The sequence below is a fragment of the Lytechinus variegatus genome, chromosome 4, assembly GCF_018143015.1.
Source record: "Lytechinus variegatus isolate NC3 chromosome 4, Lvar_3.0, whole genome shotgun sequence".
Classification (NCBI taxonomy): domain Eukaryota; kingdom Metazoa; phylum Echinodermata; class Echinoidea; order Temnopleuroida; family Toxopneustidae; genus Lytechinus; species Lytechinus variegatus.
Window position 1 is genome coordinate 12,987,961 of NC_054743.1, and position 66,637 is coordinate 13,054,597.

General features: G+C 36.2%; 2 protein-coding genes and 1 long non-coding RNA gene across 4 annotated transcripts; 1 reads left to right on the forward strand and 2 right to left on the reverse strand.

The window, feature by feature from the left end:
* The first annotated feature begins 7,676 nt into the window (after positions 1-7,676).
* On the forward strand, positions 7,677-15,833 carry LOC121413424 (baculoviral IAP repeat-containing protein 7-like). Its single transcript, XM_041606238.1, has 5 exons — positions 7,677-8,300; positions 9,482-9,633; positions 11,202-11,316; positions 11,620-11,849; positions 12,602-15,833. Exons 1-5 carry the CDS (start codon positions 7,754-7,756, stop codon positions 12,722-12,724), a joined length of 1,167 nt encoding a protein of 388 aa, XP_041462172.1. The 5' UTR covers positions 7,677-7,753; the 3' UTR covers positions 12,725-15,833.
* Positions 15,064-46,524, reverse strand: LOC121413423 (transient receptor potential cation channel subfamily A member 1 homolog). Of its 2 annotated transcripts, XM_041606236.1 has the most exons (16): positions 46,361-46,524; positions 42,062-42,218; positions 39,789-39,865; positions 38,550-38,695; positions 36,114-36,262; positions 34,663-34,779; positions 33,287-33,361; positions 31,836-31,933; positions 30,555-30,878; positions 23,252-23,386; positions 21,928-22,036; positions 19,125-19,216; positions 18,418-18,639; positions 17,874-17,942; positions 17,299-17,529; positions 15,064-16,620 (listed from the first exon to the last, which is right to left on the reverse strand). In XM_041606236.1, exons 1-16 carry the CDS (start codon positions 46,430-46,432, stop codon positions 16,495-16,497), a joined length of 2,199 nt encoding a protein of 732 aa, XP_041462170.1. In that variant the 5' UTR covers positions 46,433-46,524; the 3' UTR covers positions 15,064-16,494. The 2 variants fall into 2 exon arrangements, with proteins under 2 accessions (XP_041462170.1, XP_041462171.1); XM_041606237.1 differs by lacking the exon at positions 33,287-33,361 and having other exon boundaries at positions 46,361-46,521.
* Positions 46,525-49,827: 3,303 nt separating this feature from the next.
* Positions 49,828-57,269, reverse strand: LOC121413426. Its single transcript, XR_005969741.1, has 2 exons — positions 57,214-57,269; positions 49,828-49,937 (listed from the first exon to the last, which is right to left on the reverse strand). It is a non-coding gene; the product is annotated as an uncharacterized LOC121413426 (long non-coding RNA).
* Positions 57,270-66,637: the final 9,368 nt, after the last annotated feature.

Here is a 66,637-nt window from a genome sequence, read left to right on the forward strand (position 1 = left end):
CTATCTGCCATTTGGAAATATTGGTGATGCCGAAAAATGTCTCTGCGGGGAATCGAACCCGGGCCTCCAGCTTTGAACGCCGGTGCTTTAACCACTAGACAACAGAGACGGGTTAGGGGCAAGGGCGACCCCGATCCGATTGACCGTCAGATAAACAGATTTTCAAAACATATCTAAATACAAAGAGTTGCCAAAGCTGTTGTACATGTTGTTATATATAAGAAGAATTGTAAAAGCAATTACATTCATCTATTAGTTATTTCCCCTTTAAGGATAGCTTAGAATGATCAAGAACATTCCACAACAAATTTTTAAAAGCTTTTGTTGAGCAGGCCTCTGCCTATTTAAAGGCCAAGGATTATTGTTATTTGTGAATAGAGACTGCCAAACAATAGATTGCTACACAATAGGATTAGCTATGATTTCACTAAGGTCATTCAAGAGAATGATTGCTCCTGAAAGAAGTAGAATGTTCTTTTAAAAGACAATACCAGAAGCTTCCATAATAGTGAATACTAGAAGGATCTAGAATAGTTGTAGTTAGTATAAAGCTGGCAGATTCTTCAAGGACATCATCACATCATACCAGATCACTTCATCAGATCAGATCAGATCATATCATATCAGATCAGAGCTAATAGTTTCACGCCATACTTTATGTCAGAGCAGAGTTTATTTCCACCTGGAATATTTATCTTCTGTGGAATTATTTGCCCGCCATCAATGAACTGTTTGCAGTTATTTTGAGAGAGGAATTCTCAGTTCTCATCGAGATCATCAACCTCATCAACCCATGGATTGCTGAAATTGACTATTAATCATCATCAACATCGTCTTCACGGATATTTCAACTCGATACAGTGACTCGTTATTCATCGTGCTTCAACATCGGTTTCATCATCGCCATCATTTTGAACGTTTAATTTTGCCAGCCAAATTGGAATTTTACTTTGGATTATTAATCGGATATATTGCACATCTGTCACCTCAAGAGACGTAAGATAAATATTTATTTGTTTTATTTATGATTGTTAATGCATAATCAATTTCCTGTAATAAAAGAAAAGGAAATTCAATTTCAACACTCAAATTAGACTTGTTATTTGTGGCATTATCGTAACAATGTATAATGTCACCATACTGCTAAAAAATCTGAACACATAATTATTATGGCCTGAAAGAGTATATTGTACTTGAAAACTGGATACCATATTGATGTAGAATGTCTCCACGCATGGATAATCAAATTTTTGAACTTTTTGCCAAAGTAAGGCATGACTGCAATGAATTATGAATCATAATCCTACCTGAATTAGTTAATATATTTGCATATCCCTTTTATGCAATAAAATTTGCTTTGGAATTGATACTAAAAAGTGTTCATTTAACAAATTTCAATGTTGATTATTAAAAAGGTGGAAAAGGTCTGGATTCATTAATTGAAGGCCTATTAATTATTCAATCGTGAAGATATACCATATATGTATGGTATATAATAATTTTGGAAGAGATTAGTGAGGTGTCTTTTTTTTTCTTTTCTCACACGGTATATAGCAATAATGCACGATAATCCACGGGATAAGTTGTTGTGGCACGGTGGATAATCCGCTGGACTTTGAACCACAAGGTCCGGAGTTCAAATCCCGACCATGGCACTAGGGGCCTTTGGCAAAGCGTTTATCTACATTTACCAATCTCCACCCAGGTTTTGTAAATAAGTACCCGTTTAGTGTAGTCATGCTAAAGTCTAGGTAATAGTATGCAGCGCTTAGAAACATTAATCGCTATATAAAAGTGGCATATTATAATTTGGGAAAAAGATGGAGAGATAGGAAGAGAAAGAAAGAGAGAGAGATGAATAGAACTAAACAGAGGTGGAGAGAGAAGAGGTGTCACAGAAAAAAGAGGGATCATGTTATAGTCAGGGAGGACCCCCCCCCCCCATGTGATGCGATTTTTATGACATGATAGGGATGGGAAGTCATCTTCATTTCACGAATGCTGTATGCAAAATGGATTTAGAAAATTATGGATCATAGATTATAGATTATGAAGAAATATTTTACATTTATGTTATTCACCCGAAACAGCAGGTCAACAATTGAAATCGTGCGATATCTCTCTGTGTCATGGCAATAATCCAAAACAAACATAATACTAAGTGGAGCAAGGTTCATGTTAAAAAGGTATTCAGCATTGCGCAATTTCAGAATGAAAATTCCCTTGAAATATTGATGAAACAAAAGTAATTTTCATAGGCGTGATGGACAAAAATGTAATAGTTCTACTACACTTCGAATATACATGGGCGCGGAAATCTCTCCTTGAAGGTAGGGGGACACACACACACACACTTGCGCGCACACACACACATACATGTGATTTTCCAACCTAAAAACTAGACATTCGTGACACTTTTTCAAATCATGAACAGGATAGGAATTACCTAAAGACTGGGACATTCGTAATACTTTTTCGAGTCAGGAACAGAATAGGGATTCAACTAAATAATAGCTGACAGCTCTAGGTAAAATATGGCCAGTCTTAAACCCCCATGCAATGTTCATAGATTAAATTAGAAGTGCGTGTCGCGGTTAGACATTACCTCATACCATTATGTCTTCATCGGCCTAACAATGCTATTTACGAATTCGTCGGAGGTGTACCGTGAACGCTTTTTAAAAAGAAATCATACGACAGATATTTTTTCATTCAATTTATCAAGGGCAAAATGAAACTGCACTATTCTTATTCATCCTTTTATAACATTTCTTTTTGTCTGGCTGTTTTTTTTTTATTTCTAAAGTTTTGCCAGGTTTACCGATGCAAAAAGGAGGAAGTGTAGACGTAAGAAAGGTGGAGAGACTGAGAGGGTTAGGGGACGGGCAAAAACATAGAGAACATAGCGGGGAAAGCTTTGACGTTGAAATTGTCACGAAAGATTGTGGTTAAATATTATGTCCTTATTGGTAATGTCGTCTGTGCTATTCTTTTTGAATATTTGAATGGCAATATTAAGCACGCGTTCCCAGGCTTGGAACTGAATATGTAACTGATTATCGAAATCAATAATAATCTTGTTTTGACTGGTAAACCAATTTGGGGTCGATCGAGGGGGACTGTATATACCTGCATATTAATATGTTATTATATCCTTTTCTATCTTTTTTGTTATTCATGTGTTCAACGGTATTATCTTTTGCATTCAAGGCTTTCATCACCTTTTTGCCATCTTGTTACAGCTTTGTACATTTATTCATGTTTTGTTATGTATGTATTAATGTACGTACGCATACTGTGTATGAATGTATCTATAACTATGTATATTCTCATACTCCGAAAGGAGTCGACAGAATAAAGTTTCAGTTCAGTTCAGTTCTGGTTCAGATACTTTGCATAAAAGAAAACCCTGAACCTTTACCACTGCATCCAATATGATATAAACGGCTTGATGGTCATAACCCTTGGAGGCGGAAGTGTTGTTGGATATTTTGTACACCATAAGCAGCACCCTCTTGGTAATTAGCTTGGTATGCTAAAATGCAGAGATTTGATATAAATCTCTGTTATTTTTCAAACAGAAGAAAAAAAAATATTATCTAATTGTTATTATTGTTGTTGTAATTCTTTTTCGGACCTAAAAGAATTTCATTTAGTTGAAATAATTTTTGTGTCATTTTCTTCCTTAACCAAATCCCCTTTCATTTTGGAGTGAAAACTTTTTTTTCTCGGGTTTTAAAACAAACCAGCACCCCATATCTTTTTCATTTTTGCCTCTGCCATCTTTACCTTTACCATTTTCAACTCCGCCATTTTTTACACTGTTAGAAATTTTATACTTAAAAATAAAAAAAATCCTGCAACAGAGTCTGGAGAACACCTGCAATCTTCCTGCACTGTGTAATCTTACAAGCATTTGTGTAAAATTACAGAAAATTGGTATTTTGTGCGCGTACCTATACAAATTTATTGTAATAAAACTGTTTTCCCCATTTAAAACATCTGTTCTGTAAAATTTTAGAAAAATTGTGGAATTTTTTTCTGTAAAACCTGTTTTTTAATTTTTCTGTAGAATCTACTGTTTTTTTTTCTAATAGTGTACCTCGACCACTTTTACCCCTGCCATTATCACATCTTCTATTTTTTACTTCTTGTCATTTATGCCTCTGTTCTTTTTACCTCTGCCGTTTTTACCTCTGCCAGTTTTACCTCTGCCATTATTACCTGGCACCTAAAAAACGAACAGGATAGGAATCTAAACAATTAACATCCTAAACATTTTTTTAGATAATGACCTAGATTCGAACCTACCTAAACCATTAATACGAGCGCGAAGCGCGAGCTGAAAGTTCTTGATTTTCTAACCTAAAAACTAGACATTCGTGACACTTTTTCAAATCATGAACAGGATAGGAAGTACCTAAGGACTGGGACATTCGTAATACTTTCTCGAATCATGAACAGAATAGGGATTCAACTAGCTGATAGCTCTAGGTAAAATATGGCCAGTCTTAAACCGTCTTGCAATGAATTGTCAAAAAGCCCCCGCATGTACATAGAATAAATTAGAACTGCATGTCACGGTTAGACATTTCATCATATCATTATGTCTTCATCGGCCGAACAATGCTATTTACGAATTCGTCGGAGGTGTACCGTGAACGCTTTTTAAAAAGAAATCAAACGACAGAAATGTTTTTCATTCAATTTATCAGGGGCAAAATGAAACTGCACTATTCTCATTCATCCTTTCATAACATTTCTTTTTGTCTGGCTGGTTTTTTTTATTTCTAAAGTTTTGCCAGGTTTACCGATGCCAAAAGGAGGAAATGTAGACATAAGAGAGGTGGAGAGACAGAGAGGGTTAGGGGACGGGGAAAAACATAGAGAACATAGCGGGGAAAGCTTAGACAATGAAATTGTCACGAAAAATTGTGGTTAAATATTATGTCCTTATCTGTAATGTCGTATGTACTATTCTTTTTTAATATTTGAATGGCAATATTAAGCACGCGTTCCCAGGCTTGGAACTGAATATGACACTGATTATCAAAATCAATAATAATCTTGTTTTGACTGGTAAACCAATTTGGGGTCGATCGAGGGGGACTGTATATACCTAAATATTAATAAGTTATTATATCCTTTTCTATCTTTTTTGTTATTTATGTGTCCAACGATATTATCTTTTGCATTCAAGGCTTTCATCTCCTTTTCTTGCCATCTTGTTACAGCTTTGTATATTTATTCATGTTTTGTTATGTATGTATTAATGTACGTACGCATACTATGTATGAATGTATGATGTATGTATAACTGTGTATACTCTCATACTCTTAAACGGGTTGGCAGAATAAAGTTTCAGTTCAGTTCAGTTCAGTTCTGGTTCAGATTCTTTGCATAAAAGAAGACCCTGAACCTTTACCACTGCATCCAATATGATATAAACGGCTTGATGGTCATAACCCTTGGAGGCGGAAGTGTTGTTGGATATTTTTTACACCATAAGCAGCACCCTCTTGGTAATTAGCTTGGTATGCTAAAATGCAGAGATTTGATATAAAAAAATCACAAATTAAGGATATTTCATACCCGAGAAAAATTGACAAGCAAAAAATAGGTCTTCTATTTTAAAGGCATTTTTACATTACAAATTTTGCTTCTCAAGGGGGGGGCACGTGCCTCCAGTGCCCCCCCCCCCCCCCTGCATACACGCCTGCCTATGATGACCCATCCCACGGCAGGAATTTCGTGTATAAATGGAATATAAAAGTCTCGTTAATAGACTATCTAAAAACAAATTTGGGGGATCAAATACAGTTCAAACTCATAGCGAAGGATTCACCATAACTCATGAAAACTATTCTTTATACTGAGTACGCGAACAGTGAAAATATTCTTATATTCCAAGTAAATGTGGAATAAAGGGAAAATGAATTGGTTTAACAAAGGTATGTTCTTATGGGCTATGGAACATTCTGGTCTACTATCTATGCACCAAATTTACTTATAAGTATCCAGAGGTGATTTTCTTTTTTCGTCATTTTTATTAGTTATGGAATTGACAATGGCTTTAAAGCAAAACTCCCATCATTTGTTGTTTAAGAGATAATCATACACACAATGAAAAGTGTGTAAAATTGTGCTTTGTAACGTCAGTTACCGTGAAAATGCCCATGTGTATAATTTCGATTTTGAATTGTGTATTTTTTCCATAATAAAAGACCACAAATAGTAGGGGGATATTTGATATTATGTCCCCCTTTCCAAAAAGGTAGGGGGACCTGAGATTTCCGCCCATGCGAATGTATAGAACATGTTACCTTCAAAAAAAGTTTTATGAGTGCCTATTTAAAGTTACATTAAGTTCAGAGTTCATTTCAATTCCATACTTACATTTTTATTTTTTTTTATTATATAAGTATTAGAAAACTGAATAAAATTCGTTAAATCTAATTCTTACTATAATCATGTATTTCAGAAATACTTATATTGTTCGGGGTTTCATGGAACGTGAGATCTTGATTATGATGGTCAAAAAATACAACCAAAAGGATTGTGCGATTTGTGCATCGCGATTTAGTAAATTTTGAAGTTCAGTCATTATCATCTTTTCAGCAAAAGCAAACAGACATCTTACAACATGGACAGTATGGCGTCATGCATTTCTGTCGATCGTTCTTTTTTTTTTGGGGGGGGAGACCGGCACATTTGTTGTTCCCTTTGAGGCATTTTTCCCCTTCAGTTTAAGTGGGGTCAGAAGCTGTACGAATCAAACAGTTTTAGAGGGTTGGACATGGCGCAAAGGGCAAAATTAAACCCCCCAAAGCTGTGAGCGAGCAATGCTTGTCCTTTCTTTCCTTTCTCCTTCTTTCTTTGTGGTAGAGCTTTTTGGAGGTGGTCCATGGCCTCTGAACCCTACGTCTGTAAGCAAGTGGGGATTATAGTCCTCAAGACCAAAGTTTTAAAGCTTTATTGCTACAACAAGACTAGGTACTTTATTAGGACTAAACAAATAATGAGAGCGCGAACAATTGATCCACAATATTTTTTTGGCGACTCTTATAGATTTTCATAATAATTTTCCATTTTATACACTCAATTTTAATTCCCATTTCTTTTGTATTTTCTCCAATTATCTGTTTGTAGCAGTTTCGAAAGAAATATTTTCATGCAATGGCAATGAATATGAGAAAATCATTATCAATGGTCACTTTGCGTAAATACAATATCCATCACTAGCATCATGATGATGATTATTATTATTACTACTTATATTATTTTAATTACAATAATTATCATTGTTATTATTATAATTATCATTACCATCATTTTCATTATTATTACTACTAGTAGTACTACTACTTTTATCATACCTTATGTTTTTGGGGATGATAACATGGGAAATACCCTACCTGAAATATTGAGGGAGGTATTATCCCTCATACACCCCATCCCCCTCCCCCGCCACCCATAGACACCAATGGCGCCTTGCTTTACAGTATGATTTTGGATAAGATGATGAATGCAAACAAAATAATATTTTGTGGAATCTGTGTTCATTTCATTATCATTTTGTCACTGAGACATTCCCCTTTACAATTACAATTTAAATTGTTTCCCCGCAGTGATAATTCAAAAACCTTTTTGTGCTCATGCATTTGCAGGTGCCGAGGTGCTGCCGAATTCACGCTGTTTGGAAGGCCTACATATATATAATAATGGAATTATATTTGATTAGATAAAAGAGAAAATGCCTCTAAACGAGAAGCAAACACGCACTAAGGTGCGTGGCAAATTTCATGTGAGACATCGGCCCGATAAAATGAAATATGAAGCTGAAAGAAGACAGACATTTAAAGCTTGGAGTGAAACATGCCCTGTAAAGCCAAGAGAGCTGGCAAAGGCTGGATTCTTTTACGTGGGAGTACTGGACAGAGTGAAATGCTTTTCATGTGGTGGACAGATTGAGGGCTGGGAAGAGGGCGACACTGCCATGGGTGAACATAAAAACATGTATCCACATTGTGACATGGTAAAGAACCAGGACAAAATAAATGTTCCCATTCCCGTTGGAGAGAAAAGAGGAGGTTCTGAGGAAACTGATGGACACGTCTTCCAGAATACGAATGTTGACCATGTACTTGTCTTTTGTAGACTTTATTCAACTGTCATTAATTGTCCAGATTTTACAAAGGAAGAGACGCGGCTAGAAACTTTCCGAGATAAATGGTCAGATGAATTCAAATTACCTTCTTCCGAGACAAGGTGGCTGGCAAACGCTGGGTTTTTCTATACTGGTAAGAATAACAAACAAACTTAAAGAATAACAAAACGCTTAATTAGTCTAAACGAAAGCTCAATTAAAATTTAAATCTTCAAGTTGTCTTGTTACAAAAGTGCCAAGACCAAGAAAGAAAAGAAAAGGGTGTGATAAAATCTATAAAAAAAAAAACAATTTTCGTTTGAATTTTAAATTATCCTCTTACTGGCTTCGTTCATTCACAACCGTTTAGACATTTACCCTCATACGCCAACTTGTGTACCTCAAAGTGCCGGCCCTAAATACGCTATTACATGGTGTAACCACCAAAATCATTCCTTCAATACGGCAGCCATTTAAAAGGCTTTTTGAATTTTCAAGTGTCCTGTAGATTTTTTTAATCATTATTCTAACCTGTTTCATCAGTTATTTTCACTATCTAAGTCATGTGATACAGGGCCCGCTGAACAGTTTTGAAGGGGGGGGGGGTGACCATGCAAAAACATCACAATCAGGGTCCCGCAACACAAAGTTTAGCGATTAATCATATGCTTGATTGTATTTATATATATGTTAGTCAATAAAGTTATATGGTAGTCAATAAAGTCAATCGTAAAAAAGTACGATGATTTTTTGTTGTTGTTACGGATCCCAGATGGTAATTCTTGAATTGTGTACAAAGTTTTGGAAAGAAGTGTGTGCTAAAGCCCCATCCACGGTTCTGCGCTCCCTTTACCGAAATTGGTCTTGTGGATGAAAAAGGTAGTAGATTATGCCCGTATTGGACCTCATCTTGAAAATAGCCCTTTTCCCTGCTGTACGTTTTCTTATATAGCCTATTCGAGAAGACAAATAGTACCTCCCCCCAAAACACACACAGATGAAACTTTTATCACAATCATTTAGGGGTCAATACATGTATACATCGACCGGAGTGAGAATTAATGGTATACTTTATTTTACATTATTTCACGGAACCTACGAATGTGGCTTTCCTTGATATATTCTATTCATTCTTTATTCGGCTTTACTTTAATTTTTTCATCGAAAATTTGCTCTGACATATTCATCAAACACAAATGGTGACCTCTTGTGCCCCCTTTTGGACAGAAAAAAAATACGTATCATGCTTTCAATTCTGGAGTCATGTATCGTCCCCTCTGGAAAACAGGAAAACACTGTTCATCATCCCGCATCTGCACATTGATTTAACTACAGGTCCCAAAGATGGAGTTAGATGTTTCCATTGCGGAGGTGGTCATATGTGTTGGGAAGAGGATGATGAGCCTTGGAGTGAGCACGCCCAATCCTATCCAACGTGCGAATGGCTTCTTGCAATGAAGGGCAAAATTTTTGTTGACGAAGTACAGGTAAGTGAGACTAAAGTTTACCTATTTCATATAATATAGGTTTGCAGCTATTTCTCTTTTACAATACGAACAATTACATAATAATCGGCGTGGTTTTTGTCTCACCTGCAAAGCAGAGTGAGACTATAGGCGCCGCTTTTCCGACGCGACGGCGACGGCGGCGGCGGCGGCGGCGTCTACATCAAATCTTAACCTGAGGTTAAGTTTTTGAAATGACATCATAACTTGGAAAGTATATGGACCTAGTTCATGAAACTTGGCCATAAGGTTAATCAAGTATTACTGAACATCCTATTAGAGTTTCATGTCACATGATTAAGGTCAAAGGTCATTTAGGGTCAATGAACTTAGACCATGTTGGAGGAATCAACATCGAAATCTTAACCTGAGGTTCAGTTTTTGAAATGTCATCATAACTTAAAAAATATATGGACCTAGTTCATGAAACTTAAGCATAAGGTTAATCAAGTATCACTAAACATCCTGCATGAGTTTCACGTCACATGACCAAGGTCAAAGGTCATTTAGGGTCAATGAACTTTGGCCAAATTGGGGATATCTGTTGAAACTTTGAAAGTTTATGGATCTGATTCATGAAACTTGGACATATTAATAACCAAGCATCACTGAACATTTGTGCAAGTTTCAGCTCTCATGATTAAGGTCAAAGGTCATTTAGGGTCAATGAGCTTTGGCCGAATCGGGGGTATCTGTTGAATTACCATCGTAACTTTGAAAGTTTATTGGTCTAGTTCATTAAACTTGGACATTAGAGTAATCAAGTATCACTGAACATCCTGTGCGCGTTTCAGGTCACATGACCAAGGTCAAAGGTCAATGAACTTTGGCCGAATTGGGGTTATCTGTTGAATTACCATCATAACTTTGAAAGTTTATGGATCTGATTCATGAAACTTGTACATACATGTAAGAGTAATCAAGTATTACTAAACATCCCGCGGCGAGTTTCAGGTCACATGATCAAGGTCAAAGGTCATGTAAGGTCAATGAACTTTGGCCATATTTGGGTTTTTTGTTGAATAACCATCATATCTCTGTAAGTTTATTGGTCTAGTTCATAAAAAGTGGACATAAAAGTAACCATGTATCACTGAACATATTGTGCGATTTAGAGTAGTTTTCAAAGTCAGCACTGTTGCTATATTGAACCGCGTGATGCAGGTGAGACGGCCAGAGGCATTCCACTTGTTTTGTTTATTCGTTCCACCTAGAAATATACATATTTTACAATAATTAGCCACGATCATAATGATAACAGTAACACTCAGCCAACGAAAATCTTGATTCTTACCAAAAATGAAATAAAAGACAATCAAGTTCCAGGATAAGAAATTTATTTTGCATCATCAAAGATCATCATTGCTGCAACTTATTTTATTTCATAGATACAGTTAATGGAAAACAGAATCATCTTGAAATTATCTCATTATTCATGCAAGTTTTTCAAATCTAATTTAAAAATTGTAACCTTGCTGAATTTATTTTGTGAGATAGAAATCAATCGAAATATTTTGTATATGTAAAGATAATCTACACTTTCTTGACAGGAATACTGCAGGAAATCAAAAGTGAATGCGGCAGAACAAGGAACCCCGACTTCAGACACCTCGTCAGCTTCTACACCTGTGCCCAGGGCAGATACGGCTTCGGGTTATGCAGAAGGTATTCCAAAAGTTATTTCATGTCAAATATATATATTACATGCACAAACGTGTCAAAGAAACCTAAAATTGAATTCATATGTAACGAACCAAATGTCGCTTTAGTACATGAATTTCATAATCACAACATACCGGGAAAGAAAATAGAGGTAAGATGCTTTTGCAAAATCTGGAACGCTCTTTTTGTTTAGTCACAATCCTATACACCTCCTGTATACACAAGTTTTGATATTATCTCGTGAGATTGATATCTCACGTGATATTTAACCGATATTGTATATGATTTCCTATGTATTTTCAATAGAAGTACCTACAAATCGGATGGACAAGCTGATGGGTAGCGCAACTGTAGAATTTATTCTAAAGAATGGATTCGCCGAGGCGTCCGTGCGTCAGATTTTGGCCGAACACGCTCTTAAAATGGACTTCTCATCTTCAGACAAATTAATTGAAGCTCTACAGGCGATCGAGAAAGGGAACAACTCAACTGAAGACAAATCAGTGGGATCTTTAGATAGCCGGATTGAGATGCAGGTAAATTGAAAGTCATAATTGTTAAATATATTTGGTTATATAAATTCATTTTATTATCATTACAGCAAGAAGATAACCCTAAAGCTGGGTGGGTCGGCTTATTTCAGCAATGGCTTGGACATAAAGCCCTAAATTTCAGTTTCTTGAAGATCTAAATATCACCAGAAAATGGATATTACGATAACGTAGTCTACTGGCCTTCTTCAAACTTCCTTTTAGAGAATGCTTGATGTTTTATGTCTCCCTGAAATTCATCGCAAAGCAAATGACGAATTGGAATCTCTCGCTCGAGGTCGGTCAAAAATTTGATTTCTTGCCACATGGCCGTCATGTCGGTATGATGTGGCTATTTGGAAGCTGACTGGAATCAGGTTTTTTTATGAAAAATATTGTGGTATTAATACTGTAACACGTGCCGAAGATCGTAAATCTTCAATGTATTTAGCATGATTCATGCGACTACATTTTCGAAATGTATTATTAGAAATCATGAAATTGCAGGAAGGTGGGGACTGAAGTTATCAATAGTTGCCGGTCACTATGAACTTGAATTCATATCTATAACTAATTCCGATTTTTTTTTATTATAACCATTGAAATATGCATTTTCTATTAGACATTATAATCTTGAAACACTGCGTGTCTTTAACCTTTGAAAAAAATGAAAGTTGAACAAGTTTAATCAAATATTGAAATTGATCAATGCTAGATATACGTGTAAAGTAGCATGTATATTATCTATATATTTACAGACAAAAGGACTTGCTAATCTTGAGATAAAAGGAGGTCCGAGACAGGAGGAAGCATCGAATATTCATTCCGATCAGAAGACCTTCGTCACTGCAAAATCTTCAGGACACAATCGTAGGTTATGAGGATGTTAGTGAAAAAATACTATACTTTTAAATGATAGTCTTATCATCAAATTAATCAAATGGAAATAGAGATTATCTGTTCCATTCTGACACAACAAAAGACTGATGGAAATGTGTATTTATTGAACATTCTTTTCCATTGTTAATCTGAATAATTGCCTTGAATCGAATCATTAGAACCATTGCCGACATCCCATCGGAATAGGTATGAACCTAGTAGAGAAAAGGCCTCATGCCACCAGATTTTTTTTTTTGTGAGCATGAAGTGGCCGGTCATTGAACTCATGTTGCTCTCATTCATTTGACTTAAAGTTTAAAATATATTTCATTATAAGCATGATGATGCAATTTGTCAGTCGAACTACAGTCATCTCTTTTTAAAATCCATGTTAAAGAAATTTGTATTGCCTAAAAGATTTAGTAAAATATGAAAATATGAATATGTTTTCACAGTACAATTTGCGTAACTGAAGTTCTGAACCAGTACAGAGCACGATTTATTCACCCTGTTAACATTTTCTTTGTAAAGTCAATTTTTTTTTTTTGATCGAAACTGTTCAACGGTATAAAAAGCCGCACTATGATGATTTCTATTTCGGAAGTGTAATCTAGTATACTGTACTTCGTGTACCAAACTAATCCATATTTTCAGAATTCAAATGCCAAATTTTTTTTGCATCAAAAAAAAATCCACAAGAGCTAACAAAAGGAAATAAAAACAAAGATACGACACCCAATCTTACTAGATGTAAGTTTTAGTATAACGGTTTATTTTTTTTCATGTGGTTTCTCTTCAAGTTAACTATCCTGAATGGTTTATTGCCTATATCATGTCCACTTAAACATGTCAAATACAGCCCATATAATACAACACTTTGGAGTGAATTGTTAAAAGGGAACCGGTTAAAAATAATTACATCTAAATAAATAGAGCAAAATTCACTGAACAAAATGCTAAACATTTTCATCGAAATCGGATAACAAATAACGAAGTTACTGAATCTTACACTTAATAGCAATATTTTTTAAAAAAACAGTTATTATGCACATTGCCATGAATATTCATTGGGTAAATTGATGCCATGTCCCCTCTTTCAAATTCCTTACGGTATTCCCTGAAATCGTAATTGTACCGATATTTTTACACATGTTTGTATGATTGTGGCCCCCTTGTAATACAATAATTTCCAGTAACGAAAATCAAATGCAGTCAGTAAGTTGTTGAATAAAATTTCTATAATTCTTGGAGGACAAAACAATTATAAAAGACAGAGTTGGGGATATGACATCATCAATTTGCTCATTGAATATTAATGCATCCATAGAACCGTTTCACCGAAATAATTCAAATATTTAACATGTCATAACTTTGTTATTCTTGTCCGATTTAGATCAATCTTTCATTATATTGTTTGTCTGATGTCTTACTTTTTTCGAATCATATTATTTTCACCATGGATGACCACTTTAAGCATGTTTGATTTAACAGAAAAATGGCAGATTTATGTATCACTATAATATTCAAACAGTTTGCAAAATACTGGATAAATGTGGTAAAGCAGTAATTTCGTCAGATTTTTTGTTTGCACATGAAGTATCATATTTGATAAGCCATGTATTTGAGTCCAAAGGTTTGCAATACTTATTGAAGAAAGAGACAAGGGTGGATGCTTAGATTATCATGCACCTTTGTATTCAGTGTGTTTGCTTTGAAATTATATTACACCAATTATCAACTGAACGAGCTGCAAATACCATAGACCTCACGTAGGCCTGTGGGAGTATACTCATAATTCCATTTATTCACCAGTTTTTCTGTCGATTTAGCAATCTAACTGGATTAGATTTTATGATGAAAATTGAAAAAATAGTCATTAGAAGAGTGAAGGTCATATTTTAAAGTGTCTGCCAAGTTAATCACGCCTCTTGTATCAAGTGTTACATGCAACGCTTTGACCAATGAGCCGTTTTGACTGTCTTTTGATTAAGTCTTGTATGATTATAATTTTACCTATGTTTAACACGTCATATCCATAACCCTTTGAATGCTTCAGTCCTATTAGAAATGCAAGTAGGCTCTACTGGAAAATTATCTTCTATATTATTTCTTATTTTTAAATGAATTTATTTCATTTATTTTGCCCTCTTTTATAACGATTGACTTTTTTCTGTTTGATATTGAGCGGTTTAATATATTTGTTGTTGTTTCTGTCACGAAAAGAAAATGTAAGAATAAAATGATTAACCAGTTATGTTCTATAAATGATTCAAATGCATTCTGGATTTTGTTATCGTCCTGTTCTTGAAATGAAATGAAATACATACGTACACATGATTGATTTCTGCATTATTTTATTTATTTCAAGTCAATTCAATCATCGGAAAACAATCTGCCAAAAATGACATTTTTTATATAACATCTCATCTAGATATAATATAACTAATCACTTGTGCTTTACGAAAACATTGTCCCGTTTTCATTTCCGTACCAAACCGTGATCGTAAGATCGTAATGATTTGTCAGAAATATTATAGTACGCTTGTAACATCAAAAAAAAATCTCGCTAATGCTACTCCTACGTCGTACGGTGAATAAGTACGGTTGGCAAGCTCAACAAAACAAAGTTCAAGAAAGAGTTTGTGGATAAATGAAAGCATTATGCCCCCCCCCACACACACACACACATGTGCCATCCATCTTCTAAATCTGATTGTTTTTTATGCATAATCGTATAAGGAATTGTTGTGTTGTCATAAAGGAAAGAAAGCGCAACACAATTAAGAAAACAAGCAAATTCAGCCATTTTGATGATCAAATACACAATAGAATTTCCAACAAGGTATTCATATTGTTTTAGTAAGAAATATAACACCTCGAACATATTCTATCCTCTCTCGACGATTGCCTTTATAAGATCTTTGGTGATCGTTATCATTTTTGATAAAAAATAATAAGAATTACAAGGAAAAGAAATTACGGAAATGCAGGCTAATAAAATATTGAATCTAAACATCGTTTCGACTACTTTATAACATGTATAATGCATAATAAGATGGTCGGAGCGATCTTGGTTATGTAAGCGGTCTAATATAGGCCTACATAAAAGATTTTTAAAAAAGTCATTCATATTGTTCATTTCAAGAAATACGATAATTTTCTTGCACTCGCTCCATCTAAATCAAGATAGATTGAATTGTGATTCCAAACTAAAAATTCGGATTAAAGCCTATTCCAATATAAAGAGTTTTACGCAGGAAAAAAGGTGACGAAAACATGATAGAAAAGTAATGAAGCTAAGCTTCGGGACGTTTTGCATTATCGATATTTGCACTGCATGAACTGGTCAGTGACTCATCTACTTTGACCGAATTGTGTTTTCTCTTTTAAAATATGAAACAAAATGGCGCGTCTGAAAACAATTCGTGGGTATTTTTGGAGGGGTGAGAAAGTGAGCATGTAATGGTCCAGTGGTCAGGCCATGTCTTATAGAACAAGGTAGTACTGTAGCTTAGGGCCCAATGAGAGGTAAGTTCGCCATTATACTACGTACCACTGACAGCTTTCCCTGTTATCATGGTAGTTACCAAAAAGTGTCAGATCAGTGCACCATCCTCTTTCATTACTCTGAGTTCTAGACTTGTTTCTCCCACGTAAAATTCGAGATTGAACAATAAAAGGGAGTGAAAACTCGAGAAAGATCTGGAGAATCAATATTTAGCATAGACATACACAATTCCGCTCGCTGTTTCTGTTTACTTTTCCTATACCTTTATACAGTACTATGTTCAATTTGACCTATCATTCCATTGATTTCGTCTCGCATTTGACGTAGCTTTTGAAGTACGGTTTGGTCAGTTCCACCATCGGTCTGGTCATCCTGACTGCTAGGTGAACTCTGCAGTGCAGAACAAAACAAAGAAACAGGAATGATACGATTGCACGCTAATGCAGTGTAAGTGAAAGGAAAATAAAGCCTCATCCGGTTTTGGGGTATATATGTCATCATTATTTTCAGCCTCCATCGCCTTGAAAAATAAAACTGTATTCGTTGATCGCCCGATCAGACTCATACAAAATCAATTCCTACGCTTTTTTCAACCTTTATAACACATCCCATCCCCTGAAAAGCATCGTAACAAGTTATCTCGCTTTTTCATTATGAACATCATACATTATACTCGGGTAAAATTCGCAATCAATTGACCTTCAATACCAGAAGCACTTTGGCAACATTCTTTGTCTTATCCTGCCACGGTAGTCATCTCTTGTCTTCACCATTCCTTTTTTTCAGTTTTGGGAAGGATGAATGTGGGAGTGTGTGTTTGCGCGCGCGTGTGTGTTTGTTCATTACTGGGTTCGTGGGGGTGTGGGTTTGTGTGTCTCCTGGCTGTTTGGAATCGGGATGTGTAAGCATGTGCGTGTGTGTGTGTGTATGTGTGGCGTCAAAGGGGTATCGAAATTGGTACAATGGACTTCGCTTGTGCTTCCAGAAACTCCCAGGGTAGGAGTCTAAACCACCACCCCCACCAAAATCGGCTATTTAAGTAAGAAACATTCTTCCTACATTAATTACCTTTGCGCGAAGTTCTTTTCTCTCCTGGTTCTTCAAACAGACCTCTCGAACGCTTTCTCGAAGCTTTTCAAAATCGAAGACAGAAGTAAACCAAGATCGAAACCTTGCTGCTCTGGATTGACGTGAAAGTTGCATGTTCAAATACTGAACCGTGATAGGAAGCCATCTTATGACGTATTTACGTAGTGGGGTACCAAAAGCCATATTCTCTCCTGATATCACACGATCCACCTGAGCAAAGTTTCAATACCACAAATAACTTTAGTTATTACACAAAACGTTTTAATGTAATTTAGCATAGATGATTTCGAAGCACAAGGAAATGACAAGCGACGTTTAGGCGTATTACAATGCACAAAAGAAACCAAATTGGGCAACAATCAAAACCTCTTTGACTTGACTCTAATGAACAGGGAAATATTTCGTAATCTACATGACTTTTCATAACATTTTCCTTGAGAAACTTTGTAATATCAGGCATAGGTCTGATGGACGATATACAAAATGAAATTGTGTAAGGTAATGAACAGATACAGGATACGTATGACGTCTATAAGACAAAAATGAAAACCCACCTTTAACTTCATGTAATAGAATGTTGCCTTCTGTCTAATGCGATGAATGTCCTCAACGGCCACACCAACCTGTGAAAAACATTGAATACCTTAATTCATCATCACCCAAGAGTAGAGTTAAAACTTTTTATCTTGTTTGTTTTTGGAAAGAAATACAGAATATCATGCTTACATTTTTTTCAAAAAACAAGTTAATTCATGATTTCTACTGGTACTATGCCTTTCGGAAAAAAAATTGTACAAAAAAAGGAAATCTGAAGATCTTGCTACTGCTCCTGCAGCTGCGCCGCGGATTTCCTACCTTTAGTGTAATATTTGCTATTGAGACAAGTTATAGATGTGGTACACGAAATGTGCTGGTAGCACAACTTCGAATATATAATGATAATAATAATAAACACAGCATCTATCTCGTAAACTATTCTGAGGCGCAGAGGAATGGAGGGATTACGGAGGGGAAAAATGAATCACGAATTAAATGACTGAACCACAAACAAATCAATTTAAAGTCTGCTGACACAAAACACAACCGAATTCTTCTTACCAACAAGTTCATGGCAATGATGGGCATCGTGATGACAAAGACAACAAAGGTGATGCTGGTAATGATGTCTGAGAAGACAGCAGTCAGAATGTAGTCTTCCACTGGGCTCTCGTTCTTAGTCCCAAGGTAGTTCTGAGAGTGAAACATCCGACTAAAGTCCAGCTCTCCTGTCGTCATGGCAAACGTTCGAAGAAAGGCATCCCCGAAGGAATGGAAATCAGTCTGGAGATGGGTAAATTTATAATGGAAATAATAGTGTTAATAGGGTATCGAATTCATATGTAGGCCAATGCTGGAATCCAGTAGAGTAGCGAATGAAAGATATCTACTTTGTTCTGATTTAGATCCAAAGATTAACTAAATTGCGTCATTCTTGATTTAATATTACAAAGCGATATAAAGTATAAAATCCCTTCCACTATTTATATACCCTTTTCTATGTTTGTTTAATGTAAGAACTAATATTCATCCCCTATGCCTTCTAACAACTGCCAACATTTTTGTTCATCCGTTTACTCATCCTAACTCTTTTTATTCTGCTCACCCCCACCCCCCCCCCGCTCTCTCTATTTATGAATAATTGTGTTTTTTGGGGGGGGTTTGGTAATCTGGATCGGAAATATCCTTGTTCATTATTATGAAGATGACAACCTTACAATCTAGACATTCTTTGGGTGAAGATTCAAGCTTTAACGACAGTCATTTACCTGATTTAAAAGTAAGGTGTTGAAGGCTAAAGCGAATGCCACAATGAAGAGCAAGATGACGGCAAGAAATTGAACAGTACTGAGAAGGACATCTGAATAGAAATTGGAACCAAAAATATATAGGCATACAGTGCGTTTCAGAAAAAAAAAGTAATCCCAAGTCTAGGGCGCCAATATTCAAAGCCCATTTAATAATGAAAATTCGTTTTGCTTGGATATAAGAGAGGAACTCCTCAGCTTTCCATTAATATCCTATTTGTACCATATTTTGTGTCATGCATGACCGAATAAATTGATGTTGAAAACAACAAAAGCCGATACCGCTTTTTCCAAGTTTTTGAAAAGTTGGTGAGAGGGCAGAGGCTGATGTAAATACTTTCATCTATGCCTGAGCTGGCAACAATCTTTTGGTTTTGAAATGGCTTCTTTGAATGGCTTTTGCTAGCCTCGGAAATAAACGCAACAAAAGAGTTGCCTTCTTCAAACAGGCAAGTAGCTTATGTTTGTTTCTTTCTACCATTGGAAAATGGTTCAATTAACGATTGAAAAACGAATCTTCTTGGTGACCAGTTTTCACCGAACAGGTAGCATGCCCATGACTTGGGAAGTTTCAGAGAACATTTCCCTGAAAGAGATCCTCCACCAAACAAAACAATCCAGGCAAACGTGAAGAAATATCGGGAACATGGCACCAGCCTCAACAGAAACAATGGAAACCCTAGAAGAACCCGCAGAGCACGTTCAGTAGAAAACATTGCGGCTGTACGACAACGTCTAATGGAACAACCAAGGGATACGAGAACAAGACGAAATGGAGTCGGACTGTCTACGGAAACATTTAATAGGATCACGAAAAGGGACCTCCGTATGCATCCATATCGGATGCATGCGCGCCATCAGCTCTTAGGACACTTTCCGAGGAGGCTAGCATTTTCTAGATGGCTCACAGGCCACCATGACATGAGTATGCCTTGGCCCAACATCCGCCAGTGAGCCGACAAAAATAGAGTGTGTGGGTCGGATTGTGCGGAATGGCCAAGTGAGTGCATGGGTCCTTTTTCTTCCAAAGGAGTAAAAAATGGTAAAATGTACCAGCAGACGAATAACGAGGGGATCGTACAACAGTTGGACCAACATTTTGAGAGACAGGGTCGTGTGGTGTACATGCATCTCTGGTGGATTCAGGATGGCACTCCTGCCCATCGTTCTCACGTCGTTTGAGATAGACTCAAGAACTCTTTGGACATAGAGTACATGTAATTGCCCTCACCCATGACGGAGAATGGGCACCAAGATCGCCTGACCTCACGCCCTGTGATTACTTCCCTTTGGGGACACTTAAAAAACAAGATGTTTGATGATTTTCAGGGCCGAACTCGACATGAGGTGGATGCGTAGCGCAATGATTGGGCAATGGTGAGACGAGCTGTCCAAGATATCCTTCCATAGGCAGCGGAAGCGGGGGGGGACGGCCCCCCCCCCTAATTTTTTTTTTTTGCTTGTCAATTTTTTTCCTGCGTCCCCCCTAAATTCACGTGGACCCCCCTCCCCCTGAAACGTGTGTTCCCCCCTAAAATTTAGGTTGATTAACTTTTTTTTGCTTGTCAAAAATGTTTGGTTACCAACTCCTAAAATTTATGTTGATAACCTTTTTGGGGGGCGCTTGCCCATTTTTTTACCTGTGTCCATCCCAAAATTTCAGGTGGACACCCCCTAAATTTTTTGGCTTCCGCCGCCAATGAATCCTTCCACGTTGTCAGCTATGTGTGCAAATGAGAGAAGGACATGTTGAACGTGTGGGTGAATAAGAAGTACAGGTAAGACATTCAACTTTAAATCTTTCAACTTTAAATTCGTAGGAATGACTTGACTCTTCATTCAAAAAATTACCTTGAAAGACATTTTATTTCATCAAGCGCACATTGTACCTGCTTTACCAAGCTTGGAAAATATGGAATCTGCACCTGTTGTCTTAGACATCAATTAATTCGTTCATGCGTGACACAAATGGTACAAGTAGGGTAGCGATGGAAAGCTGACTAGTTTCCTTTTTAAATCCATGAAGAATTATTTCACAAAATAAAACCATGATTCGAATATCAGCCCTCTAGATTTGGACTACCTTTTTTTCTGAAACGCACTGTATATCCGCAAAAACGAAATAAAAACGAATGCCTTGTATTTCATATCTTGTTTTTTAAATGAAAGACTCCTTGTTTCATTAAACATCAGTCACCCTGAAACTCTTTGCTCTAAGACCTACATGCACGAAGCCCTCTAACAAAGATCAACATAGGGACGCACACTTCTGTTTATCTAGATGAGTATCTACAAATGAGATATGTTTTCGATATAATCACAAGAAATGAAATTGCTAATATTTATAATTCAAACCTTTGCCATATGATAGGCCATTCATGAACTTTCATTATTATATTGAAGATATGTTTGTAAGGGATGCAGCCGAGAGTACCCCCAATTTGGCGATAAGGAATCTCAGAGAACTAATGATGTCCCAATTTATCTTCATGAAAAAGAATCAAAATGTTTATATAATTTGCTTTATGTACTGTATATATTGCGGGGTCGCGGGATCCTACGATATTAGTGGAACTGTGGCCAGTGCAGAAGGAGTTGCGATCAATCGCAACTCTAAAAATCACGCGCAACTTGATTTCCGACCAATCAACAGCGCGCATTTGGGACTTGCAATCGATTTTTTGACTTGCTTTTAAACGCAACTCTTTCTGCAATGGACCCCTGGTCAATTAGAGACGTGCAGCCATATTTCAGTGGGCCATACCTTCAAACATGATGACGTAGATACCGAGGCTTGATGTTTGTCGAACGTAGAGGGTGAGGTTGATCCATGCCAGAAAGATAGCCAATGCACCACACTGCCATTGCCATTTCTGTACACGATATACAAAATATTATGAATTTATTATGAACATGAATACAATGAAAGCTATATCAATGCTATAATAGTTTGCCGAACACGTCCTAATGAAAAAAAATATATATACTAAATATAGACACGAGATGAGCGATACATCTCCTTGGATCGGGAAATTCGCAAGACATCAAAAGACTATTTTGTGAAAATGAAAGATTACTTTTTTATGAATGAATGAACGAATCATACAATAAACACACATTCAAAATCAGTCTATCAATTCATGTTTGTTTACTAAAATACTGGTTTAATTATTCCAATGAAGTTATTTTATTAATAAAATTATATCAAAATCTGAATTTAAAAAAGTTTTATACACCCAGACAGAGAAGCCATAAAAGTTATTGGGATTGCTTTATAAGCAGGCCATGGATAATACAATATATCATTACAATCAAAACAGTGATATTTCATTTGAATATGGTAATAATTATCAAACAGCACTCCTCTCCTCATATTAGCTCACAAAAGCATAAACACACGTTTGATGCCGTAAACCTTGTTTCGTCGTTTATAATTCAAGAAAGGCACGTACAAATTTGTGTAAGAAGTAAAAAATCTGCTAGCTCCTAAAGCTAGCTAACCAATTAGAGTAAAATTTACAGAGCAAAATGCTAAAAAATCATTAAAATTGGATAACAAATAACAAAGTTATTGAATTTTGAATAATTGCATTATTCAATTGAAATAGTTTTAGCCATGTTTTCATGAATAGGCTGATGATGTCACATCCCAACTTTCCTTTTTCTTATGTTATTGCATGAAATCATAATTTTGTCATGAATGTGCAGATGATATGTCTCCATTATGATGAAATTGGTTGCAGCAATAAATAACTAATGCACTTAATTAGTTGTCAATCCAAACCAATCGTTTTAGCTCTTGGTAGAATTTTTAAATAAACCTAGTTTGATATAACAAAATACAAAAGAACTGGGGATGTGACATCTGCAAAAACTGTTTCACCGGAATAATGAAAATCTTTGAAATTCAATCATTTCGTTGAAATATCAGATTTTTAATTAAATTTCAGCATTTTGCTCTGTGAATTTTACTCTGTTGATTGAAAAATAAATATATCTAAGCATCTATATTCTTCAATGCATCGCAACTATAAATAAGATAACAAAACATTCTCCAGAAAACTATTATATAGTGCACTGTACTATACCTGTCTTAACACATATTCTTCGTATCGGGCTTCACTGACTGGTATTACGAGACAGAATGTCAACACGTAGATAGACCACTCTAAAAGACTTTGGTAATTAAAGTAACTCTGTCCTTGGCTGTACAACTGAAATATCTACAGAAAAATACACGAAAGATTAACATTAACATCTCTTTGAGCAAAGCGAGGATCTGAATATATTGGCCTACCAAGTTTCACTGCTGAAATGAAAATGCACTTCTTTGCCGATTCAATCTGGACCTTATCTATATAGAACAAATTTCCAATACACATGTTTTGAACAAGATGCAAGGTGTACTGAAATCACCATTAACCTATATAAAACTAGACCATTTTGACAGGTTACATCAAAACATTGTTTGTCACATTTTCGTCACGCATCGATCATGATACCCGGCCATAATAAGGAAATGGTACTGTTTACCAAACTAGACCTTTCCTATCCGGGTTGAAAAGAACGATTATCATTGAAAGAATATGAAATGGGTGACAGAAATCGTATGTGTGGGAGATGTGTGTGTGAGGTTGTGAGTGTGATGGTGTGTATTGAAAGTAAGATAGAAGCAGGCTGAAGAGGGTGTTGAAATTCTTCTATCTTCATGACCTGCATCGATCTTTCAAACGGAAATATAAATGTTACCTTCTTACTCATTAAGGTAGTTTTATATTTGCCTCTCCTTTCCCTTTATTCGTATTTTACTTTCTTTTGCTTTGTCTGGGGTTTTGAGGTTAAGGATCTATTTTTTCTAATGTAATTTATGTATTCCATTTTTTTTTCATTCATTTGGGGATTGACCTTGATAGATCAATATGGCCTTTGTCAATCCCCTCCAAGTTTTGATCTTCTATGTCTTTTTTATGTAATATATTGTAACTATTTATACTTGTTTTGTTATCATCTATGTATGTATTCGATTGCAATGACATTGTATGTTTTATTCAATATGTGGAAAATGAATTTAATTGAATAAAGTCATTATACAGCACGTGTAATTCAGCTGTGAATATTGCCGCAAGCATAATTTTGCGGTAATTTTTATATAGCTTTTATCTATATGTTAATCCAGTTCAATTAACAGAGGGTGTATAGAGCTGCATTATTTTTTGCGCAATTTTGGGAGAATAACATTGAGGTCATACTGAAGGAAAGGAACGTAGAATTATTAAATTATTATTGTACAGCAAGACAAGACCAGGGACATCAAAACGCTGCATTCGGTATCAACAAGAATAGAAAGAAACAAGTTTTGGACAACTGTCGTAGAAGGCTCGACAGAAGTAGACGAGATTGGCAAAACTACAAACTTCAAGAATAGAATACAGCAATGTGAATGTATATGTAGTCATGCACCGTATAAAAGTAACCTACTCTGGAAATCTACCTTAGAAATCTGATAATTTTCTTGCAACACGGACAGATATCTCCCAACAACCTCACTATGACTGGAGAAGAAAGTGTTGCAACTGGAAAGAAGAAGAAAAGTGAGAAGTGACCACTAGAAAGAAAAAAAATGAAGTAAATGTCAGTATGACCACAACGACGAAGAAAAATGCGGAAACGTATATACGGCAACTCGTCGAAACGCCGCCCGAGACCAGCCGGTGATCACACAGAAGGACTGATTGCCGATTCCAGTGAAATTTGGGAGGACCCTGGGAGCAGTCCTCGGTTAGCAGACAATTACACACCAATTACGCTTGACCGATCGCAAATCTACACAACTACAAAAGGAGATAAAAGATGTACTATGTAGTGAGGACATGCTTAACAAAATGGTGTCCCTAATAGTTGACGCCATAATGGATCGAGTATCACAGAATGTATACTCTGCCTTCAAGCTTGACCTTGAATCGTAAGAAAGTAGTGAGGGCATGCTTAACAAAATGGTGTCCCTGATAGTTGACGCCATAATTGATCGGGTATCACATAATATATACTCTGCCATCAAGCTTGACCTTGAATCGTAAGAAAGTAGTGAGGACATGCTTAACAAAATGGTGTCCCTAATAGTTGACGCCATAATTGATCGGGTATCACATAATATATACTCTGCCATCAAGCTTGACCTTGAATCGTAAGAAAGTAGTGAGGACATGCTTAACAAAATGGTGTCCCTAATAGTTGACGCCATAATGGATGAGTATCGCAGAATATATACTCTGCCATCAAGCTTGACCTTGAATCTAAAGAAAGTCAAATCTGTGAACTTCAACAAAAAGGGAATAAAATTAAGAAAGAACTGGCAGCAGCAGTAGTCACCCATAATGAATAGGAGCAATACTCCAGAAGGAATAGGCTTCGTGCGTTCGGGATGATTGAGGTAGCAAATGAAGACACAGATGCTCGTGTAACGCCAAGAAGACGAACCGAATCATCTCGGAACTCAAGAGCGATGATCATAAAAATTCGCAAGATACAACATGAGGCAAAAGGTCTACGCTGCAAGAACCAAACTGAGATCACTGACAAATATGAAGGTTTTCATCCGTGAAGACTTAACTTCGATCCGACAAGAAATCGTCAGACAAGCTCTGAAAAGTGACGCTATTACGAAAGCCTGGAAGATAGAAGGCAGGATCCGCGTCATCACAAAGAGAGGCGAGATCGTCACCATCCGTAACCTAGCAGATCTCGACAGACTTTAACTTCAGTCAACATGCTCACACGTAAGCACAGTCTGTACATTCTACCTAGTCCATCGATGAACATTGCTTTTACATGTATCTATTGTTCTAAAAGTGTATGATAAGAAATCGATTTTATGTGTGAAATATTCCAATTGGTCACATGTTAAATGTGGAAATGTGACAGACGATCTATTTTACCCAACGCAAGATTGGATATGTAACCTTTATTATATGAATCAACTCCCCTGAAAAAATATACAACCCATCCAGAAAATTCTGAATCTTTTGCCCTAGAGGACAATGATTTGGATATATATGTCTTTCCAGAAGCATGAAAATAGGGCATTTAAATGTTCGCAGTCTACGAAATAAAAAAGATGATATACAATTTTTTCTCAGTGCAAATCCATACATCTTTGCAATATCTGAGACTTGGCTTGATCGTGATTTCCCAACCGGCTATTGACATATTAATGATCATAATCTTGAGAGAAAAGATAGAGAGGGTAGTAGCGGATGAGGCGTAGGGTGTTATATAAAGACAAACATACATGTAGTCTATAAGAGAAGACAAGACCTTGAAGACAACTCAGAACTGATGTGGATTGAATTTCAATTGAAAAAGTCATAGACCATACCTTCTTGGAATAGTATACCGACAACCTAAGGAAACGATTAATGAATTTGAAAATACTGAACTTAATATAGAAAATGTTGGTAATTATTAACAGATAGGGTATTAATTACAGGGGATATGAAACTGCAATGTGCTAACCTGTAATAACTTGTCACAAAGAGTATTACAAATGTGTGAAACATTTGAACTTAAATGATTTCAAATCCCACTCGTATTACACCATATACATGTAGTAAAACATTAATTGATCTTTTTGTTTCCCATGTTTTTGGTCCATTAAGGTCTGGAGTTCAGTCTATTGGTTTAAGTGACCATTATTTAATCTATGCTGTCTTAAAGAGAATAGTGTGAAATATAAGCCAAAGATCTCGAAAATGCGGTCTCTCCTAGCCTGGGGCGTTTTGGGGAGTGAAAGTTATATACTGTACGTATGGTCACTCCCCACTAACGTCTGGGAGCCCTACCTATATTTCCACACATACGGGTACAAGCACGCAAATCGCGGGATTTGCGTGCTGTCGCCAAGCGGAAGACAAAGAAATCTAGATTATACAAGGCGACGTAACCACGGAAGTAAGCTCTTTCCATCTTTTCAAAACAAATCTCTCGTTTTTTTTAATGAATTCTTCTTTAAAAATGAAATCAATATCGCAGAAATGTTGGAAATGAAGTTGGACCCCATGTACATGTTTTAGGGCTGGATCTTTTAGAGGGAAAGTAGAATTCTCGGGGGCGAAAGTTTCTGGTCTTGTACCCGTATGTGTGGAAATATAGGTAGGGCTCCCAGGCGTTAGTGGGGAGTGACCATACGTACAGTATATAACTTTCACTCCCCAAAACGACCCAGGCTAGTCTCTCCGTAAATTGGACTATGAATTGTTCTTGAAAGATCTGTCTAGTGTGGACTGGAGCTCTTTATTTACCGATATAAACAATGTGGACAAAATGTGGATACTCTTTAAAGCAAAGTTTATTGAAATATGTGATAAGCATGCGCCATACATCACTATACGTAAAAAGTCAAAACCAGCACCATGGTTTACAGATGAATATTTATTATTTTCAAGAGCAAAATTTGTATAGTGTAAACATTTATCTGATGTAAGTCAAATTGAACACGTCTGGAAAAATATAAATGCACACGAAATAAAATAAATAGCATGAACAAAAAACTGAAACGGGAATATTCTTGTAATGAGTTCAAAGATTTTTCAAGAAACGATCTAAAACAAAAATGGAACGTAATAAAAGAACTCCTCCTAGCCAATAAGTTGGAGTCTCAAAACGACTCTAAGATAGAACATGAAGGTATGACGATTGTCACGAGCGAAACTGCTCTAATTAACTTATTAATCTACAGGCTACTTAACCACCTTGAATAAAAGACCGAAGGATATTCAAGATATAAATGAAGTTATCAATTTAATGTCACAAAATATATGTCATTAACATCGAATCGTTGAGAACATAAGTATATTGCCAAATGGATACTCAATTAATCTTTGCATATAGAAATCATAAAATGGCGTACTTGCATAAGAGAAGGAGTATAATCATCATTGATTGTCCCAAGTTTATGGGAGGAGATCGATCTGAAAAAAGGCCTTTAAATTATGTCACCGAAGGTCTTGGAAAGTTTATCAATTGCTTGATCAAACCTCAATCGGGTAAATGTGGAGTTCGAAAACAGGAGAGATCGACAAACCACGACGACTACGAAGATGGGACGATTATGACGAAGAAAAAGTATGCCGATGAACGACGAAGAACAAATATATTAAAAAAAGGTTTCTATAAACGACACAGAATTGTATGACTTTAAATAGCAAAATACAACTTGGTTCATTTTCGTAAGGATAATTACATACACTTTGAAGAATGGAGTAAGATAAGAAATATGTCATTTGGTGACAAAATGAGCAGAATATATATATATATATATATATATATATGTAAAATTTATCTTTCTATCTGGAAACAGACATGCCATATTAAGCATAAGAATGGCATAAACATTAAAAACATAATTATAAACCAAACTTTACTTACAATTCGGCATTGGGAAGAGAGGAACCTGCCTGCACTGGGTCGAGTGGCACACGCCCTTTTCCTTGGTTAGGAAAACACCCCAAATCGGAGACCTTCTTCTCCAAAATCAAAAGTCAGAGTGAGCTGGCTTGGCTTTCTTGCCAGCACATCAAACAGAAATATGTAACACAAAGAGTCTGTAATCCTACACACCTATTAAGCTATTGTCTACTTATTATGACAACCCAGCCTGCTGGAATACCAGGCAACCTATCATGCCTACAGTTTAGTTACTATGGGTAACATGCCTATTGAAATGCCAGGCAACCTACCATGACAACAGAATACTAAGGTATACAGTGCACATCTGTACACGGAATTTAACAAAAGAGTTATCGAGATTTGAATAAGATCCTACAATGATAGAAAACAATGTAAACATTGGTAATTTATTTAATGAAATGTTTTAATTCTATTGCAGATAAAATAAAGAGCTCCGGTACGCAAAGACAAAATTATTTGGATACTGATTATAGTTATATGAATAATGTACCATCCTTAGAGAGTGCCCTCTTTTTTTCTGAAATTAAAGAGGAGTTTGTATTGAAAGAACTGAATGGTATTGACACCCGCAAAGCCTATGGTCTCGATGACTTGTTAAAGGTTGCTGAAATAATTATTTTCAAACCAGTTACATGTATATACAACTGTTAACTTAAAACAGGTAGTGTACCCAATGATTTTAAGCTATAAAAAATAATACCCATATATAAAAGACAACCGATGAACTACAGACCCATTTCTATCTTATCAATTGTAAGTAAAATTTTTAAAAAAGGCAGCCCATAAACAGCTAAATGAGTATCTCAACGATCATTGCCTGTTGACTGACAGCCATTCTGGTTTCCGGCCTTTCCACTCAACCAACTCTTGCCTTCTTGATATTTCAGAATACATCTTAAGGCATGGTCACACCGCCCGAGCGTTGTTGGAGCGGTCGTGGAGCGGTAGGGAAAGAGGGCCGAATTTCGCTCACAAAAAATGGGGAAAAAATCGAAAACATAAATCGAAAAAAAAAAACTATCGAAATCGAAAATGGTGAACAGTAGCAAGCGGTGATGATTTTTTTCTCTCCGCCCCACGACCGCTCCAACAACGCTCGGGCGGTAGGGAAAGAGGGCCGAATTTCGCTCACAAAATCGGGGGAAAAATCGAAAACAAAAATAAAAAACAAAACAAAAACAATCGAAATCGAAAATGGTGAACGGTAGCGAGCGGTGATGATTTTTTTCTCTCCACTCCACGACCGCTCCAACAACGCTCGGGCGGTGTGACCATGCCTTTAAGGCATGGTCACACCACCCGAGCGTTGTTTTGTGACGGACGGACGACATTTGGATGACTAAGTCTCGCCTTTACCTCTGGTGGGCGAGACAAAAATGAATATAGTTAGTTTAAATCATGTATAACAGACCTTTTTATCAAGTTATTTTTCCTTTTTTATAAATACTGCCAAAATTTCCACAAAGGGGGAGGGGGGTCCTGTGCAATTAGAGAATCGTTTCGTTTTATTTAATTGTTATTCTATCATACTAATAAATTGTACTATAATCTAATTGTTTATTTCTCAGTTTTCATATATTTTTAAAATTGTTCAAGCCAGTAGCATGATCATTATCGCTATTTCATTTTATTTTAATATATTTTTTTGTTACATTTCGACCACTCTGTATATCTATTGTGTATTTTCAATTTGATATGTATGCTTTCATTTTATTCTTTTATATTGTCTGCAGTTTTTTTCTTTTGAATTAATTCTGTATTATGTATTTTATTATGATTGTTTTATGTATTTTCATGTGTACAGGGCTCTCTCGAAAAGCAGTTTTTATGCACTGAAGAGACCACCCTGTCTAACGAAAACGGAAATAAATAAATAAATATCGAATATTCCAAGACTTAGAGCTTATGTGAAACCTAATCAATTACCTCTTTGATAACATTGAGGACAACCAACGTCAACAGGAATCCAGCACTGTTACTCCCAAAGAAATACTTTGCAGCTTCAGAATACGTTTCATCAGGTAACAGCTTGCTCGGATCGTAGACCCAATCGACGTGGGTGTCATTGTAGAACGTGAAGTAAAAAGAAGGGGGATTCACCAACACGTATCCAGTGAGAAAAATTAGAAAGATGAGATACACAAGGAGGGAGACCAAGTTCAATGCGAATCCAAAGACTCGCCATTTGTGTTCGATGAGCTTGATGGAGAGAGGATGGGTCAGAAGATGGACGTGGCGCACCTGTTCTTGCTGGAAGAAAGATTTTTCATATTAACGTAAATACCATTGGTTACGATTTTAATCCTACACATGTATTTTATAGACTAATGATTTAAAACATAACACAAAACAATACATAATCAAAGGTTACCACTAACAGACAATAGTATAAAATTACATCAATTAATAAGCTAATTTGTAGAACAAATCAAAATGGGGTCTGAGGGGACCGAAGGCCGACTTACATCCCAGGATCGGCACCTGGTCTGATCCTAATTGTGTTCCCACATTATTTACAGGAGTTTGCTGAGATGATCATGTATCTATTCTGATTAAAGTGAAAAACGTGAACACAAAGTCGTCTCTTTCGAGTTACCATATTTCCAAAATCACACAGGGGTAAAATAACAAATAAAGGTATATGTATATTATTTTCATTATCATCATATTTACAATACCGTCTCTCAAAAGATATAATGTTCTATAAATAGGATCGGTATGGATTTATATGACAAAATATGATATTTGTTTTATATTATATTTCATTTTCATGAATGATATGACTATTTTTGTTGTTATCTTTATTATGATTTCATCAGGTTATTGATGAAAAACAGTTTTATGGTGATCTCTTGTACCTGAATAAACATATTATGATAAATAAATAAATAAAATTAATTAGTTAATAAACACCTTTCTTTTTCATTTAACATGCTTGTAACTTTCATCTTTCTTATGCAATGTAAATTATGTGTTAAATCTTACTATATGTATTGTACCTTATGAATTGTTCAATTAATATTATGTATTATCACCCTGCCTATTGCCAGTGAAGGGGAATTTGGCCCATAATCACTGGCAGAGGACCTGGGTTTATTGTAACTTCTCTATTTGACTATGAAATAAAGATGATTTATATATATAGTGTTTTATACGTCCTAATAATATTTTCATTTCTAGAAACGATGGATTGGAGTAAATGCTTACCATAAGGGCCAATGGGTGATGACCATTTCTTATTTTAGTATGATTCTGTTCAATGTCCACGCATAGCTTTCCTTCGTCGTCAAAGACATCAGTATTGTCTATTGTAATGAAATAAATAAATCGAACAATAGCCTAATTGGATACGGCTTAAATATATAGTCATTGTACATGTACCACTTACTATCATGATAACTACGACTACTACTTCGACTATAATTCTGCATAATGATAACGATGTGAATATTGCAACTACTTCCTTAAAGACCCTGACCGGTGTAAAAACAATCATATATTAAAAGAAAGGCAATGATTCATACAATACAAATATGCCAAAAATATTCTATACATCTCCTTCCATTTTAAGAAATATTAGATAAAAATCAAAGAAACTGCTCCTCCAAAGTACGCTTCGATTGAGCACCCCACGTCGCCTGGAAAGGATGACGTCATGTTGTGTCTGGAGGGTTGCGATTCCATAGATTTGTGTACAAAAGCATTCGGTATTTTCTTCCATTTCTATATTATGAATCCAATTTTTTTTCCGTTTTCAGATGAAAATGGCACTCACAATTATTCACTGTTGAAATTGATGGAAACCTACAACTATTCACTGCCTTTTTTGTGACTTCTTTGTTTGGCTCTTATTGGGCCTAAATTGCTATGTCAGGAAAAGTTGTGATACATAATCTGAATGCAGATAGATTTGAAATCTACGCCAAATAAGCAGGAAATTAAATATGGCAAAAACTAGTTCAAACCTGTAGATTTCATAATTTAAGCATGTAGGAAAAAATATATGTGATATCACTCTGTGATGGAAGTGAAGAAAATGAAATGCGTAATCTGGAAAGCAAAAAAATAACCCAGTTTTTCTGTGTACAAACCTATGGAATCGCGACGCTTCTTACACAACGTGACGTCACGGTCTCGAGGCATTTGAAAAGCACAATAAAGCCTATTTTCTAAGCCGGGTTCGAAGCCCGATAATTGGAATATTCTTAAGCAAAATACTCAGCTGGGAAGGGCGAAAATGAATAAAGCTCACAATGCTGTATTTAGTAGCTTATAAGCTTTCGATTGGTATATAATTTGTGAATTTCATTTTTGGGTCCGGTCTGGGTCTTTAACTATTATAACTACGTCTGCTACTACTACCTCGAAGATGGAAATTATGATAATAATGATGATGATGCTTACGAAATTCGTAATAATGATGAATAAGTGAAACAATTATATCTATAGTAGCTGCATTATTTTATCAACGATAAAAAAACAAAATAAAGTGATGGTTATGATGATGATGATAATATACAATATCAATAATAACATACATAATAATATATCACGATGAATAGAGAATATGAAATTAGTGGTTGTTGTAATAATTATTATTATATCAATACTCTCAAAATGAAAAATTTAATCAAAGGCCAATGAATGTATATGCTGACCATTTTCTATGTGAGTACGATTTGGTTGAGCATTCACTAGTAAGTTTCCTTCGTCATCAAAGACATCATTGGTATCTATTAGAAGGATTTGAATAACAACAATATTAACCCCATAAATTATGTTTTTTTCCCGTTTTAACAGTAAGAATCTTGTTGTATTCGTATTTTAACTGTTACGCATGTATATATACCTGAATGGTCGAAAGCAATAGCTATAGGTTACCAAGAAAAAAGCCAATGAGTCGAAGAAAATTTATATAGGATTATGATGCGAAGACAACAAAGGGATTTTATGATAATTATGGGTGAAAATAACAGTGCCCGAAGCAATGCAAACCATATTATATTCTAAACCCCTCAAGAAGTTGGAGATCTGATTTCGATCGATAATCCCTACCTTGATAGTGCATATTAATGTGTGATTGATAGCAATGAAAGAGCATTTAATTTTGTTCTAATGATATCCTACATGATATGATTATGGTTCCCCTTTTTGTACAGTGCCTTGAAATGTGGGGAGGGTCAAAAGTCAAAAGTTGCAAAATGAAACACAGTGAAAGTAACTTTTCCTTTTTTCTGTGGTGATGAGTGTGTTTTTCAGTGGTTTATTTAGTTTTCATGCACCTTAACATCAAGATTAACATGGAGATCTGTGAGATAACATGCCGGTTTGAGTCGTGGTTTGAAATATCCATGCATGTTTGTTTGTTATGTGTTTGCTTGTGCAGAGGTGTGTTTGATTCCATGTTAATGTTGATGTTAAGGTGCATGAAGACAAAAGAAACCGCGGAGAAACTCACTCATCACCACGAAAAAAAAGCAGTGACTTTCATAATTGTGTCATTTTGCAACTTTTGAATTGCGACCATGTCCCACATTTCAAGGCACTGCACCTCCATGTGAACCATATTCATATCATGTAGTGTACTGATTGAAAGATAATTAAATTATCTTTTGAATGATATGAAATATGCATTGTGTAACATTGGGAGTTGAGAGAAATTAATGGCCAAACTAAGATCTCCAAACTTTTTTGAGGAGTTTATAAAATAAAACCAATTTTGACATGTTTTATACTAGTAACGCGCTTATACATACCAATACAAACGAACCGACTTTCAAAATACAATTAAGTTACATAATTCGAATATCTAAAAGGGTAAAGGAGGCGGGGGATATATAAAAGAAATGAGACACGAGACGTTACAGAAAGTAGCCTGAAAATGTAAGTTGACAACAATATAATACATTTACAAATAGAAACACAAACAACAAAGCAAAATAGTCTAAAATAAAAATGAAAATAATGAAGAGTAATCATTATAGAATAAAGAAACAAAACTAAATATAACACGATTGCAATTATATATACTTACATTTGTTCTGCTGTGCCCAAGGAGAAAAGTAATCATCGAGAAGTTCCAGGTAGCACTTGACTTCATCGCCATTTTCATTTAATGTGATGCATCTATCCATTACGATCTGAGCTACATCTATTGACAATTAGTTAATAGATGGACAATGTTTATGTGACTGCATTAATAATACAATTTCAAATTACAGGCATATATTTATTACTTTGGTGTATGTCAAGTAGTGTTTTTATCATACGCATTATCAGTGTCTATGTTTTTCTATTTAGCCGATATTGAATAAGTGTAATTAGTTAGAATTATTTCATTTTGTATAACGAGCATACAAACTGAATCATGAATACATAGGATATTTGTGCAGTATCAAGTGTTCCCTGTGTGCGAAATAAAACTAAATTCTTGCCAATCAGAGAGCAACTTTGTACTGGAAATTTACTGATTTTCCTCTTCGTTATCATACTTTCTGGAAAACTACATGTATTATTATTAAGTAAAGACAAATTTAAAAACAAATATGAACGATTTGTTTGTTGTACAATCTTCAAAGTTGGCCCGAAGTTATGAAATGACACTGAGTCTTCCAAATAAAGGGGCGGTCTCATGACAGGGGGCGGGGCAAGAAAACCAATATATAAATTCATAATGAATAAATCATAGAGGGTATCATAGAATTATGCAGCCCAGGGCCCCGTCTTACAAAGAGTTGTGATTGATCTGATCAATCACAACTACGGACGGCCAGCAACTACGGACGGCCAGCAACATCAACATCTATTATGCATGTTTTTCAAAATATTTTCTATGATTTACATTCATGTTTTCATTGATTTCTAGAAAATTCACTGTGCTTCTCTTTGTTTACAAAGGGCAAATTTCATGTAGAAACAAATATGACACTGATGGATTTCCATAGAGTTACGATTGATCGCATCAATGGTAACTTTTTGTAAGACGGGTTCCTGACTTCTCACTATATGCAATGTCTTCTTTTTCCTTATTCGTTTTTCCTCCTCTTTCCATTTTCATTTTCACTACTTCAAAAATAGAAGGGATAGGTCACCCCTGCCTAAACACAACGAATACACAACCCTGAGTTACTTACTACATCAAACCTTTGAACTTGTCGAAATATGCAAAATCGGGTGCATATGTTACACTGTAAAAACTGCGGTGTTAAAACTGACACCAATTGGTGTTAATAGAGGACCACACCCTGAGGTGTTAAAATTACACCCTAGAGATTAAACATAACACCAAAGAGTGTAAATGTAACAACAAAAGGTGTTATAATAACACATATAGGTGTAAAACTAACACCACTAATTTAACACCGGTGTACTGGTGTGGTCCTCTATGTACACCGCTTAACACCACAGTTTTTGCTGTGTATCTATACCATTTTTTCAATTAATATGTTAATAGAGACTGCCATAGCAACTTTTTTTTTCACAAACCAGGCATGTATTGTATCAGCTGTCTCATAGGCGTAGACGTTTTGAATGCTCGACGTCCCAGGCCCAAAGTGAGGTCATGTGATTTCGTCTTCATAAGGACCAAGAGTGTATCGAAATCGGTATGCGTCACCAAAAACTTCGAAGTATCCCTATGAAAAGAGGTAAACTACGATTACAGCAATTTCGATGAAGTAGTGAACCTTAAGCATATGACATCGTAATCTTATAGCGCCCTCCCTCAGAGGATATATGAATAAGATGCGCCAGCTGCAGATCATGCACCAACGCATGCTATGGCTTCAGCCTATAAGATGGCGGAGTGATCATTGCATAATTTTTTTTTTCGTAATAGTCAGCTTGAAATATTAGGCCTTAACCCTATCTAGGCCGGTGGGGGGGGCCTCGGAGGCCCCCCCCCCCCCCTCAACGAATCGCGCAATATTTTCGCCGTGCGAAATTTTTTGACCGCGCCACTCGCTGACTTTTTACTTTCAAGTCTTGCGCAACTTTTGAGACCAACTTTGAATCACCTGGGTACGTGGTTGCGAAATTACGCAACATTATGTACGTGCATGTCAGACCGAAAATTGCTCAAAAACGTGATTTGGTGTACAAAGTCAATGCAAATTGTGTTTTCAACCAAAATTCATAAATGTATGATTATTTTTTAGTTTTGCTGGTCTAAATGTATTTATTTTATGCTTTTTATGATCACAGAAGAGTCCCAAACAAATTTCATTGAAAAAACAATGAAAAACAAAAGGTCAAAAAACAAAGAAATACATAAGAAATTACAAAAACAATAAAATCCATAAGAAAATTATTTGATATCGCAATTTTTGTCATGTACACTTGCTAAGAACACCACAAAGAGTTTCTATACCAAAAATTAGTACATTTGGAGCTTTATTTAAGGAGTTACAGGAAAAAAGTATGATTTTGCATACTAATTAGGCATAAATTAGCATAATCACTTAATAGCGATACGCATGAAATAAATTACTATACAATCTTGTAGATTATGTCCCAGGCAACCCGCGTGCCAATTTTCGGCGCGATCATACGGTCGACGGCCGAGATCTTAGAGGGGGGGGGGGGCTGGGAGGCCCCCCCCCCCGGCCATATGATTTCCCAAAATACCCCGGCCTAGATAGGGTTTATAGACATTAATACTAAATTCTAATTGGTATCATGATGAGATCGAATTCCTCTTAATTATGTATTGGTTTTCAATCCATCATTGTCATGTTAGTATTAAACAAAAGGAGACCGAGTTGTACTTTGGTCTTGTCGCGTGCACACATCAGAGATAGATGCGCTTAATGTGTGTAAATAAAAATTGATATTTTTTATTTATACATGATACACCGACAAGAACAATTGGTTAACATGTGTACTATTTAGGTGTCTAGAAGACGCCTATTTACAAAATCAGGGTTTGCCTTGTAGTTTTAGCTTTTTATTCTCAATAATGGTTGTTTTCAGGGTTTATTAGTTCTAATACATGCACTTGTACACATGTTTCATCTTGGTTTGAGAATTTTTTAAATCGGCTGCTCACAAAGTTAAACAATACCTTTAAAAGTGGAAGAGGAAGTGGCTCGCTAAATGAACGTGTACTAATAATTATTCGCTGTGCAAAGTGTTACTTCCCCCTTTGTTATATCATACACATACCAGCTGTGAAAAATCTATGTGTTTTTCTGCATGATCACAGCTCGTGCATGTCCCCAAATTACATTAAAGATATCAACCATATTTCATAGTACTGTTATGATATTAAATATCAATACTGAATACAGAAAAATTCGAAAAAATATCAAATTTTATGTTCTAGTATTTAATATCGTTTAACGTTTAGAATTCTCGAATTTGATATCATCTTACATGCACACTTAAAATGCTGGGGAACATAATGTCCACTGTGTTGCGTAATGTAGGTTGGTAAAAGATATATTTATTCTGGGCAATAATTATCCAATTGAGCAAATTTATCACCAAATTATTAGTTTTTAATACCCAAATTGGACAGATTTCAACCAATAGTTGTGTGGATAGTATGTTGCCGAGTGATGGTTAAGAATTGGGCCTTTTCTGCCCAACAGTTTCAAGAGTGTGCATATTCCACCATCAAAACTATTTTTAATGTGTTGTCATTGGTATCGTATTTTTTTTCAAAGGACATTTCACATGGCGTCAGTCCGGAACTAAGTCGCGTTTCACAAAGTATTTCATAATGATACAACTACAATAGTCGTTCAAAGTTGCTGCAATCATTGAATTGTAATGACTGATTTATGTAAACTTGTTACATAAATTGGGCATTTTGCCACTCTTAAGTTTGTATTGAACATGACCCAGAAGGGGGGGGGGGCACCAAACTCGAATACGTCATGACTGTATTGATCTGATTTTTACTTTTATCAAGCAACTTACTCCCGGTTATACATGATGGCCAAGGATAAGCAATTGAGATCATCATCGGCATTGGTCTGGCGTAGATCAGCACCGTTGTAGAACAGGAATTCGACTATCGACTGGTGGCCGAGTCGACAGGCAAGAAGGAATGGTGATAATGCACACTGCATCAGATAAAATGGTACAGAAATCCATATGTAGCTGAAAATTGAACTGGATAATGTAGACTGCGTTTTTGCGAATGGTATGAACTGGGGGTGTTTCATGAAATGATTTTTCAGATGTTTTATCCGTAAGTTACCATAGGAACTGTCCTTCTCAGCAAATCATATCAAGGAAAGTTTTTAAGATCTGACAACCTGTTGGACGAAAAATGGAACACTCTTCAAGGAGATACGATTTTGATTATAGGCCCGTACGATCTGGACCCCTTTACATAAAAATTACCAGTATATTAACTTTGCCATCCAATGATAACTTGCATATAATTCTTGATTGTGATTGGCTGTTTTACAGCGTTGCCATGGTGGGGCCACTTCCATTCACGAGTGGATACCATGCGCGACCATGGGGTCTCGAAAACCACCCTAAACACGTAGTTTCCATATTCTGAAAATGCATCCCTTAACAAGTATGGCTTGTGAAACCTTACCCTTAACAAGTATTGGAAACAAAACGATACTCTAGGAAAATGTTCCCTGAGATGAACCCCTAAACAAGTACAGGAATGTTTTATTGTTACGGGTCCTTCGGTCGTCGGCTTTACCTTATTTGGTTGAGTAAGACCCCACCTTCTACAACTCGCGCAAATCAGACTCTAAACACGAAGTGTTGGGGCAAAAAGGACATCCTTTATAAAACATTTTAATCTTGTTTTATCATCCCCGCAAATTTGACCCTAAACACGTAATTTTCCTAGCGAAATAGATACCCTTTTTTCATTATTTTTTTGTTTTTGACACCCTTATCACGTTACGTACGTAACGTGCCCTATCGTGAAAAAGACATCATTTTTACGTGTTTTTTGGTCGCGCATTGTATCCACTCGTCAATGTAAGTGCCCCCTCCCCCCCGGAATTACCATCGGATGGAAAAGTTACTATAGTGGTATCTTTTATACAACGGGGCACTGGTTCTCTCGAAATTCAGTCTGCTATAGGATATGCGCATTTATAGAAACCGGAAATCATACACCATGGTATTTCAAAGTTCAAGATTCATCATTTTACTCAATATATTCTCAAGAATGATAGTCACCTCAGAGTAAGCTAGTGTCCATGCATCCTCCGACGGCCCTGTCACAACCAGGCTTGATCTAGCCATCATATTCACGTCTTGTGAAAAAAATACATGAGAAATATTACAGTGAACACGTGAGGAAACTAACGAGATAAATCGGGATATTATACAGTGCGTCCCACAAAAAACGAGACCGAGATTTATCGATGATTTATCATAACTTAATCACAAATACAATAGACAAATGACCTACCATTGTAAAGCTTAGGATCTCCTCTTTCATCTGATATTACTTAGATTAATTTTCATTCACGCATGAGTGAGAAAAAACAATTTGAAGAGGGGATACCAAAAACTCTTTTGGCGGGCAGTATCTGGGTTACAAAAAGAAAACCACATTGTTAAAAAGTTCAATATCTGCTCTTTAATTTGATACCTCAATTACAGAAAATGGTCAAGAAATAACAAAGTTCTGGTTATTTGAAATAAGGCTTGAATTTCAATAATTTCATAAAATAAAGAGGTTCTACAGGCTAGCGTTCAAACTCACTTGACACTCCGTTTTGTTGACGATCAGCCATGCATAAACCTTTTGCTAACCATGCGATAGCTTCTGTGGGAAACCGGTAAAAACACGTTTATTTCATGGAATTATGGAAATACAAGCAATGTTTCGAGGGAACATAACTTTTTTACCTCTTGACGGTTTTTTGTGACCAAGGTATCAAATTAAAGAGCGGATATCGAACTATTTAGGCATGGTATTTTCTCTTTGAAATTCAGATACCCCCACCAAATGAGTTTTTGGTATCCTTTCTTCAAATTGTTTTTGCTCACTTATGCGTGAATGAGGTATAATTTAAGCAATATCAGATGAAAGAGGGGATTCTATAAGCTTTACATTGGTAGGTCATTTGTCTATTATATTTGTGATTAAGTTATGATAAATCATCGCTCAATCTCGATTTCTGGGACGCACTGTATATAGAGAGAGAAGAAGAAAGAGAAGGAGAGAGAGCGAGATCGTTTAAAAGATTCAAAACATTTATAGACCTACAAAGTCAATAAATCTTAACGTGGTTCTTCGTAGCACATCACTGTATACTTTTTTTAACTGTCTTGATAAAATCATGTAGAAATAGAGAGAATGATTAAGATGTCCCTTTTTCAGCTCATTTACACACAAGCCAAAATCAATCAGTCTGTGAAAAGGTGGAAGTTGAAGTTTGTATTAAATTCATGATATTTTCAGCGTTCAGGCTAATGTTTCCTAGCTGTAATTTGTTGTATTCTATGCTAATTTACATCAAATATTGATACAATTCGTGTCACAATATAACAAGGATTAGTTCTTTGTTTACTATTCTCATCTACGAAACTCCAGCAGCCCTTCCCTTTAACATTGCTTATCATCTCAACCGATACTGTTATGTTTTAATGTTTTTAATCATGAAGAAGTAATTACTTTTGTCTCATTAGATGAAATTCGTTTCGGTAGTCAGTAACATTTTGTTTTTATCATGGTTGGCGATATTACAATTGCAATACAGTCTGTTGAGTTTTAGTACGTGTGCAATATGATGAGTGGATGACCTCACAGAGTACATCCAGAATATGTGCAAATAAACTCAATGTTTGAATAGTCCGCATTGATTCATTTTCTATTTCAAAGGCGAATGCAATAGGTTAGAAAAATCAAGGACATGTAATTCATCAAATTACCAAAAAAATGAATATTGGACCACGAATAACCAATCCTCTTATAGATAAAATCTAAGCAATACAATCCACCTACAGACTATTATAGTCAACATGGTCAAATTTAAGAATTTATACAAATCATATTGGTTACGCTCTAACTTTATCGTACTGTCTCATATAAAAGTATTAAAGCACTTTACCCCAAACAAAAATTACTGATGATAAAAGGATAGTAATAAGAATAATGATGTTGAGGATGATAATAAAAATAATAATAATAATAATAATAATCATAATAATAACAATAATAACGCTGATAACCTAACATGAAAATATTCATAAATAACTCAATAAAAATATAAACAAATAAATGAATGAATAAATAATATAGAAACAAAACCAAATATAAGAAGTTTCACTGATCACATTGACCTGAACCTTTTCTGCATCAAAATTAGTAATCCGTGAGTGTGGTCACAGTGGACTCTTCTCAGGTTCCGTCTGACCCGGAACTTTTACCGCTGTTATAATGGAGATATCGCCCAGAAATTTATTTTCTTTTTCAAACGCGACCTTTTTTTCATGCTCACCTGCGTTTTTCGAGACGAGAAGTTTAACACATGGCAGACTGCCCCCTTTCACGGCTAAATGGAGCGGTGACAATCCATTGCTGTTTCTAGCGTTAATCTTACTGGAATCCGCGTCCAAATGGTCTCGCAATTCATCAAAATTGCCAGATTTTGCTGCCTATATTATTTTGTTACACAAAGGAGAGACCATGAAAATTACATGATACATCGATTGAAGAATAATGATAATAATATAACATGAATAGCATAGAGCTGGTCTCTCGATTGTGACGGAAGATGGACATTTTGATTTGCACTCAAAGATTCAATGATGACTATCCTTACCCATGTAGGTCGAGGTAGGGGTGCATGTGTGTTTTTTATGAGGTGGTAGGAAGTGAGAGTGGTAGTAAGTGAGAGTGGTAGTAAGTGAGAGTGGTAGTAAGTGAGAGTGTGAGAGTGGTAGTAAGTGAGAGTGGAAGTAAGTGAGAGCGTGAGAGTGGTAGTAAGTGAGAGAGGTAGTAAGTGAGAGAGGTAGTAAGTGAGAGTGGTAGTAAATGAGAGTGGTAGTGAGAGTGGTAGTAAGTGAGAGTGGTAGTAAGTGAGAGTGGTAGTAAGTGAGAGTGGTAGTAAGTGAGAGTGGTAGTAAGTGAGAGTGGTAGTAAGTGAGAGTGGTAGTAAGTGAGAGTGGTAGTAAGTGAGAGAGGTAGTAGTAAGTGTGGTTGGTAGTACGTGAGAATGGTAGTACTTGTGAGTGGTATTAAATGAGAGTGGCAGTAAGTGAGAGTGGTAGTAAGTGAGAGTGGCAGTAAGTGAGAGTGGTAGTAAGTGAGAGTGGTAGTAAGTTAGTGAGGTAGTAATTGAGAGTGATAGTAAGTGAGATTGGTTGTAAGTAAGAGTGGTAAAGTGAGAGTGGTAGTAAGTGAGAATGGCAGTAGGTGAGAGTGGTAGTACGTGAGAGTGGTAGCAAGTGAGAGTGGTAGTAAGTGAGAGTGGTCGTAGGTTCATAGTTCATAGTTAATTTACTTCTTTCTTTCACAAAAAAAGCATTCATACACGGCTGTTACAAAACAAATGATAATAAAATAAATAGCAAGGTAAAAAATGGATTGTCAGCGTATAAACATACTTTAAGGTTGTTTACATAAATCATACCCAGTATATGATTACGGAGACAAAAGTTACACAAAATTTCACATTTTTGAAAGAAAAAGGAGACCTTAAAAAGCTAGGCTTGTCAAGACAAGGTCCCCAGTTAGGATACGATAAGTGTATGTGTATAGATATTTTACATACTTAAGTAAGACTACACATCTAAATCTACATAATGGAAAGAAAGGGAAAGAAGGAAATACAAAGAGAAATTAGCAAAAGAAGGAAAGAGTAAGGATGTATATGAATTTATATACAGAATGAAAAGACATAGGGAACGATAAGAGAGTGATTATGAAACGAGGAAAAAAGGTTTATACAAGGAAGACAAAGAGAGAGTGAATTACATCGGGCCAGTAGGGGAGGTGCATAAAGCAGTTTATAAGATAAACGCTAAAAGAGAGGAGGAAAAAGAGGTGTTCAACTAAAACAAAGGATTATAATAAGTAATCTATTTTACACTAAATATTTTAAAGAGTTTCAGCATAACATTTCAGAAAATGTAATTTCAACTTATGTTTAAAGACCGACACACTGACAGAATGAGTTACTTCAATGGGAAGTGTGTTCCAAAATTTGGGACCAGTAACGTATAATGTATTCGGAGCAAAAGTTGTTTTTACCCGTGGTATATGAAGAGCAGCTGCTTGTCTTGTGTTATGATTATGAATTTGACAGTTTTTAATGAATAGTTGAGCCAATGCATTTGGAAGAGTACCATTTTCAAAATCATACATGATTGAGCCTAACTGCAAAGAAATCCTCTATCTTCAACAGTTTATTACTGTGAAACAAAACATTAGTATGAGCACGATAACTAGCATTAAAAACAATTCGAATTGCCCTTTTCTGTGCAATAAGTATCTTTTCTAATTGTGTCCTCTGTGACTTGCCCCATGCCAACACTCCGTAGTTAAGATAAGGTAAAACTAGAGTAGAATATAGAATAAGCAAAGTTTCTTTTGGTACAAAAGAACGCAATTTGTAAATAATACCAGTATTTTTTGACATGACTTTACATACATTGTTGCAATGAGACACCCATGTCAGCTTCTCATCAATTTGCAATCCAATGAACTTAGTGGATCTTACCCTCATAATGTCAACATTGCCAAATAATAAACCTTGTGGTAAGACTGACAGAGAATTACTAAATAGCATATTGTTAGTTTTCTGAATATTCAAAGACATCTTGTTTGCATGGATCCACTGAACTACATTTTCTAGTTCGGTGTTAACCGTTGCTGACAAGGTATTCGGAGCTTTATGAGAAAAAAATAAACTCGAATCATCAGCAAAGAAAATGAATGACATAAAACAACAGATGACAGACTAAAATCATTTATATACAGTATGAAGAGGAGGGGGCCAAGAAGAGATCCCTGAGGGACTCCACACGATATGGTTTGATACCTTGAGTCGGTTCCATGTAACGATGCGTATTGTTTTCTGTCAGTTAAGTAACTCCTGAACCAACTAAGAGCTATACCCCTAACTCCATAAAACTCTAGTTTACTTATTAGAATTTCATGATCAACCGTATCAAAAGCTTTTGAAAAGTCCAAGAAAATGCCTATCGTGTGGTGATGGTTATCTAAAGATCGAGCCACTTTATCAATGAAGTGCAGTATAGCATGAGTAGTGGTATGTTTTTCACGAAACCCAAACTGGTATTTTGCAAGTATTTCAGTCTTTGTAAAAGGTTACTGTTCTATTGTATACAAATTTTTCCAAATTTTTTTAGAAAGATGTCAATAATGAAATAGGTCTATAATTACTGACTGTTTGATGATCACCCTTTTTAAAAAATTGGCACCACTTTAGCAATTTTCATTCGTCTTGGCACAATGCCAGATGTGAAAGATAAATTGAAAATGTGTACAAGGGGACTCACAATACCATGCACAATATCTTTAATCAGCTCATTTCTAATACCATCAAACCCAGGACTCTTATTGCCTTTCAGCGAGGTCACAGTCCTAACAATTCAAGTTCATTTGTTGGCAGTAAAACAGGCTTTCTGTATTTGTCTCTTGCATGAAATCACGAAAGTTCTTCATCTGACATCTCGGGATAGACTCCTGAAGTTTCAGCCCAAAATTGCAAAAGACATCATTAAACTTTTCTACAATAAATTGCCTGTCTTTCACCGAACAACCATTTACATTTAAAAATATTGATAGATTTCATGGGCGATCTAAAAATACTTCTGATTACTTTCCAAGTACTTTTATATTTTTAAAGGTCATCTGAAAACGATCAGAATAATATTGCTTCTTAGTAGTACGTAATAGAGGTAGGATATTTCTATAATTAGGATATTTCCTTCTATTTGAATCAGAACTTCTCTTTTTATATTGATAGTATAATTTGTTTTTTTGTTTGATAGACTTTAATACTAAATTAGTTATCCATGGCATACGTGGAAATTTATTGTAGTTATTCTTCTTAGATTCAACTAGTGGAACATGCTCATCATAGAGCTGCATAAATTTACTGAAGAAATTTTCAAAAGCGTTTTCAACATCTTGATCTATAAGAACATCATTCCAATTTGTTTTTAGTAGAGCTTCTCTCAAGTTTAACCATGGTCACATTTGTACTACGGCGGCCGTACGGCGAATCGAAAACAGCCGTTTTATCAATTTTGATTCAAACCACCTATATGTAGTTGGACAATTTAAAAAAAAAAATTTTTTTTTCAAGTTTTGAAACTTGAAACTTTTTTAAAACGGCTGTTTTCAACTCGCCGTACGGCCGCCGTAGAACAAATGTGACCATGGCATTAGCAACATTTTCTGGAGTGCTTTTGCGCACAGCTTTCCTGTCTTTGGATTTACAACATGGTCTTCCTAAGGAGAAATAACAAAATACAGGAAAGTGGTCTGATATATCTGATACTATAATTCCAGAGGATGGATATGGTTGCACATTACAAAAAATATTGTCAATTAACGTACTTGAAACCTCTGTGATTCTGGTTGGTTTAGTGATAAGAGACAGAGGGGAAAAGGACATTAGTGTATTTAGAAAAAGATCAACTTGAGGGTCATTATTACACTGTAAGATGTTTAGGGGTAAGTGAGAGTGGTAGTAAGTGAGAGTGATAGTAATTGAGAGTGATAGTGAGAGTGGTAGTAAGTGAGAGTGGTAGTAATATTTACTTACCGTAAAGATGCGGTTAGTCGTCGCATTCTCCCGATCTGTGTTGCTTGTTGCAGCAGCTTGCTTCATTTCCATTCTTACTTGAATATCAACGTCAAACCTAAGAGCATGAACCAAGACAAATTATAACATATATAAGGAAAGAGATGAGAGGGTAAATCTACAGATGAAAATAATGACGTTTGATTATATACCAACAAATTTTTCTAAAATCCTGTGTAAACATTATTAAAAAAAATTTTTTGTAGTATTTGAAAAGTGACGATTTTTCTCCAGTGCTCACCACTACATGAAATAATGCCTGTAATGTACGTTTCCACGCATGACTAGGTAGGAAGTCTTCTGTCGTGTCAATAAAATGTATGGGAACAAGTTATTTATATATTTGTGTGTTTTCATGTGTGTGTTTTTATGGGAGGGTGTTTGTGTGGGTGAGGGTGGGTGTGTGTTAGAGTTTGCGAAATTAAGCCAGGACGTTCGCCGTTGCTTCTCAAATGGGGAAAATCAAAGGCAGATGGCAGCAAAGAACTTGTCTAGAAAATGAACCAAATATGTATGCTTCGCAGACGTCCCCAGTTGGTCATACACCAAAAAAAGTCCGCATATGGATGACCATGTGCATGATATGACGCATACGTGTGTGTCGCCACTTGCGTATTATATCGAGTGTGTTTGGGTTTGCACTGTACCCGTATTGGCAGCAATTACAAGCGTATGTGTTAAGTACATTAAAATGATCCATTAATGACGTAAGCGATCAGATTGAGGAGAATTAATTTAGAGTAATTATGTTGATGGTGGTGGTCATTAGAGTGGTGGCGGTGGACCAGGAGTGGTGCATGGTGTTGGTACAAACCAAGGCAGTCACGATGATGATAATTTTCCTCACAGTCAAAGAGAACATCTCGTGATGATTGTGAATGGCGATGGTTACGGAAATCAAATTTGATGAAATTCATGGCGGAAGTAATGCCAATGTTCTTAATAGTATTGAAACTAACATCATCCTCCTTCTAAACAGGGTGGCATGAATGGAAAATATATACATATACACAGTGAATATTTAGACGCAGTACCGTTATCGACTTCAACAAAACAATGTTAGTGCATCCGGAATTCGAAAATGTGAAAATTTACAGGAAGTCAAATGGTACTAAGGTCAAGTTCTTTTGACACCTACGCTGTAGCATGGAATAGGCCTATTACCCGTTACATGTTAATTCGCTAGTCATTCCAATTACCATGTTGATGAAGCACCGGTTTGCAAAGATCAAATTCACATTTTGCCTTTCCTTCAGTTACCATGGAAACACTAAAGTCAATGTCAACTACACATACCTCCACCATGGCTACAGCGGGGAGATACTCCACTGCGAAATAAACGAGTGTATGTAGAGTACTTGTATTAAGATTTAAAAAAGGCTGCATAAATTTCAGATGTAGATATTGCACATTGTAAAGTAAACTCATAAGGCACGGTTCGCATATCGTATACTTCAAATTCGAAGTCGAAATCGATGGCTTTTACAATTTTGTTGAGGACAGAGTTTGATCCTTTGACAGAGAGGAAGGTTGCATGCAATAATACCGTTTGCTTTAACACAATCCATACAACGTTCGCGATGTATTTATTCTAATGCAAATCTAAATGATTAGATCGACCACTCGTTAATAGAAGTGCCCCCCCCCCCCTGGTCATTGCCCACTCTCGGGCCCACTCTCCCCCTCTTCCAACTCACCTACTCATACACATGCATTGCACTCCCTTTAAAAATGTTTAATTTCCTTACATTGTGTGACTAAACTATACGACGAATAATATATGTTCACAATGCAGTTGAATTCAAAGTTGTAGAATCTACTCACCTTCAGTACGCATGTGACACTGCCCATGTATATGGCTTCAGTTGTTAGCACGATCGATGTACATGTATGTAATACTCATATGATTATACCTCACATAGACACGACGAATGACAACACGGAAAATGAACACGAGCTACTGGAAATAATGACGGCTTTCTTTGACTTGTTTGTTGAGGTTTTCCTCACATGAGAACCCATCGATCACTAGTACTAGGCCTACACACGACTATGTGGACCTGCATGCCATTTTTCAATATTGAATAGCACAAAATATAATACAACCGAGCGTCACAATAGAAATTATGTGATATTGAACTTGTACGCTCTCTACTGCATTCAATATATTTTTACTCAAGCGTTGGAAGAACTGATGAAACCCTACTCCAGTGTTTGAGCATGGAGCTATTACAGAGATAATAGCTTTAGCTCTGTTAATAGCTCTATGGTTTGAGGAATTGATGGAACCAGCATGTTTGTATGTGCGCATCGTCACAAGTATGTAGGCGTTTGGTGTAATTTGATGATTCTTCATTCTTCTATTGTGGAAACCTTGAAAATTGGATTAGTAAGCCTTAAGATTTGTGAACATTAATTTAGGCCTATGTAAGAGAGAATATAACGATGTTATGACATTGCTTAGCTCTGGACACATCTTCTAGATCCTTTTAATGGTTTTAAAACTTGAAATAAAAATTAGTCTCATTCAACGTCTGCAAGCGGAGTTCTGAGCTATTTACAGTTGCGGACCGTGACCCCGAGAAGACAAAGCATTGGGGGGGGGCACGGCATTGTTCACAATGCAGTGCCCCCCCCCCAATGCTTTGTCTCCTCCGGGTCACGGTCCGCTACTGGATTTATAACCATTGGGTTATAATAAAATAATTAAGTGAGCATGGTAATTATTTACACATTCATTCTACACCTTTTCTCTTATCGTAATATAGCGGGATGGAAAATAGAGATTTGTTTGTTTGGGTAAAGAAGTTCGTTCGCCTTCTTCCATTGTTTACATTCCTTAAAGGTGTTGATTTCGTTTGCTAGTTTTTCTGGGCCAGGCTAGCGATTGGAATGTGGAAGTGAAAGAGGGCAAACTGACTGGGTTGCTAGGCGTTCAGGACTAATAGAAGTCCATTGGAACTTCAGTTATTTACTACTTTGCTTCTTATTCATGTTCTTCGGCTCGCTTGCATTCTTCAGTGATTAGAGGGGGGAGAGAGAGAGAGAATGTGAACAGGTGTGGAAGCAAGGAGTGCTGGTAATTCCTTGGTGGAAGTGAGCTGTGAGTGGGAGTGGCTGAAGTGACAAGAGTCGCAAAAGAGGATTAATTGACCGAGAGAGCAGTTGGGGGAGTGGTCAAGAGAGTTACGTAAGTTGGAAGAATAATGGAAAGCCGAAGAACTTGAATTTGGAATCGGAGTACACAATAATTAAGTTCCGTTTTATACACTTACATTATAGGCGGATTAATTCTGCGCATTACACCAAAAGTGATAGGGTCGACTTGGGGAAAGGCTTTTTTCGCCACGCGGTGTTTGACCAAAAAGGGGATAAAAAGGGAGTGTTTAGTTGACAAGGGGCAGTTTTTTCGTTCCCGATTTGTTTTGCCGCCGTAGGCCATGTCGGTTTAATTTTTGTCTGTCGTCGGTCGTCCAGCCCAGAGATGCGACATATATTATTATCCAGCATGTAATTTGACTTTGATTTAGAATAAAACCTGATACACAACTTAACCCCATCCGTACTACCAATTTTGTAGCGGCACAGCTTTGCAAGACGGCCGGTGGCCGCCCACCGTCTTGCGCTGCCCACGTACAAAAAAAAGATGGGAGTCAAAGAATGACAAGTTCGATGAATTTAAGTTGTGTATCAGGTTTTATGCGCTCCACCGTTCCCACACAAATCTCAGTTCTCGGTCAATTTTCTGCATATGAATGAGTCGTTCAGGTGAAAAAGGAAGGAAACAAAATAAAGTGGGACCTAACAAATTTTCCTGGTCAGAAACTCCAGACTTCGATTGAATTTCATAAAAGGCTTGCTGCAAAGATTGCACAGTTTGTTTCTTTCCAAAATGTTTTTGAAATAGTTCAATAATACTTTTTGTATCTTATTTCCCCGAAAAACAACTTTTTTTACGTGCTGCACCTTCCAAATTTGCTTTGATTATGCCGCACTTTTGAGTTCCAGAGATTTGATATTGTTCACAATAAAGATCTATTTCTTCTAACCATTCGTTAAGCGAAATGCCTCCTTGTCCAGAAAATCTCTCAAGTCTGGTACTTCTACCACTAGGGGTAAACCTACACCCTTGTAATGCTCCGGTTAAACCGGTTACTAAATCTTCAACTAACTTTTCAGCCATAATTTTACTATGTATATGTGAATACTACTGAAAGGAGATGCAACCTCAACTACGATAAACCTTCAGTTATAACACACTTATTAAATAGTCTACTATCTAACTCTGGGAGAGAAAGGTAACCAATCGAACCAGACGCAGAACCTAGGAAAAAAAAACATTTAGTTAAAATTGTGACATGTGTAAGTCCAGACCACAATAAACATTGGGGGTCTGATATAAAGGTAAGCACAAAAGACTGCAAATTCTATATAGATTTTCTGAAGATGTATTTTCATGTGTTGCCAAAGAACACTACCAGAATCTAGATTTTTACTATTATTATTCTGTCTAATGGTGTATTTGCAGAATTTATTTGTGCTATCTCCTTCAGATCCCAATGCACACTAATGCAAAACAGACATAATAACAAACTGCATAGCTACACACATATCTTAACACATCGTCATGTTGAGAAGATAACGAGTTCATATCTTTTCAGATACATTTCAAGCATATCTTATAGTTTGTAATATGAGAGTCTACATTAAATGTGAATGACTGTTCTGGAAAAATCTTAACAAGGGCTTCATTACATACCAGCGACTCCTGCTGCTTCACTCGCCAAGGCTATCGGCTTCCAAACGACAGTGCCAGCTTCCACCGTCGAAGATATCGAAGACAGGGTCTACCACACCACGTCGATAACGAAGATGAAGGGCCGTGTCGAAGCGTTGGTTGGAAGAACGATGTCTCGGAGCTCCTCGATAGCGTCCAACTCCCCGAGCCAGACTAGCGCCTGCGGCCTTCAGTACCTAACCTCAATCCATCCTCATGAAACGACCGAAGGAAAAGCAATCGCCCTGCTGAGTTCCTTTACAGCCCCTTCCAAGACGATCCTCGCGCAGTTAAACGACTCCTCTCACCGCAGTGTAATGTGAAATCACCAGACTTCGTCGGTACCAACTAATCCGGAGGGTTTTAGTGGAAACCAGCTATGCTACCCCGTCAGGTCTATTTGCAGTGGTTTTCACAGGTCCCTCGACTCCTCGCTACAATGCAGCCACGCGTGAGTCCCAGGACGAAGGGTTCTTTCTCCTGAGCTCAACGGCACATGTAAGGTCCCAACGTCGAAAACCCGGGCGATGTGGGGGCTCAATCCAACCCCTGCAGCTGAATTTCTCTCTCCAACGTTAAAGTTAAAATAATATCATAATTCACATCCTCGAACAAAAAATAAGTCGGAACCGGTGACATTAAGTGAAGCTCGATCTCCTTGTTGAATTTATCTCAATGTCCGATAAACATTGTGTTTATTCGTAAAACAAGGCTGAAGGACTAAAACGTTCCCCGAACATGCTGAAGATGACGGTCGACCCCATCCGTACTACCAATTTTGTAGCGGCACAGCTTTGCAAGACGGCCGGTGGCCGCCCACCGTCTTGCGCTGCCCACGTACAAAAAAAAGACGGGAGTCAAAGAATGACAAGTTCGATGAAACAATTTAACTAAATGTCTTTTTTTTCCTAGGTTCTGCGTCTGGTTCGATTGGTTACCTTTCTCTCCCAGAGTTAGTAGACTATTTAAAGGGGAAGTTCACCCTGACAAAAAGTTTATTGTAAAAATAGCAGAAAAAATAATAAAAAATATTGCCGAAGGTTTGAGATAAATTCATCAAATAATTAAAAAGTTATTAGGATTTCAATTATTTGATTTGTGACGTCATATGCGAGCAGCATTCATACATAGCGAATGGTAAAAAATCAAATAAATGTCATTTTCTCAGAAAATTGAAAATGGTTTTCACTGTACCTTTTGTATGTCAATAGACAAATCATTTCACAACCGATCATGAATAGAAAACAAAATTAAATCATCAGGAACAATACAAAATTTGAAATTCATGCATTTTATATTACATAACACATGGGGCAGCTGCTCGTCTATGACGTCACAAATCCAAAACTTTGAACTCTAATAACTTTCTTACTTTTTAACGGATTTACCTGAAACCTTCACCAATATTTTTTACTGATTTTTCTGCTATTTTACAATAAAGTTTTCTCATTGAAGAACTTCCCCTTTAATAAGTGTTATAACTGTAGGTTTATCGTAATTGAGGTTGCATCTCCTTTCAGTAGTATTTACATATACATATGGCTGAAAAGTTAGTTGAAGATTTAGTAATCGGTTTAACCGGAGCATTACAAGGGTGTAGGTTTACCCCTAGTGATAGAAGTACCAGACTTGAGAGATTTTCTGGACAAGGTGGCATTTCCCTTACCGAATGGTTAGAAGAGATAGATCTTTGTGAACAATATCAAATCTCTGAAACTCAAAAATGCGGCATAATCAGAGCAAATTTTGAAGGTGCAGCACGTAAAGAAGTTAGTTGTTTTTCGGGGACATTGGATACTAAAAGTATTATTGAACTACTTCAAAAACATTTTGGAAAGAAACAAACTGTGCAATCTTTGCAGCAAGCCTTTTATGAAATCCAATCGAAGTCTGGTGTTTCTGACCAGGAAAATTTGTTAGGTCCCACTTTTTTTTAATTTGTTTCCTTCCTTTTCGCCTGAACAACTCATTCAAATGCAGAAAATGGACCCAGAACTGAGATTTGTGTGGGAACGGTGGAGCGCGGTTGCGCAAACTGGAAACCGGTAGATGAAACCGGGGGTTGAATTTCCCGCACGTTTTTCAGAACCAGATAAGTTTGAAACAATGGTTATATCAATGGTCTAATTTTACTGTTAAAGATGGAATATTAGGAAGGAAGGTTCTTGATCCTTTATTTGGTAATATATTTCAAATTTTACTCCCACAGTGTTTGCGTAGAGTATTTTAGTTGGATGTCATGATGAATGGGGACATCAAGGAAGAAATAAAACTGAACAATTAGCTAGGTCAAGAGTTTATTGGCCTGGCATGGCTCGTGATAGAATTTTATGTTAAAAGATGTATTAAATGTGCTAAGGCAAAGGAGATGCAGCCTCGGGTAAGAACCCCTATGAGACATCTAATGGCATTTAGTCCATTGGAAATTATTGCTATTGATTTTGTTAAGTTAGATCCTGGTAAGGGAGGATTTGAGGATGTACTTGTTATTACAGATGTATATACGAAATTAGCTCAGGCAATCCCTTGTAGAAATCAACACGCCTCAACAGTAGCTAAAGCTCTACAAGAGCACTGGTTCACAAAGTATGGAATTCCAAATAGAATTCACAGTGATCAGGGACGTAATTTTGAGGGTCAGGTGATAAAAGAATTATGTAGGCTTTATGGTATACGTAAGACTCGTACAACACCATATCATCCTGAGGGTAATGCTCAGGCTGAAATATTCAATAGGACTTTATTTGGCCTAATCAAATCGCTTGATCAGCGTGATAGACGTAGATGGCCTGAATTATTGCCTCATCTTGTCTACATGTACAATACCACCCCCCACGAAACTACAAGGGTCAGCCCTTTTGCTCTTATGTTTGGTAGGAAAGAGCGTATTCCTTAATAGATCATTTGTTGGGTGTGTCTGATGTAGAATGGGAACAAGATTTTGTTAAAGAACAAGCCGAGTTGGTCGAGAGGGCTCAAAAGGTTGTCAGAGAAAGGACTGACAAGGTAGCAGCCCGGAATAAGGCCCGAGCTGATGCAAATATCTCTGCAAGTCCCCCTCCCCTGGGCATAGGATCTCTTGTTTACTTAAAGAAGTGTGCTTTTAGTAAAAGACACAAGTTGAAGATTGTTTATTTTGATGAATTATATGTTGTTGATTGGATAAATCCTACTGAGGGTATTTATCGTATCCGACCTATTAATGGAGGTAATCCAATTAAAGATAGTGAATCGTAGGCTAACAAGGAAAGTACCTTCTGAATCAGATGTGGTTGACCAAAATATGGAGGATTTTGGGTTATGAGAGAAGGAAAATCATTGCTAGCTACAAGGATTCTAGAAAAGATTTTGAGGATGAATATGTTCTAGTACCAGAAAGAGTAACTACAGAAACAGTAGGGGAGAGTACTGTTCGAACCAGAGGCGGAACAAGTGGAGGTGTCGTCCAGAGGAGATCTTAAAGACAAAATAAAGGCATTCATTCTAATCCATACAACTTACCTAAGTCTGTATTGGAAAAATAAAGTAATAAGTAAAAAATTAAAAATTTACCTTGGGTCTCTGGGCTGGACTCCGCCTTCAATTATTTATGACGATGACAGTTTTATTATTTGGACATAGCTTTGTGAAGCGATTAGTAGGGAGTGGGGTAAGGAGCATGAATTTGGAAGTAGGTGGTAAATAACTAATATTGAGAAGTTTTGGAGAAGGGGGACTCATCTTTGAATGCTACATAATACAAATACATAGGGACATGCTCTGGGTTTGGGAGCACCGTTCCCTGCCGGATGCACCCCATGACAGAGAGGGGGAAGGAGCTATACCTATACGTAGAATAGTAAGTTTTTGTCAGACACATTTTTGGATTTAATTTTTTTTTATTATTGTGGGATGAATGATGTACATCAGTGATTATGGGTTATATGTATGATTGCTTGGCTTTATTGATTGACTGGCCCAGTTTGGTTTGCCGACATGGATCATTTAATATATTTTGTGATATTAATTAATCTGTAAATATGTAATTATATTTGTCCTTATAGGAAAACTACATATCAGACGGCAGGATGGTGTCAAACGGAACTGGAGGAGGCATGGGATATCCACCTCTGATGGTAGTTTTGACATCATCCCAAAGTCTTGGTAAATGGTAGAAGCAAGTAATGTTTGGGTTATTTTTTTTGTCCATGTAAAAGGACTTGTAAAATTTGAACAAATGAAAAAAGGGATTTTTTTAAACAATTGTTATATTTTTAATGTGGAGGTTTACCCTAGAGGTGCACTATGTCATCTGTTTGGAAGCAAAGGATGAATTGTACATAAAAAAAAACACTGTAAAGTAATGATTCTGAAAGTATAACACATAAAATAATAGTAACTTTCAGAATAAGCGTCATTATTTGTAACCATAGCAGAGCGAGGTCTAACATGTGCATGCATGCTGTCCAATATCAAAATATTTACTGTTTATGATACATGTTCATGGTTGATATATAATGCCTGAAGTTGATTGTTCATGGTTTACAATTACAACCCATCCATTGATTAATGTTCAATTGATTAATAAACACTTTTACTAGGGCATTATACAAGTATGCTGATGCAAAATATTTTTTTGTATCATTTTGGACATGAAACATGCACTTGTTAACTAAGGTTATTTAGAGTTTTTTTATATATAAGATGACCAGATTTACTGCTGTTTTTAATTTTGTAAGGTGGATACAGATAAAGGAAATGGATAATTTTACTTGTCACATGTATCATTGCTATTATTACTACTGTACATGTATGTTTATGTACCTGTAGTATTTTTTACATAACTAGTTGTGCATAAGAGGTATAATGAAGGTTTAATTGATGTTTAGAGGTTGAATTTGTAACTAAATCTTTCAATTCATTTTTTCAGGGGTCTGGAGTGTTCATCTTTGAAGGGGTGATGTCATCGATGAAGCAGCAGGAAGCTTGGGTCATCCACTTCCCAATGCCTATACGTTGACATTCCCCTGATGGAAGCTCTCCAAATCCTATTTTTAATTAAAGAAGGTACAGGTACAATGTATATACATGCAATTTATTTGCCAAAAAAGGGAAGATTTTGAAATAACAATATTTGGCATAAATATAGAACGATGTTGAAATGTTTATATTGTTTATGACAAATTGTAAGTGTCATGGATGGACGACCGTCAGTATCAACAAATCTTTTTTTTCCTTATTTTTTGCGATCTTATGGAACAGATCGATTCAGTAGGGGAGAGTTATAGCGGGATGGAAAATAGAGATTTGTTTGTTTGGGTAAAGAAGTTCGTTCGCCTTCTTCCATTGTTTACATTCCTTAAAGGTGTTGATTTCGTTTGCTAGTTTTTCTGGGCCAGGCTAGCGATTGGAATGTGGAAGTGAAAGAGGGCAAACTGACTGGGTTGCTAGGCGTTCAGGACTAATAGAAGTCCATTGGAACTTCAGTTATTTACTACTTTGCTTCTTATTCATGTTCTTCGGCTCGCTTGCATTCTTCAGTGATTTAGAGGGGGAGAGAGAGAGAGAATGTGAACAGGTGTGGAAGCAAGGAGTGCTGGTAATTCCTTGGTGGAAGTGAGCTGTGAGTGGGAGTGGCTGAAGTGACAAGAGTCGCAAAAGAGGATTAATTGACCGAGAGAGCAGTTGGGGGAGTGGTAGAGAGAGTTACGTAAGTTGGAAGAATAATGGAAAGCCGAAGAACTTGAATTTGGAATCGGAGTACACAATAATTAAGTTCCGTTTTATACACTTACATTATAGGCGGATTAATTCTGCGCATTACACCAAAAGTGATAGGGTCGACTTGGGGAAAGGCTTTTTTCGCCACGCGGTGTTTGACCCAGAAGGGGATAAAAAGGGAGTGTTTAGTTGACAAGGGGCAGTTTTTTCGTTCCCGATTTGTTTTGCCGCCGTAGGCCATGTCGGTTTAATTTTTGTCTGTCGTCGGTCGTCCAGCCCAGAGATGCGACATATATTATTATCCAGCATGTAATTTGACTTTGATTTAGAATAAAACCTGATACACAACTTAACTTCATCGAACTTGTCATTCTTTGACTCCCGTCTTTTTTTGTACGTGGGCAGCGGAAGACGGTGGGCGGCCACCGGCCGTCTTGCAAAGCTGTGCCGCTACAGTAAAATAATAATATTCCGCTTTTATACAGCACTTACTACATCGGAACGACGTGCCTAAGCGTTTTAAAGATAGATTACATATGATCCTAAATTACATGAAGGTGTGGGAGTAACTGAGCAATTCCATAAATCATGTTTCTGATAGAAATGCACCGATGGAGTCAGTATTAAATTCTTATCATGGTTGAATAAATCCCGTCAGGCATATGTGCACTACCTATTGGTTACAACATTCAAAAACGCAGTAAGTGGGCCGTTAAACACCAGCCCCCCCCCCCATACTGAATGCCCTTACGCAGTTCGCCAGGGGGTTTTAGGACAGGAATTTGAATTATTCTACAAGAGCTAACAAAAGGATCATATATACAAAGACACGACAAACTAGCTTAATAGAAGTTCTTGTATAACGATTTATTTTTAAAGTTGTTTTTCTTCACACATTAAACGATTTGTTGCCGCAAGAACAAATTGTTGTTGCGGCATTTATATTTTGCCCCCACTGATATTTTGTTTATTTTATTTAGTAATTCATGCCCGCCTCCCTGCTCTCCCTCTCTTGTTCCCTTTTCTTTTCTCTGCCCTTCTCATTGTATTGTTTATTCTATTGTATTGTATTGGTTTTTTTTTGTCTACAGGCGTATCCCGCCGCCACAAGCCTCAGTTTTATAGGGTATACGCCTTCTTTCGTAAACCCAATATGTACATATTTTTATAAAAAAATATTTATGTATGAATTCATGTTTACGAAAAATGTAATGAAATGGAAGAAAATAAATGCTTTAATTTCATTGAATTTGATATTGAATGTTTTAATGCCTACATAATGGCCGATTTAACATGTCAAATACAGCCCACATAATACGAAACTTTAGAGTGTGGTGTTAAAGGGGTGCTCCAGGCTAAAAATAATTACATCTAAATAAATGGAGTAAAAATCATTGAGCATAATGATAAATATTTCATCGAAATCTGATAACAAATAACAAAATGAATGAATTTTAGCAATATTTTTATACATTTATATGCACGTCTTCATGAATACGCAATGGGTAAACCGATGTCATGTCCCCACTCTCCAATTTCTTACGGTATTACTTGTAATCGTAATTGTACCGATATTTTTGTATGATTAGTGGGGCGTTGCAAGAAACATGTGATCAATTACAAGACTATTTTCGGTCACAAAATTAACCATATGTTAGAACTGCTTCTTGAAACAAGAAGTGTAATATGATTCGTTACAGCTAAAATTGTTATATTGATTGCAAAATTCCAACATAAATTTTTCTTGCAACATCCCCTAGGTCTTACTTGTAATAACAGACGTTGCATTAATGAATATCTAATGCAGTCAATCAGTTGTTAATACAAATTTATATAATTATTGGAGGACAAACTGTAATTATAAAAGACCGAGGTGAGGATATGACAACATCGATTTGCTCAATGAATATTTATGAATGCATTCATAGAAATGTTTCACCCAAATAATTCAAATATTTCAAATGTCATAACTTTGTTATTTTATGTCTAATTTAGATCAAACTTTCAGTGTATTGTTTGTCTAGTATTTCTCACTTTGTTCGAATCATATTATTTCCAGCACGGAGGACCACTTTTAATAAACAGATTTGATTTAAAAGAAAAAATGGCAGATACATGTATCATTATTAAAACTAAACAGATTTCTGGATAAACATGTTTCTGGATTTTCCTTCATTAGTAACAGTAATCTCGTCATACTATTTGTTTGTACATCAAATATTATATTTGATATGCCATGTATTTGAGGTTAAAGGTTTGCCATATTGAAGAACACACACGAAGAAAATTCACGAAAGTGATGATAATAGACAAATTGTATATGGATGGAAAGGTATTGTCTTTTTATACACAAATATGTCACTAAAAAGTCTTACAGATGCCGTGGAAATGCAAGAAATTAGAGACCCTTCTCAGCCCCCCAGACGGACAATCACGCAGTCGATAACAGTCGAGAATGACGTCACACAATTGACGAGCTCATCATCTCTCTGTGCATACATGTATTATACATGCACTTATCACCTTACTGACCTGTTCAATATCTTTTGAAATTACCGTTTTCTTCATGTAATGTGATATCCCATGTCTGTTTTCGACAACTTCAGACCAAAAGTGAACGAGAACCGTGTTACTTTGCCCGTTTTTATTGAATTATGAGCCGTAAAGACCGATTTTGTCTACTGGACAGTCGTCGTTGTGTTGCTCCTCTCCAAGTCAGTAGGTCAGCGTTAAATTGAAAAACTCCAAGCTGAGTAGCGGGCCATTCACTGCTTGCCGCTGAGGCACTGCCCGGGAGCCGATGCTGCACGTTTCGCTGTTTGATCCATTCACAAAAGGCGTCAAGGTAAGCATGTTTGGAAACTGTACTTGTTCTGGCGTCTGACTGACGATGCATTCAGGTCAGATAATAGATATAGATCTAATATAATTTTAGAATCATGCATTGATTATTTCATGCTGTACTACCATCCATGACTACGTAAAGTCTTACATTGACGAGTGGATACCATGCGCGACCAAACAAAAAACACGTCAAAGGGATGTCTTTTTCACGATAGGGCACGTTACGTACGTAACGTGATAAGGGTGTCAAAAACACAAAAATAATGAAAAAAGGGTATCTATTTCGCTAGGAAGATTACGTGTTTAGGGTCGAATTTGCGGGGATGATAAAACAAAATTAAAATGTTTTATAAAGGATGTCCTTTTTGCCCCAACACTTCGTGTTTAGAGTCCGATTTGCGCGAGGTGTAGGACGTGGGGTCGTACGGGTCGTACTAAACCAAATAAGGTAAAGCCGACGACCGAAGGACCCGTAACAATAAAACATTCCTGTACTTGTTTAGGGGTTCATTTCAGGTAATATTTGCCAAGAGTATCGTTTTGTTTCCAATACTTGTTAAGGGTAGGGTTTCACACGCCAGTACCTGTTAAGGGGTGCATTTTCAGAATATGGAAATTACGTGTTTAGGGTGCTTTTCGAGACCCGATGGTCGCGCATGGTATCCACTCGTGAATGGAAGTGCCCCCCCCCCGGGGGGGGGGGGGTTGCGGCAGATTTTTCCTTCAGTCAGATTTCTAAATAAACTGGCTAGGCAATGGATTTGCTTGGCTTTTTAGACTGAAAAAAGTTGCTGTTCCGAGGAATGTTTAATTTAAGCTATATGTTTTATTGTACTCTGAATTAGGATGTCATGAAGCCAGACAAAATTTTAGCAGCGGTTACCTAGCTGATTCCTAATCGAAATTATAGTCTGGTGTTTCTTTTAACAATGAAGATAAATGCACTCTTTGTAATGTCCCAGAGAGCACAGCTCAAGTGATGTTCGTGCAGGCTCCACTTCACTACCGCTACACTACGCTACACCAACCCAGGTAGCGTACATGTAGTCATGGTAGTGTAGCGGTAGTGAAGTGGAGTGGAGCCTACATGTACATCACTTGACGTAGAGCACTGGTACTCTGAGTGGAACTTTTCCCAGTCTAAACCTACTATTATTTGTCGCCGACCGGAAATTACATGCCACTGCACCGACTTATTCCTGTATCAGATGATGATGACAATCTGTGCACCAAAACTAGAATATAAACTGATTAAAGTCAAAATAAAAATGTCTGGTAGGCTTCCTACTAGTGTATATACTTCCTACCGTAGCCTGTAGTACATGTATTAACCATTTTGTTCAAAAATATTGTGGATGTTGCAGATAGTATTTCTTGTAGTCCTTCATAATCATCAACGTAATAAATTTCGTACTTTGATTATTTAAGACTATTTCTCTTTATGTTTCTCTCTTCTACATACAGATCTGCACACTTGCTGACTCTGGTCTCTGTACAATCTGGGAGATTCCATCATGTCCTTTTACTCATTTGGACATGTAGCCATTTTTTTCGTCACTCTGCTTTCCTGGAGCTACGGTTCGCAAGTTTTGGACTTATAATGATACAACAGGAAATTTATATTTATTGATCATGGAAACAACAATTTGGAGCAATTTTGGAGAGGATTATAACATTGACTTGGACAGGAATACAGCTTGTCAAAAACAAGAACATACAATTTAAAACGAAAGAACAATTTCAATGTAACTAGGGCATTTTAGGAGAAATTTTCTACTCAATCACACGTCCCAAATCAAGGGTAAGTTTTGATTAAACACAAACATATATCATGTATATTTGAATTGCACGTGCAACTCGACCTCATTACGCTTGATAGGATCCTTTCCTTGATTTGAATTTGAGACCTACGCTTTGAACTTAAGTTCCTTACAATGCCCCATAGTTATGTTTTGTTAGCAACTCTGTATCAGTTATCTATCGTGCTGATTGCTGAAAGTTAAGTGTCGTGTATATATCGTCACATTTTTTTTCTCGAAAGGTTGTACTTTTAAACGGTATTTGAATATTTCAGTTTCAATTCATTTTATTCAATCATTTAAAAAATCAATATACAAACCAAAAATATATACAAAATCATACATGAATGTACAGTATAGTTAAAATGATTAGGGTGCCCCTAAAAGCAAAAGCTTGATGAGTGGGACACACAATACATATATAAACGTACATAAAAGTGAAAAGGTAACAATAATAAACGCAAGCAATCCATAAGAAAAAAAAACGGTAAACCTACACAGCAAAAACTGTAGTGTTAACCGGTGTACATAGACATAGAGGACCACACCAGTTATTTTACACCGGTGTTAAATTGTTGGTGTTTGCTTTACACCTATAGGTCTCTTACCACACTTTTTTGTTACATTTCCACTCTTTTGTGTTATGTTTAATCTCTAGTGTGTAATTTTAACACCTCAGGGTGTGGTCCTCTATTAACACTAATTGGTGTCAGTTTTAACACCGCAGTTTTAACAGTGTACAGGGGAGAGGGGGGGGATCAGGGGAAGGGTGTGGAAATAAATTCTGTAATTAATTGGGATACATGATTACAAATGAACTTTTAAGTTTTGTTTTAAATGCAGTAACATTTGTGCTTGAAATTACATTGGAAGGGAGGGAATTCCATATTTAAGGATCAGTGGATTTAAGTGAATAAAGGGTTGACTGATTAAATGCTACAGGATAATGGAATTTAGAGTGGGAAAGGGTATTGTATTAATGGTAGTCTTTATTGTATTCAAATAGATTAATCATATTATTAAGGGGTGCTAAGTTGTGATTTACGTAGTACATTAGAATTGCAATTTGAATTTTATGAACATCAAAACTGTCAAGGTGTTTAATCTCAAAAATAAAGGGCGTGACGGAGCTAGGTAGTGGGAGGAACACATACGTAAAGCCTTTTTTTGGAGTATGTATATGGGGTTTAGTTTTGTAGTGCCACAACTTGCCCAAGTGATATTACCATAATAGATATAAGGAAGCAATAAAGAATTGTAGAGCATAACCAAATGTTTTTCGGTAAGATTATTACGCAATTTAGCTAATATACCTTTATTTTTTGACATCTTATTACTAACAAAAAAGCGGTGTTGATTGTAGGACAATTTGTCATCAAATACAAATCCTAAGAATTTTACGGAATTTACTAATTTTAAAGTTACATTTCTAACTTTAACATTGAAGTCAAAAGATATATGGGAACGCCTTTTATTTGTTTTCCACAATATTCATTGCATGTATGAACAAAAGTGAAATATTTTTTGTGAAGCACTGTGAATGTTGTGTGCAGTTGTGTGATGGTTCATCATGTTTGTTATAAGACTGTACATAAGCCTGGTGGGTGTGAGGAAGTGGCTTGGATGAAAGGAAAGTGAACATGTGTCCAAATACTGGTTTTCATATTTTAAGATAATTTTGTTTCTGGATAAATATTGCTTTGCATTCCATGTGAAGAGTACAGGAGAAATCCACCCAACCAAAAATTCATTTGAATTTAAAGGAGAATGAAACCGTTGGAACAAGATAGCTTGCGTGAAAACAGAAAAATCAAAGAAACAGATCAACGAAAGTTTGAGAAAAAAATCGGACAAATAATGAGAAAGTTATGAGCATTTGAATATTGCGATCACTAATGCTATGGAGATCCTCACATTGGCAATGCAACAAAGATGTGTGATGTCACTTGTGAACAACTCTCCCCACATAATATATATTTCACTTAAACTGCCTCTTTTTATCACATCAATCAGTAGATCATGTATTCTTTTTATAGGAGGCCATGTACAGATTTTCTCAGATTACATCATGGATATAGAGTTTGTATCACCATAAGAAAAAGCAAAAAAAGAGACATTTGGGGTATTTTATAGTCCATCAAAGGGAAAGTTGTTCACATGTGACATCACACATCATTATCGCACTGCCAATAGGAGGATCTCCATAGCATTAGTGATTGCAATATTCAAATGCTCATAACTTTCTTATTATTTGTCCGATTTTTCTCAAACTTTGTTCTTATTCTTTGATTTTTTTGTTTTGACACAAGCCTACTTGTTCCAAAGATTTCATTCCCCTTTAAAGAAAAATAATAAAATAGTGAAGAAAATTTCATAAGAACTTTGATAAAAAATAAAATGGCAATTTTGTTTTAATGAATATAAGTGACATAATCAAATCTAATTTGCATATCATTGTTTTGTGTATATACCAGTTTTGAGTAAAAAAAAACAGGGAAATTACTGTATTCAAATAATTTTTAGTTGATGTGGACTTGAAATTCAACTCTTCCTTTACCCCTCCCATCCCTGCCAAAACAAGTGTCGAATCTAATCAAGAACTTGAAAATCAAAAGCAGCAATTAAGAAGTAAGATTTAATAAATGCAGGTCTGAATAGAATCTCACATGAAAATAAATAGAGGAAAAAAAGCTGGGTAGGAACGGGGAAGGAATATGATTTAAAAAAAAATCAGAAGTACGAAACTGGATCCCCACACCCACTTAATCAACGTTCCTACAGATTTGGCCACAGGTTGTTTCTCATCCTCCTACGGGTTTATAATGATATATGAAACAAAGCCCGTTCGCCACTGTTGCTTCATAATGCTTCGACAATTCAACTTCAATTCAAATCATTTCGCGATGGATATTGTCATGTTTTTTTTGTGGTTCCTGACTTTGCTACGTAATGAAATTTTATAAGTTTTGTTCAGTCGTGAAGAAGAATGTCTATGCTTTGTATTGATTATAATATCAATGTGGCGCAAGCGTGATTTCTAAGTGGAAATATGCTTTGTTTATTCACATATATTTCTTGAAAAAGAAATCTAAGCTAAATATCGGTTACCAACATATGTTAAATGTGCATTTCATTTAACTGTTCAGAAAATTCAAACTTTTATCTATATAATAAGACCAATATTGTGAAAAATAACAATTTTAAGAGCAAAAAACGCTGATTGGAAAGATCGTCTTCAATGGGCTGCTGTCAGCTCAGCTGCTCACTGCTTTCGATGTGACGTTACTGGAGCAGCTCGCCGGAGGACGGAATAAAGGCAGAAAGGCAGAAATACGCCATGAAAATAGGTCATTTTTGAGAGCTGATTTCTGCAAAATCTAATCACTATTTCAAAAAGTGGAGTTATATGTCTGATTAGTAATACTTACCCTTTACAATATGACCATAAGTCATTTTAAAATACTTTTGATTCTTCGGGTGTGCACTTTGAGATGAAACAAGGGTGGATGCCTTTGCCTAGATTATCACGCACATTTGTATTTTTTGTATTTGCTTTGAAATTATATTTCACAATTCATTAGCTAATAACTTGGTCACATTTGCTCTACGGCGGCCGTACGGCGAGTCGAAAACAGACGTTTTATTAATTTAATTCAAACTACCTATATGTAGTTGGTACAAACAATTTTAAAACGGCTGTTTTCGATTCGCCGTACGGCTGCCGTAGAGTAAATGTGACCAAAGTATAAGCGAGCTGCACATAACAACATAAACCTTACTAGGCCTATAGGAGTAAATCCATAATTCCATGTATTCATCAGTTTTTCTGTCGATTCAGCAACCTAACTGGATCAAGATTTATTAAAAATCAATTTAAAAAGGTGGAGGTCATATTTTAAGTGTCTGTCAAGTTTATCACGAATACGACACTTCGACCAATGGGTTGTTTTGACTGTCTTTTGATTAAAAGTATTGTATGATTGTACTGTTACTTATGTTTAACACGTCATTTCCACAACCCTTGAATGTTTCAGTCCCATTAGAAATGCAATAAAGTAGGCTCTACTGGAAAATTATCTTCTGTTTTCCATAACCGGTCATCTTAACTTATTTCATTTATTTTGTCCTCTTTCATATCGATTGACGTTTTCTATGTTTGATGTTGAGCTGTTTAATCTATTTGCTTTTTTATGTCATGAAAAGAAAATGCAAAAATAAAATAATCAACCTGATATATGTTATATAAATTATTCGCATGCATTCCGGAACTCCTGTTCTTAAAAATGGAATGAAATACAGACGTACACATGATTGATTTCTACATTATTTTGTTTATTTAAAAATCAATTTAATCATCGAAAAATAATCTGCCAAAAATGACATATTTTTTACATAACATCTAATCCAGAAATAATATAACTAATCACTTGTGCTTTACGAAAACATTGTCTCATTTACATTATCTGTACCATTATACAGTGATCATGAGATCATAATAATTTGTCTGAAATATCATAGTACCCTTGTTCCATCAATTATTCGAAAACATCTCGCTAATGTTACTTCTTTGTCGTACGGTGAATAAGTTCGGTTAGCAGGCTGAATAAAGCAAAATTCAAGAAAAAGATGTACACATGATAGAAGCTATACAAAGTTTGTAGATAAATGAAAGCATTATGCAACCCCCCCCCCCCCCCTACACACACAAACATGCGCCATCCATCTTCTAAATCTGATTTGTTTTTTTTTATTCAAACTCGTATAATATAATGAATTGTTGTGTTGTGTTGTCATATAACGGACAGAAAGCGCAACGCAATTTAGAAAACCAGCCATTTTGATGATCAAATAGACAATAGAATTTTCAAGAAGGTATCCATATTGTTTTAGTTAGAAATACAACACCTCGATCAGGTTCTTTCCTCTCTCGACGATTGCCTTTCAAGGAAAAGAAATTACGGAGATGCATGCTAATAAAAAAATGAATCTGAACATCGTTTCGAGTACCGTATGCTTTTAGCGCGGTTTATGATTAACTATATAACATAAAGTGTCTATTCTTATTCCGTTAGCTTGTCAGTGTATAACATGTATAATGCATAAGATGGTCGGAGCGAT

Bases quoted from the DNA above. Each gene is read 5' to 3' on its own strand.
- LOC121413423 (XM_041606236.1), bottom strand. From the start codon at position 46,432: ATGGAAATGAAGCAAGCTGCTGCAACAAGCAACACAGATCGGGAGAAT. The intron at 36,263-38,549 runs GTAAGTTGCTTG...CTCTTTTCATAG, and splicing joins GCCATCATGTATAACCGGGA to GGATACTTCGAAGTTTTTGG. The intron at 23,387-30,554 runs GTAATTGATTAG...ATTTTTCTGTAG, and splicing joins TCCTCAATGTTATCAAAGAG to ATATTTCAGTTGTACAGCCA.
- LOC121413424 (XM_041606238.1), top strand. From the start codon at position 7,754: ATGCCTCTAAACGAGAAGCAAACACGCACTAAGGTGCGTGGCAAATTT. The intron at 9,634-11,201 runs GTAAGTGAGACT...CTTTCTTGACAG, and splicing joins TTTTTGTTGACGAAGTACAG to GAATACTGCAGGAAATCAAA. The intron at 11,317-11,619 runs GTATTCCAAAAG...TATTTTCAATAG, and splicing joins GGCTTCGGGTTATGCAGAAG to AAGTACCTACAAATCGGATG.